The sequence below is a fragment of the Manduca sexta genome, chromosome 12 (assembly GCF_014839805.1).
Source record: "Manduca sexta isolate Smith_Timp_Sample1 chromosome 12, JHU_Msex_v1.0, whole genome shotgun sequence".
NCBI lineage: Eukaryota > Metazoa > Arthropoda > Insecta > Lepidoptera > Sphingidae > Manduca > Manduca sexta.
The window spans coordinates 11,552,309-11,611,808 of NC_051126.1; the positions used below are offsets into that span (position 1 = coordinate 11,552,309).

General features: G+C 35.7%; 2 protein-coding genes across 4 annotated transcripts; both read right to left on the reverse strand.

Annotated features, from left to right (window-relative positions):
* Positions 1-5,034: 5,034 nt before the first annotated feature.
* LOC115440733 lies at positions 5,035-53,216 on the reverse strand. Of its 3 annotated transcripts, none has more exons than XM_037437978.1 (39): positions 53,201-53,216; positions 52,243-52,418; positions 51,104-51,173; positions 49,913-50,044; positions 46,245-46,386; positions 45,071-45,213; positions 44,455-44,628; positions 43,822-44,049; positions 42,648-42,749; positions 42,304-42,465; positions 41,607-41,708; positions 40,579-40,670; positions 39,435-39,552; positions 37,817-37,936; positions 35,729-35,827; positions 33,832-33,939; positions 31,474-31,569; positions 30,948-31,036; positions 30,077-30,200; positions 29,264-29,458; positions 28,508-28,567; positions 28,000-28,228; positions 27,051-27,104; positions 24,918-25,069; positions 21,617-21,736; positions 18,919-19,134; positions 17,960-18,034; positions 16,917-17,109; positions 16,342-16,419; positions 15,843-15,967; positions 14,337-14,489; positions 12,724-12,857; positions 11,804-11,921; positions 11,319-11,443; positions 8,557-8,822; positions 7,560-7,624; positions 6,994-7,153; positions 6,338-6,534; positions 5,035-5,312 (listed from the first exon to the last, which is right to left on the reverse strand). In XM_037437978.1, exons 2-39 carry the CDS (start codon positions 52,416-52,418, stop codon positions 5,202-5,204), a joined length of 5,103 nt encoding a protein of 1,700 aa, XP_037293875.1. In that variant the 5' UTR covers positions 53,201-53,216; the 3' UTR covers positions 5,035-5,201. The 3 variants fall into 3 exon arrangements, with proteins under 3 accessions (XP_037293875.1, XP_037293872.1, XP_037293873.1); XM_037437975.1 differs by lacking the exons at positions 49,913-50,044; positions 51,104-51,173; positions 52,243-52,418; positions 53,201-53,216 and adding exons at positions 46,899-47,006; positions 48,119-48,196; positions 48,950-49,128; positions 49,375-49,481; XM_037437976.1 differs by lacking the exons at positions 46,245-46,386; positions 49,913-50,044; positions 51,104-51,173; positions 52,243-52,418; positions 53,201-53,216 and having other exon boundaries at positions 44,455-44,594; positions 45,071-45,159.
* Positions 53,197-56,070, reverse strand: LOC119189103. Its single transcript, XM_037437927.1, has 4 exons — positions 55,910-56,070; positions 54,825-54,978; positions 54,293-54,542; positions 53,197-53,300 (listed from the first exon to the last, which is right to left on the reverse strand). The coding sequence occupies exons 1-4, from the start codon at positions 55,954-55,956 to the stop codon at positions 53,197-53,199; spliced, it is 555 nt and encodes a 184-aa protein (XP_037293824.1). The 5' UTR covers positions 55,957-56,070.
* Positions 56,071-59,500: the final 3,430 nt, after the last annotated feature.

Below are 59,500 nucleotides of genomic sequence, written 5' to 3' on the forward strand. Positions count from 1 at the left end.
GAGGAGGTTTACCATTAACTGTATGTGTTTTTTTTATGTTTGTTACCTGAGAACGTTTGACAGGATGAACCGATTTTGATGATTCTTTTTTTATTTGAAAGTTGGTGCCTCCCGTGTAGTCCTATATAAATTTCATTGTTGTTGGACCCTAGACTTCGGAGATACATCAGAAATCTCTTAAAATTATGTCAACTATGAAGTCGTCAACGTATACTGATTTTTACTAACATAAAAAAAAAAAACAAAAAAAAACTTTTTAACAAAGAAATACTATAACCGCCTTCAATTACCACTAAAAACCAAAAAAGTAATTAAACGCTACCTATATACTGGTTACCAATTTTGAAGTCGGTACCTAATAAAAATTAAACATTGGTCATTAAAATTGCTAGTTAAGCTGGATATTATGAAAAAAAATCCGAAAACTTAATTTTCAAAAAACCGCTATATAATCCGTAAATTACTTTTGAAATCATTATGCAACATGTAATCAAAAGGATGACATTAATACCTCATATATTTCTATCCTATATTCATATTTTCGACATATCGGACAAATTTCTACTACGACAGAATTAAGTCCAGGTACCTAGTCCCGCCTTTGTCATGTCCCACCGGATTACAGAGAAGGGTAAAATTAATATCTTGGTACAGTCGCACTCTCACGATATTAATAACCTTGAGGAATCAACGTTGCCGAATTCCGAGCGCTTAGCCACTAAGATGGGCTCAAAGACGAGCCTTTTGAGTCCAGTTATATGAACTTCGATCATGTGGACGGAAGTTAAATTGTTTATGATTTTAAAAACAAATATATGTTATATTAGTTGATCTATTGAAAGAAAAAAAATCGTAAAGGTGTGTTTAGGGCAAAAAATCAAACCCGCAATTAATCATTCGAAAGCACTCATTGTTAGCTACTTCTGGTGGATACAACGATTATAATTTAAATATGTCAAAAATAATCTATCGACAAAGTATCCTTAACATCCATCATATTAAGGATACTCTGTCAATAGATTATTTTTGATCATCATAACAATCCATCGTTGGCCGTTGGGGTCGAAAGGTTCTAGTGTGGAGGCCACGTACAGGGAAGCGAAATGTCGGGCGCCCGCCTACAAGGTGGACGGACGACCTGGCTAAGGTCGCAGGAAGTCGCTGGATGCAGGCCGCTTCCAACAGGTCGACGTGGAGATCCTTGGGGGAGGCCTATGTTCAGCAGTGGACTTCCTGTGGCTGAGATGATGATGATGAACAATCCATTCATAAGAGGAATCCTTTCCCGTTATTTCGTTAGATTATTTAATTTTGCAGTCATTATGCTGATTTTATATGTTTACGCCAGTGTTTGATATTGAATTAAAACTATTTCACGCTTTAATGCCATTACTACAACTCTAAAATTCGTTACATCTAACACATCACAATTTTAGTGAAATTCACTTACGCCAACGCTATATTCGCACTAAACTGCAAAATGATGAAAAACAAAAATATTAAACCTGGATTTTTTTGGAAAATATTCGTTACCCAAGACTGATCTTTACGACAATGTTAGCAGAGGTATAGACGACTATGTGGTTTCATTTATTCTCGTAATATCAATATAACCTTGATAAATATTAGTTATAATGAAAGGAAAGAAATCTTGAACTACGAGACCCTAGCACTTTGATTGCCAACGCGGTCAATGTTGTACGATGCTTCATTATTTTACCAAGCCAAGTAAATTCCCGATTTTTCCAATTTTCATAGATTCATCATCATTTCAGCAAGATGTCCAAAAATATTCCTAAAACGTATTTTACCGCGTAAATTGTGGATTTACCTACAGTAAAACCAATAGTTGGTCACGCAGTTGAGGTCCAACCGGGAGTAGCCCTGAGACGATAAGACATTCAAGTAAATTTTCATATTACAGTGATGCTCCTGCCTTATTTATCTCTGCACCACCCTAAGTTTGACTGGGAGAGAATGTGTCTGGCATTAAGTCCGCCTAAATACATTTGTATATTAAATCGTCGACTGCTGGACAGAGGCCTGCCCTATTGAGCGCCACAGGGACCGGTTCTGGTCCGCCCTCATCCATCGGACTCCGGCGACCCTCACCAGATCGTCGGTCCATCTCGTGGGGGGCCTGCCTACGCAGCGTCTCCCGGCCCGGGCACCATGCCAGAACTTTTTTGTATTTTTATTGATTTTTTGTATTATTTAGTTACATTGATACATAAATAATTTGTATTATTAATACGGCACGAAAGTTTCAATGTCTCCCGACTTTTTCCTCAATCGCCTAAATGTAAAAGTGCACGTTTTTTATTGGCAGTTAACGTGCTAGAATATTAAAATATCCAATGAACTAAAAATAGCCTAAAATAAACGAAGATTTATTCAAACGCTAATTTGAATGCAGTAGCCGTCCGTCGTGGAGTGAAAATAAATATAAAATTAGAATTCACTTAGCACTTTTAATAAAATTGTAATAAGGATGAGTCGACATTGGCGAACACACCGCGTCATATTACAACTCTTAATACAAACGCCAGCGTGGGTTATCTAATGAAAAAAGAGGAAAGAAACATTAACTGCCACACGGAAAACATGGAACAAATAGATCTATAATTAAAAAAAAAACAAGGGAGAAATACAAAAATAGGTAATTAATTTAGCAAGAAAACTGAACTAAGTAATATACTTGATGCTGTTACAGCGCAAGAGTGGATACAGCATCAAAGCGCGTTTGGAGTGCGCAAACTTATGTGCACACACCCTTATCGTTAAATATCTCTCGTCTGGTAAATAACTTAAACGTCGGAACCACTCTGTCAACAAGTTCTTATTTATTGTGCCAAAAATACCTAATTAAGTTTATACGGTATGATAAAATATAAAACTTGTACGGCTAGCAAAAACATTTTGACTGAAGCATATTTTTTTCTATTAGGAGATTTTTATTCTAGTTTCCCAATAATATACATAATGTTATACTTAAATATATGCACAACAAAATATATAAAAATAACACAGCTAAAGAATTAGAAGGTGCCACATTGTAGTATAATATTATTGACACTTTCTTTAAAAAAGATTACTATCAAAACCATGCAAATATTGCACGGTTTAAAGCGCATTAAATTTTTATACCACCGTATAACGTGATGTGTGAAACTGACGTTCGTATTGTTCAATATAATTATTGAATAAATTGCTCAGTTTATAATTATCATAAAGAATAGAGCATCCATTTTGTTGATGATGTCAATTTATAAATTGTGATTTTCTCTGCTTTGTGTTTTAATTAACCCCTGGAATAACATGTCCATTTTGCGTTAAATATGCTTGGACACCGAAGCGTCACGTAAAATAAGCCCGGCATTCCTTTTACTTTGATTGCTGGTGACGAGATCAAAAGCTAATTTTATGGTGATTATAAGTTAAATAATAAGGAAGATTATATTTTTTGCTAAAGCAAATGAAAGCAGTACGACGTCCAGGCCTGAATCGCTCGACATTTTCTTTCGGAATGATCGAGAAGCCGCGCCATCAGCGGCGGGTTGGCTGACGCGATACAACCAACGGGATGAGCATGACTGCAGTATTACACCCACGCCGCGGCATGGTTCCGCTAATATTACGTCTCCGTTCCGCCCAGTCCGCTGTGTCGAAATCACTACAAATATAGACCCAGAAAACAGTCACACACGCACACCTTTTGTTTTGGTTTGAAAAAAAACTATTTTTACCAATTAATCAACTTTAAATTAATGCATTATAAAATGTCGTCAGTAAAATTCTCACCAGCTCAATTTTTTTTTTGCTGTCAGTACGTTCTTATTGATTCAATTCCATTCTCCCGTTTTCATGATCGCGAGGACACGAGCGTCGGAACTGTCATAAGCGGCTTAAAGTGGCTTTTAATCTGGATCGAAGTGCTTTTGATGCCGAGCTAAGAATTAAAAATGTAAGTCATAGATAAAATGGCTGTCACGGCTTACTTTCACGGATATATTAGATGTGGTAGAGGCATGATGAAGATATTTTTTTGGGTTTAGTACCTTAAAGGAACCGATGTAGGATCAATTTGCTTTCGATAAAGGTCATTTTTATCAGGAACATGTAGAGGTATCAAACTTATATCAAATACTCGGATTTACGGTCCCTTGCAATGGTGAAAAAATTATACTTGTAAGTCAACGGCATCAAAGATATGACTGTTTATATTGCATGTTTTGCGTTTTCACAAAGGAAAAATACTTAAAGTACTCCCCGCTGACCTACAATCATGAAATTTATCAAGAAGCAATATTATATAGCACATACAAAAAGAACGTGAAAACCATAAATATGTACTTTTATATACTAACATACCTTACCTACATATACGGAACCATCGTTGCGCGAGTGCAATTCGCACTTATCCGGTTTGTTTATAACATAAGCAGCTCGACCGGGGTTTTACCACTGTCGTGACAGAAAACCGACGTTAAATGTCTAGTTTCATGATGATATTCTCGCAAACCCAAACGACCGTAGTTATTAATTGCTATTACTTCTCTATGCTATGTGTGATCCTCTAGGGATTGTGGATGTTTATGTGCAGTGAAGATAACTTCATTAGATTCCCTAATCGCTGGTTTACCGGTTTGTATTCTATGCCATATTACTTCCTATTTCGCTTTTAACCGACTTTCAAAAGGAGGAAGTTCTCAATTCAACGTCTATTTTATTTGATTTATTTAATGTTAGCGTAAGAAAAACTTACTCCCTTTATACGTACTTGAGCTCACGTATGTATATTGATTTACATAAAACTTTTGCCTTATATATGTTCCACTGCCTGTGAAACTCCCCTGGGGAACATATTCCTAAATATTTTACTAGCATGTGAAATGTTGCTACAAACTAAACCTTTTTTGTTGACTGTATTACGATGACACTTGTCTTCCCTGTCAATATGCTAAATTAGAACTAAATATAAATACCAGACTAAACTAAGTTACAAATTATCAATCTTATTTATCCCAGATAATACAGCTTCATTTATTTGTTTCCAAAGATTCGTCAGTTGAATTTTAAATTGGATACATTGGTTAAAATTATGCTCTAAATAAAAAATATCTGTTGTTTAATAGTTATTGTTCTTGAACTATCATCAAGAAATAGACTTTCACAGGATTTATTTAATATATGATAAACAATCAAATTTTAGAAAATAATACTTCAGCTCTGTCAGTTATTATCTTCTTTGCGTCCGGGAAGAATGTAGTTATGTTACTCCAAGTGTCCAAACTCAAGGAGATTATAGTAACCTGAGAAGAGAAATCCAATTGAATGTCATTACTATGACTATACATTTAGTATATTTGTATATACTATGTTTTATATAATATCTACTGGTGGTAGGTCTCTGAGTGAGAGTCCGCCTGGGTAGGTAACAGCACAATGTCTATTTCTGCCGCCAAGCAGCAGTGTGTAGTCACTTTTGTGTTCCAGTTCGAAGGACATTGTAGTCAGTGTAGCTACTGGACATAATAAGACTTCACATCTCATGTCTCAGGATGGCGAGCGCAGTGGAATACCAAACAATACTTTGTATTGCAAGGTGTTGGATGGTGTTCCTATTGATTATGGGCGGTCGTATCGGTTACCATCAGGCGAACGGCAAGCTCGTCTCATCATTCAAAGCAATAAAGAAAATTGCCTATTTTAATATTCACTGATTTCCCATCCTAGTTTAGTATTTGAAACAAAACAAAGAGAATTGTTCAGTGGCATTAATATATCTGATTATCTGCCAAATTCAGTTATTGTCAATAACGATTCTAAAGCCAAATAGGAATCTGTTGATGGGTTCAAATCAATTGATGAATATGAAGTCAATTGTGTATGAATGGAAGTATTTGAACGTTGTAAATCCTCATTGAATACAAGTAATATGGCAAATATCGAATAATTAATTTGTAATAGCTAAGCAGAGGTCACAAGCTACATTAATAAGTGTCCTGTTTGAGGAGCAAGTCACCGGATTGTTAGTATCATGACAACAAATAGTGATGCAAAATCTACTATTCAGTAGGTGTAAATGTAATGTAGGTAATTCTACTGATATGAAATGGTGCAGTCAAACATCTTATTACTTAAAATAGATATCTAGAAGTGAATTGAAACACGTCATCTGTATCATCATCAGCATTTAGAAATTCTCTGCTGATCATAAGCCTAGTTTAGAAGGGACTTACATCATCTACATATCAGATATATTTTTCTTAACATCTCCTTGATAATACAGCGTAAATTGGAAGCTAAGTTTACTAATGTCGGTAGTCTTACTTACCTTAGTCTCAGCTCTATAAGAGAACTGATGTGTAATTCCTCGGTTCAAGCCTTGGAGTATTCCAAACACGTCGCCTGGACCGAGGAGTTCGTGTGTGGTCTCCGTAAGGTCGCTCCGTACTGAGACCACAGAGACCGTACCACTGTTCACCCAGTGCATGCGAGCCTCGCTCTCGCCTGCTACTACTACGTAGTTGCCTGGAAGTAATAAATAATATCAGTGCTGTCTTATACAGGGTCATTTTGAAATTGTGTTAATGAATACAACTACATACTGGTATTTACCTCTGCTAACATTGTGCCAAAATCATCCATGAATAACCAATATTTTTGAGCAAAAAATTTTTGTTGCTTGTGTCACATTGTTTCAATGCAGTAATCAGGCCAATAATCATTATGACCAAATTTAATTGATCGCTTTACTGGATCGTTTAGAATCTCTCCATCTCAGAATATATCTTAATATAATATGATTCATAAAAATGAAACATACACATAATATCACACAATTTTTTAAATAACTTCTCATCTTCAATAAATAATTTAGAATATAATATACAACTGTCTTACAAACATTTGTTTTAAAAACAGCCAAAAAATTAACCTTTCCACAAACTTCTCTATAAAGCCCTGCTTTTGTAAAAAGAAAATAAACACCTGGAAAATAAATTGCAAAGTCCAGCGCAGCGGTGAGCTGTCTTAGGAACGGCTCGCCCGTGTCAGAGAATAGGTAACAATTGCGCAAATGTTGGCCAAACATCGCCGACATGAGATCGCATCGCCTTACGTAAGGCGTTTGAGCTAGAAGAGCCGGTAACTGGAAACATACGTTAATTAAAAACGTTGGACTTGGCTTTTCATATTTGACTGAATAAGGCAGAATTTGTAGGTTATGTTGAATGATTTTTATAAAATAGTGTGACATGCTTCGCAGTTTTGTTATACCGTGATGGAATCGAAGATGAACAAAATATAGGAGAAGTATCATTAATATTAACAAAACTTTTTTTTATAATTTCTTATAATATACTTAAGTTAAGCTCTTAAAATTGGAGAATAATTAGAAACTATGATATAGGTACGTAAGCTGTTCATTTTACGTTAACTTTATTGTTGATATTAACGTAATTAATAAGAATGACGTTTTACGTGTTAACCGCATATAGCACTTCTCGTCTATGTACCCATAATTAATATTCTAAATAAGTACTTATAATTATTACCTGTCTCCCTCTCTCAGTTACCCACAACTGCTTGACATACTTCCAAAAATTCTTTAGTTGATAAGCTACAAAAAATAAATCATGAACATCAATGATACACTTTCGTAATGTATTAATTAATATTAATAGTTTAAAACCTTCGTAATATATTAATTAATATCAGTATTATAGACGAAACAACTCACTGAACCAAAAAAATGGTAATTTTTCACAAAACTGACAAATCATCAAAGGATCGTGACACGTCACGGCGTGCATAAATATTATAACATCAAACCAACGAACCGGAAAATGTCGCCAAGAAAATTTCCAAATGTTGCAAAAAACGTCCCTAATTTTACGCTTCGCTGGCAACATCAAATTAATTTATTTTATTGACTGCTGTTACATTTGAACACGATGTTCTTAAAGAGACATTTCGCTGATTACTACTGCGTTGATTTAAAAAGGAAAATCAAGTATTTTTCGGATTTTGTCAAAAAGATGTTGAGTCCCACTGGTATGAGACTTGTTTTAGCTGTCACGTCCAAGTCGTTTTTTATGAATGGGGACGAACACTTAGTAACTTATAGGAGTCTTTAGTTGACTAGTTTATAAATAAAAAAACACAAATGAAGGATTCTTCTTTTTGTAGCGGCCAATTTGGGTACTTCTTGCTACTAGTCCTTTGCCTAATGTCTACCCCTCCTTCGCGGCTGTGGTAATTAGAAAAGCTGTAGCAGTATTAGCTTTTCTAATCACCATTTTAAATAATCACGAGGTAAACTATGTCCTGTCTAAATGTAGAGTTTAAGTCAAGTTTTGTTTTGCGCACTAATGCGCGACACATTCAAATTCACATCATGATTTTGCTAACCCATTTTGTAATCATAGTAATTGTAATCCTTCTTCACTTTCCAAATTGCCATGGATTAGAGGACAATATCCCTAATACTATTAATATATGCTATGAGATTCTCTATATTATCCATTAACTTCATACTAAAATTGAACTTACCAGACAAACCCTGATTCTTCAACATATCAATTAACTCTTTGGTAACCTTCTCGTACGTATTCAAAGCATATTTGGTGGAGTAGGCAACTTGCGTGGAAGTGGCAACCACGATGGCTGCCAACATCTTACCACACACAAGGATTACGGCCATAATCACCATCGGTAGCAGCTCATCGATGACGAATTCATCACCTCCAGTGGTTGTTAGGACAGATACCACCACGTAGAACGATGTGGTGTAGTCCCAGCGATGTTGTGGTGTTTCTCTGTAAAGTTTCGTACAATCATTGTTTATGGATTGAAAAATGAGAAGAAAACCAGAAATATTCAAACAAGTATGTACATAAAATATAAACGGAAATAATTAAGGTTGAAAGCTTGCACAAGACTGAGATCCTGTTCTACATTTAATTAAATCGGAACCCAAAAGACAGAATGCCAGACTTCAGAACACTGAGCTCATTCTGGTTAGTTAAGACCGTCAACAGCCAAAACAAAAATAGTATAATTGTAAAGGAGAATGCCCATTTTTGTATGAAAGTTGGGCTACGCTTGCGTCTGTACAAAACCTTCACTAAACTATAGGAAATATATCCTAAATCTTATACAAATTGAAAACAATTGGATATTCGATGGGAGTTCGGAGTAATCAGAATTTTAATAACTCGGTTATTTTGAGGGTTAAGTATGGAGTGCAATAATGTACGGTAGAAATTACCTACGTGCCTAATTAAGTTCAATATTGCAGTAGCTACTTGATAATGCTATAAACAATTATTGGACATTCTTTTCACTTAGCATTAATCGCCCTTATAAGAAACTGATAGGTATTAACATATCTGATGAGACGAAGCTCCAATAAAACTTCTAAGATAGTATAGCGGAATATTAGTTTTTCCACTGAGCATATACTACCCGACCCTTTGTGTAAGTACATATTTTTCTGACTTATGACTTATTCTATTACGTGGATTAACTTAATCTTTATTTTCACCTACCATTATCTCATTTCAATATGGAGTCAACACATATTGTAGAACAGATTCACCTTAGTTTTTATGACCGGCCTTATGCCTGACGCCAACCCCTTTGGAGGATTCCGATCCCAGGCAAGTCATGTTAGAAACACCGAGATAAAATCTTGATTGGCCTGGAAATCGAACAGGAACCCAGGAACTAACTTCACAGCCTGATTAGGCTAATAGTTACTTATCATAGGAAAAGAAAAATAAAACAAGAAATACGAAATCCGATGTATATTTTTATATAGATGTGTATTTTTGATAGATATGGCTTCCCAGAAAACAAACAAGAACTTGATGTGGCCGCAACACGCTTATAATACTGCCGAAATGAGTGAATGACTTCTTGCAGTGCTGGTCGGATCATGTCATGTTGCTGTTGTCTGTGAACCTCTCTATTAACTGATCTCCAGCAGGCAGCACAAATTAATTCCAGCCTTGAAACCTAAAATATAATGTAGAAGTTGAGTAAACATGTTCAGATTATTATTATTGTTAAACTGTTTTCTTTAGTTTTTGCAAGATTTTTCCCACATTGCGGGTAGGTTAATAATAATCTACATAACTCTACAAACTGGATAGCTTGTCTAAGAAATATACTTATCGTTGCTGTGGCATCGCAATGGTGCAGTTAATACACCGCCGGGATATGTCGTCTTGATTAACAGTCCTGGGTCTAGGCTCTAGACGACATTGTGCTGCTAACTAAAAGCCTCCCGTCTCAAAGTTCGGAGCACACACTATACACCTTGTTTCTAAACAGTGAATTTCTCGACTCAACATTAAAATACATAAGAATAACACTAAAAAATATTTTCATTCAGACAAATCTAAAGTGTCAAAATGTCATTAATTTCAGTTGCCAGTGTAATAAAAATCAGTACCCATATATTCATTTAATTAAAAATAAAGTCCAGACATGTTTTAGCTGACTTTAGTATTTCTGTCAATGCAAGTACAAGTCGCCATTTGTTTGTTTTTAGAAGGATTAATATTTTATCTTTTTTACCAGCTAGTTGGAGTTTGATCATAATTATTAAGTAAAATATATTTTTTTTATAACAATATTTTTGTTTAATGAATAATATATTTAATCCATATATTATAGATTCAAGTACAACCACATTTATTGTGCATATAAACTTTTTTATTCCATTTAAAAGGGGAATTTGTTATAAATTGGTATCAATTCGCCATATATTCATTATATTATCCGTTGTTTGATTTGCATCAATTAATCAACTTTTTTTTTCATATCTTTAAAACCCCTATTTGCTCATGACTGATATAAATACAAATGAAGTAATAATTAAAATTATGATTTTACATGGTTATTTGGTTAAGACGCATGACTGACGCAAAGATAGCCTGGTTTTGGGCATTGTCCTTTAGGTAGATATGTAACTGACTTTTCGAATGACCAACACCAGAGTCCTTCCCGTGACCACGATGGCTGCAAAATCTTCGAAAGGTGGGAAAAAAAAATGAGAAAACTGCGATAAGATCCGTGAATAATTTTATTTCGCCAGAAATAATTGGTTTTCAAATACTGAATTTATCATGGTTAGACATATCGCATAAAAGACAATTTAGCTCACAATTAGGACTTGTATTTCACTCAAATGATTTCCTACCATATCGCATAAAAAATAATTTGGTTCAGAATTAGCACTTGGTACTTTACTCAAATTACTTCCTTAAAACTATTTACATATATAGTATAAATGTAATATAACTTACTCGTCAACCAAATGTATTTTCAACGTGCGTATGATGTTTATGGGGGCCGTGGCCATCAACGACACGAGCCAAATGCAAGTGAACGTGTGGATCAACAAGATTACCACAATCATAGTCATTGCACACTGGAATCAACGAAATGGAATGACACATTCTAATGAGGCAATTCTTGACATTTGTAAGTAATATTTTCTTGAAGTTTTGCGAGTGAAATTATTGATGACCAGCTGATGGATAGACGGTCGGTGTATTAACATAAAAAAAGTATAAATATATAATAAGGATTAGAAAAGGAAAGAAATGTTGATTGGAGTGCTATTAATTATATTCTTAATATCCGTCATGTTTAACATGATAAATATGTTACATAAATTGACCAAAGTTAAGTTGTACGAAAAAATAACCGAAAAATTTACTATACTACTACTACTATTATTTTATTTCTATATTTGTAGCTTCTAAGTATTCAAAGTTGTACAGCTCACCTGTAAAATAGTTAGATTGTTTGTGAGCTCAGCAGATGTCTGACGATAGAATTGGAACAAATATTTCAAGCGGAACAGTTTGTTTGCGCGTAGATAATGCATTAACCTCACTGGATTTCTGTAAAGTTCGTTAGTTAAAGTCAAATTTACATAACAATTTGTACGCCGCAGTCGCAATCAGTCGATAAAGTTTCCATTAAATTGTTTATTTTTGAGTGCGCTGAACTTATGTTGTATTTTTAGTGCACACTTCGCACAGCGGTAGCAGTGGTATAATCCTGCTACACGTGGCCCAAAAGGAGACATTCCGTTTCGAATCATGTCTATCTGACATTTTAGGGGATAATACATCGCCTTGTCTTAATTGGATGTACCCTAGTTGATCCCTAAAGGCGCTACAGCGATTATTCCACTATACACGTGATTGTCGCCATTCTGCTGAAGATACATATGTCCTTATAATATTATATTACTGCACAGAGTTTTATAAAACTAAGTGCCTATTTCACAAGTTTCAAGAAAATTATATTTGGCATTTATCATATTAAACAGATAATGTAGATAGTACTGATTTTAATACTATTTATTTGGGAGCATAAATTAGAGTGTAACTTTTATATTTAATCATCTTACACATTTATGTGACGTAGCATTTACTCAGATGATGGGAAACGGGTTGTCTAATGTACTCAAATAGGTACTTTAAGCTATAGAATAGTTTGCTGGCATAAGTGTTCATTTATAACGTGTGAATATTACATTTGGGTTTTATCTCCACATCAGGTACATCGAAGCCATTTTGGCGCGCTAATTTATAAAAAAGTTGGATATGCGTAGTGTTGATACGCTTTACGGTTGAGATTATCATTTCTCGCTCTTTAATAACTTAAAAACGAAATGATAGGTGTATATAAACTTACGATGAACAAAAGGCGAACAGTTCGAGCGGTAGCAGGACCAGCACGTCAGTCCAAACCCATATTTTATGTTTGAAATATCTCTTGCGACACTTCGCTGCATCCATTATAAGTTCGCCGTGTTTGCTGATGTAACTCTAAGGGATGTATTTGTTTATTTATGATTCCACGTATGATATATCGATTCTATAGGCTTCGTAAAAATACGTTTATGACTTTTTTGCATAATCCTTTTGCTACTTTTTATAGGAGTTAAACCTTAATGCTTTGATAATAGTAATTTTACAAAATAAAGCGAGTTATTTGATGCTTGAAGTCAAAATTATTTCAATGCGAAATAAGTCGAAAATGACTTGCTTTTACAGGAAAATTACGGATCAAGAGTGTTAGAAAGAGGACGAAAATTATTATATTAGGCATTCAGCGTACTTTTTGACGGCACGAAAACCGACAGCTAGCCAACTACTACCGTCTTTCTGGTACTATCGTATACCGTAAATCCACAGACAAATCTGCCTACTCTACCATAATAAACAACTTCAAATAAGCAATCAATACCGTAAACCACAAATCCATAAACAAATCTGCCTACTCTACCATAATAAACAACTTCAAATAAACAATACGTTGTAATTTATTTTTTGTTAATAAATTAACCAAAGAAAGAGCAACGGGAATAGAAGCAAAACTAGGAGTGACCGCTCCCGTAGGATCGACACCTGTGGGACCTTATTTAATTAGTCTGGAGAAGTTTAAGTTCGAAGTTCAGGACAAACTGTTGAGTGCAGTTAGCATTGAATCGGGCGACTAATGACATTTATTGGAGCTTTGGGTAACGTATTCGGGGTTCATGACTTGAGATTAATTAATCTCTTTACTGATTGTGACGGTGGAATAGAATAATGATTTCTTATGTTTACGCGAATATTAAAATAAAATAAAACTATTTTACGGATCGGCTAAACTAAGTAACTAATATCCGTAGATTGGGTTTATTTTGGGGGAATACAATATTAATTTTAATAACTATGTTGATTAAGAACTGATTTTTCAATAATGAAATAAAACTGCTGGTGAAAGGCTATATTTATATGTGCCCACATAGCAACCACCGTTCACCGCCATAGTGACCCACGTTTAATTTTAACCTTAACCTTAACCTCCTAGCCGAATTTCGACCACGGCGGCCAGTCTCAACGGAGATCAGCCAGGTACGCAGGATACATTATAGTGCACAAGTGTGTGCGCAATACACAGTTGCACTCTCTGTTCCTTCACACTCATAGTTCGGTGAGACGGCAAGCCGACGTTACCGGAGAGAGATCTGACGCAGAACCAAGGGCTTTACGTTCTTTCCGAGGCACGGGGGTATCACACCGCCCACTTCCTGACTCCGAGCTGCGAGTGAGTAATTTTTAAGACGGAAAATCCCAGTCACTATTATTTTAGCCCGACCCAGGATTCGAACCCAGGACCTCAGCACGTTAGTCGTACTTGTACCATGTACAATTACAACTACGTCACCGAGCAATCAATTTGTTTATTTAACACTACAGTCATCTTTAAATAATATTACAATATAGCTAAATTAAAAATATTACAATACATATACTCACTTTGTGCATTGTCAAGCATATTCTCACATAGAAAAATATATCAAAAGCGGCTTGCATCCAGAATATAAGGTAGCAATCGTTCAAAGTAACCATCTCGTAAAGACAAGTCGCGTAGTTTGTAGTCGCAATTATACATGTTACATAACCAAAGGTCTGCAAAGATTTAGCCACGCAATTAATGGTTAGGGATCTTGGACTCTAATTACTTTAAAGACTTAAGGATTATTGCACCATCTTCAAGTGTTTCAACCAGGAGATGAGACAGCTAAATAAAAAGGACAGGCAAAGGGTCAGTGCTATGTAATATAATATTTTTTTTTACATATAAAATATTGGTAGATTTACAGCAACTTTCTGAAATGAAACTTCTTTAGAATCGTTGTGATTTGAAATTCGATGAAACAACTTGATGATATTTGAAAAAGGAACAGCGTTTAACTAGCCTGCATGCTACATTTTTCATTCTTTCATTCAATTGTCAGTATAATAGCGCGAATTTCTGTTTAAATATTACTTCATTTAGTAAAAATATTGTGAAAAATATATTTTCAATATCAAAAATCATATTACTAATTCTCTTTATATAAGAGTTTAAGCCCTTTTAACATCGGAACTTTGTAAGCCTAATGAGAGTCGACATCAAGCAGGCGGCCGCTCATACTATAAGCCAAAACTTTGCTGCAAAATTATTAAAAATATATTGCAAATTTTCGTATATGATATTTTAATATCTCATTTTATGAAATGGGATCAAGAATATAATTTTAATAAATATAATCTATTATGAAATTATCATTACTAATAAGTTAAATCCAATTATACATTTACACAATTGTTTTTGGAATTAAATGGCAAGGCGAACATGTCGCTCGCCTAATAATAAACGATACGGCACATTAGATGCTGCAATATGTTCAGAGAGAGGGATAGAGTACTGAAATGAAATGAAATAATTTATATGAACCTGTAAAATGTTATACATTATTTAGATTCCGTCAATATTAACTCTAACACCAGTTCGGAAAGCAGTTCCCAGTACAGAAGAAAAAAGCTCTGGTGTTGCTCTTTTCAAAATAATCAAGTAGCTGAGATATGTTAAGTCTCATAATCCCTAGTAATTGCGCTGGATACAATGTCCCTCAAACCGGGACACAACAATGCTTGCACACTACTGCTTGGCGGTAGAAATAGACAATACGATGGTACCTACCCAAACGGGCCCTCACATACGAGAAACCTACGACCAATTTTTTTTATTATTATATGACACCTATGTTCTGGACATTTAAACACCTATAATCATCGTAAAAATCAACAGACACCTCATTTATCAAAATCGGTTCACAAAAAACGACGTTAGAATAAAACATCATTACATTCATACACAGGGTTTCAATACCATTACCCTTCCTTCGCCGATGTCGGGTAAAAACCATCTAAACTAGACAACAATTACATCCACGAGTACCAGGAGCGCATAAAACGAAAGAGCTTCGCAATAATTACCTGAAATAACAGAGTGCCGGGCCGCAGCAAATTAGTAGCGTGCGTGTAGCTCTGGTAGGTCATCACGCTGGCCGACGACTTCGCTTGGCTCATGTTCGAATGGGAGCTACGGAGGGACAGCTGCCCTGTAACGGGACGCTAATGAACGACCTTTGAGAACACGATTACGCGATCTGGTGTTACCATTGTTTTTGGAATAGGAATTGATTTGGTTAAGGAAGAGAGATAACAATTTTATTTTATTATTTTAGATTTTTTTTTATTTGTATAGCTACTACCCTAATGTACTGTTTTAATGACGAGCACCTACTATGTTCTATCTCTGCAACACCTCAGGTTGACTGGTAGAGAATGCCTCTGGCATTAAGTCCGCTTTTACATGGCTGAAAACTACGCGATAAATTAACAACTATGGGATGAAAAAAGAAAAAAGGGAAAAGAAAACATTTGCAAAAATAGACCTTAACAATATAATTTCAAAGTATAATAAAATTGTAACCTGTTAATTCAAATCTGCTGGAACCGCTTCTAGAATCAAATGCCGATTCTAAAGACATTATATCAACTTCTGAATCATCTGTAAATATGACATTATGATAATATAATATGACTATATAATTACTAAATTTACTGTCTCGATAGCGTAGTTGTATAGCGTGCGCAAGATGACCTCCGCTCTGAGGTCCCGGGATCGAATCATGGATTGAGCAAAGTGATATTAGGTGTTTTTTCAGTATCAGCTAAACCTGAAATTTGGGCGATATGGCGATAGGGTTGCGCCCTATCACATTATGGGATGGAAAATAGGAACCTGATGACACTACTGCCCACCCCTTCAGAGATAGAGGCGTAATATGTGTGTTGTCGACGTTGCTCTAACACCAGTGATACTTTGTAATTCAAGGTGTTGGATGGTATCTCTACTGTTTATGGCCGGTCATATCGCTTACTATCAGGCGACCGGCAAGCTCGTCTCGTCATTCAAAACAATAAAAAAAACTTTTTACATATTATGTAGATACTTAATTAAAGTTAGACTAAACAAAATTTTTATAAAAGATCAACCGTACGAACCCGATGAAGTTTCATCATTGAAATCCATAGTAATGGGTAAAATATAATCTCTTGATACTTCAAAAGCCTTGCTCAAAGGCTCCTGGATCTTCGGATAATACTTAACTAGGTTGAGGAAAGTCTGGCTGGGTATTACGAGCAAGTCTAAACTTCTGCTGGCGTATATAGTTACTTCCGAACACGATATTGGTTGCTGGAATGCATATGTATATAGGAATAGTTAATTTAAGAAGGATTTATTTTGTTTGTGTTGCTGGCTGGTTATAAAAAAGAAAAAACGAGAAATGAAAGTTGAAATAAGAACGTATGAAGAACATAATATAAGATAACAATTAATAATAAAATTATTCAGAAGAAGTTAGCTATTTTTCAATTTTTTCATCCCACATCATTATACATGTTCTAAGTTTGTGTCGAATAATCTTTGAAATGGCTGATTTTGTCATTTTTATCAGCAAGTAGAGAAGTTTTCATAGTCAAGTTTTTTTGGTAAATAATATAAATGAAATTGAAGTATAAGTACATGTAATTAAAACTTGCGTTAAGTAAGTATGTAGGACATAATAAAAAAATTCAAAAGGTCACAATAATAAAATAATGAAATATAAGTACATATAACGTTATTAAATATAAATATATGCAAACAAATCTTGTGTTAAGTATTCAAGATAAAACCCGATAAAAAAGGATGTCACAACAACCGACATGGAAACGAATATTATTAGATGATACAACCATTTGCCTTAATACGAGAAATGAACCTGTGACCCAATAATATACTCGACGAACACAGACAAAATCTAATAATCCTATAAATATAATACAACAAACAAGTTATAACAAATTCACACTCTGCCGATACTTGATTACGTTCATGGCTCTATAAACCAATATTCCTTCGCCTCACTGGAAAATAATTGACCGAATTTCGACCACAAGCGATACTAATAAATTCAAACATCCCAAATATGTTCACGTATCGAAAAACGTTCGGCAGCATAATTTCACTTAATGAACAAAGTTTACGGTATTCGGGTACTCACGCCGGTGAAATTCCCGAACATGCCACCGGGGCCCATGCAGGTGATCATTTCGTTGTATGAAGTTAGGACGTCCACCTGAAATATTTTTTTTTTTTTTATAATCGGGCGCGACAAAGTGTCCGCACTGCGCCTGGTAAGTGGAGTGGGAGAGTTGATTACCCCTTGGCAGTTGACAAAATTATGCCGGCCTGTTGCAAGTATACACAGGCCGATCCCGGAACGCGACACACTTACGTGAGTCACTATATAGCGGCTTTTAACAGCTTGTGTACGATGGTCGATATCCGGGCGGATATAAATTATATCCTACTACCAGCAAAAAAAGTTAAGAAGCTAGCTGATATGTTTGCCTTTCTAGTGTCATCCCACAAGAAAAAATATTGTGACCCATTAATCAGAATTGATCTCGTTGGCTCTTATGACGCAAGGTTGGAAAATGTTTGACTAATGAGGAATAATAATATGCAAACAAAATTGTTAACGCGAAAATTAGTAAACAAAAAGCTGTGTTTTTTAGTAATAATGAATATACATACATACATACATAACATCACGCATTTTATCCCCGAAGGGGTATGCAGAGGCGCACTAGGGCACCCACTTTTCGCCAAGTATGTTCCGTCCCATGATGTGATAGGAGGCGAGCCTATCGCCATATCGGGCACAAATTCCAGACTCCGGGCTGATACTGAGCAGAAAAACCCAAATATCACTTTGCCCGACCCGGGATTCGAACCCAGGACCTCAGAGCGCTATTATACCGGACATGCAATACAATTACGCCACCGAGGCAATCGGAACCAATAATGTATATAGGTATTCATAAACATCTGTGCCTCTCTACACACACTGCAGATTAAGGCAGTACTTAGTACACTCAAGTTTAACTAAAAACATGACACCAAATTACTTAGTTTTTATAATTAGTACTTTATCATTTAAAAGCCTTAAACGCTTACCTTCCCTCGATATATAATATAAATATAAGGCTGTACATCCTTGCATTGTATAACAGTGTCTCCCTTCAGAAAGTACATTTCGTTGAGATGCTGCGTGACAACCCTGATGAACGATCGCTCCACTTTCCCGAACAAAGGGACTTCACGCAAAGCCCGTTCATACATGAACACTAAGGTGTCTTCCATCAAAGCAGAGTTCAGCCGGCGGCATATCAGCTATAAATATAGTTATACTTGTTCATAAAGGTCTAGGCGTTGCTAGCGGCTTCACTCGCGCGAGAAGCCTTTCCGCTACAAAACTTCCTAAATCATTGTAACATTCATAGCCGATCTTGATCTATTTAATATAAGATCTGCTAAATCTGAAGCATAAGTAAGCGGCGATAGCCTAGTTGGGTGTGGAACGGACTGCGAAGACGAATGTCCGTAGGTTCAAATCCCAAGGGCACACACCTCTGACTTTTCTAAAATCATGTGTGTGTTCTTTGTGAATTTATCGTTCGCTTTAACGGTGAAGGAAAACATCGTGAGGAAACCTGCACATCTAAGAAGTTCTCTATAGGAATTTCGAAGGTGAGTGAAGACTACCAATCCGCACTAGGCCAGCGTGATGGACTAAGGCCTAATCCCTCTCAGTAGTAGAGGAGGCCCATGCTCAGCAGTGGGCAAGTATATAATACAGGGCTGATATTATTATTATATATATTAAATCTGAAGTGGCTATCATTCCAAGGCGAACGCTCACTGTAGTTACCGTAAGGTGAGCGAATACTAAAATCAAAGTAAGCGATACATATTTCTGCGCAGTCAGTGCAATTCATTAATCATTTTTAATGTATTTTGTAATGCCACTCTATATCTACTTACCGTAGTTTCTAGGGGCGTCATAAATCATCGCTATTCGCATCCCGACTGGTATTGCTGAATTATTACCGTGCCGTTCCGTAAAATCATTTTAAAATCTTTTTCGCATCTTGCTATGAAAATGCGTGTGTCTTATATTGCGCTAGCTAACGGCTTATTGGATTTTGTAATTGCGTTTAAATAAAACACATATAACGCTTTTCTACCCAAAGGAGTAGGCAGTGGTACATCTACATCACTTTTCGCCATGTGTGTTCCGTTCCATAATTGCTGTTATGTGTAATGAGAAATGTAAGAATGATGTGTGATGTGAATGATAAATTTTAATACGTAGGTTGCATATTAAAATTTAAAGTTTTCGAAGTTATGCGAAGACTGCTATTTCGTATTAGAATAGCATACAAACGTATGCCATCACTTGCTTTTGATCCTTGTTAACTGCAGCGAGCGTTAGATTACTGACTAAATAATATTAAAAAAAATCGAATGTTACAGTCATACTGTTTACTGTTAATATTACTGTTTTACTGGTGCTAGTCCAGTTTTATAAGGACACTAGCTTTTGCTCGCGGCTCCGCCCGCGTTATAAAGTTTTTCAGGCTAAAGTTTTCCATTATAAAAGTAGTAGTTTCCCGGGAGCCTATGTTCTTCCCAGGGTTTCAAACTGTCTCCATACCAAAGTTCATCTTAATACGTTGGGTAGTTTTTGAGTTTAAGACGTTCAGGCAGACAGATGTAGCGGGGGACTTTGTTTTATAATAAATTTTTGTATAACTTTTTAAGAGGAACAATCCCGTCATACATCATTGTTGCATAACTTTAACCGTTTACGCAGCGCACGCAACGGAATCTCTCAAAACTAATAAATTGTCCCCGTATTTGCAACATGTTTCATTACTGCTCCGCTCCTATTGGTATATAGCGTGATGATATACAGTCTATAGCACCCCACAAATAAAGGGCTATCCAACACAAAACGATTTTTTAGTTCAAACTGGTAGTTCCTGAGATTAGCCATTACTGCTCCGCTCCTATTGGTCATAGCGTGATGATATATAACTTTGAGCACTCCACAAACAAAGGACTATTCAACACAAAAATATTTTTTCAGTTCGAATCGGTAGTTCCTGAGATTAGCCATTACTGCTCCGCTCCTACTGAATATAGCGTGATGATATATAGCCTATAGCTCTCCACGAACAAAGGGCTATCCAACGCAAAAGATTTTTTTAGTTTGGACCGGTAGTTCCTGAGATTAGCCATTACTGCCCCGCTCCTATTGGGTATAGCGTGATGATATATAGCCTATAGCACTCCACGAACAAAGGGCTATCCAACGCAAAAAGAATTTTTCAGTTTGGACCGGTAGTTCCTGAGATTAGCCATTACTGCCCCGCTCCTATTGGGTATAGCGTGATGATATATAGCCTATAGCACTCCACGAACAAAGGGCTATCCAACGTAAAAAGAATTTTTCGGTTTGGACCGGTAGTTCCTGAGATTAGCGCGTTCAAACAAACAAACAAACAAACAAACAAACAAACAAACAAACAAACAAACAAACTCTTCAGCTTTATATAATAGTATAGATAATAGTATAGAAGTATAGATTAGTCGGTGTAACTACTGGGCATTATAAAACTTAACATCTCATGTCTCAGGATGGCGAGCGCAATGGAATACCAAACAATGCTTTGTAATTCAATGTGATGGATGGTGTTTCTATTGTTTATCAATTACCAAACGGCAAGCTCGTCTCGTCATTCAAAGCAATAAAAACAAAAAGCGCACACGATATAATATTACGTCTAATATAAAAATCAGCTCCACTCACCTGCGGGTTACTGCCATTAGTCCTCTTCCACACATATTCGAAATATTTCAACGTTTTCGATGTCAAAATTGGATCCACATTTTCCTGATACAGAAAGTTCGCCAAATCCCTTGTTTTTTCCTGCGTAACAATGCGGAGTTCATTAAAACTAGTATAATTACCATACTGCGGGTAAGTCGTAACGTTTTTAATGGCGAAAGTTAGCTCGTTATATGACGCGAGGACACTTCATTATAATGGAATCGTAAATGTATGTAACGTGTGACATCACAACAATGATATATTCAACCAACACTGGCTGTATATCATGGTTACGGAGATATAGTGTCAAATGTACGCTGGAACCACAATGAATATAATTGCATAGGATCGTTTTAACATTGCGTTAGTAAATGAAACTTATTCGTCTTTACCTCTGCTAACATTGTGCTTAAAGTGGTCCATGAATGTCGAATATTTTCACCAATAGTCCCGGTTTTACTTTTCTGATTTTTTTATTATTTTATTGTTTAGTGCGAATATGACGTATGCGTAAGTTCGTTTTTGACTATGATGGTGTCGCTGAGAAGAGAGAAGCAATAGTGGCAATATGGCGTAGAGAATCACAAAAAGTTTTCAATTACATATATTTATTTCATTTCAAAATTACACTTTTTATTTACCGTCTATGGTTTCTAACTTATTGAAAACTGTTATTTTCAAAAAGATAAATACGTGGTCTAATTTAATAACGCAATGTCAAAATGAACTCATATATGAATAGTTTAAAGTATTAAGGCAAAAATATACTGCCAACTCGGAATTGTGCGGTTACCATTTGTAAATATGACGTGTATTTTCATAACAACTACAAATCTTCAGACGAATTGCAATATAAAAACCCTAACAACAACTCAAGTAAGGTCTACACTATTGCTTAGACTAAGAAGAATGTAGACTCTTCTCGGCATCTATCTAAAAATCATTTAAACACCAGGCCAGTAGTCTCACCAAAAAAGACGGGCAGAAACAAAAACTTCCCTATGGTTCACAGTTAATCATTAACTTAGATAATTTAGTCCCCTACCCACCTCCAACATAAAAACTTGAAGATAACCGCTTCACTATTAATGTTTGCATACATTAACGAGCAAAGCCAACAAAGTGCAGGTATACTTCGCGTATATTTCTTTTACTCTTTTCATTTTTGCATATTCACACAGGCTTTTTGTAAAACCAATTTCTCTATGCTTTTGTACCATTACAGTTTGCTTTTTAACGTGTAATATCCATATATTAAACGAAAAGTACTTTTAGTGAAACCGTTGAGTGGTTAAATAATGTAGATCTGTTACGAAGTGTTTGGATGAAAGTCGCTTTTGACAGAACCGTCTAGAGATCTTTAGAAGCCTGTTCACCAGTAGGCTTCATGTGGCTGATGATGATTACGATGTGGAAGGCTGCTCGTATGCGAGAGTTCTTTAAGATAGATATCACCGCAATGTCTACTTCTGTCCCCCGACACTTCTCTTCTTAATTTGTATTCAATTTTAAGGGTTACCTAATGTTATCATTAGGGCATTATGAGACTTAATATCTTATGTCACAGGATGACAAAGGGTGCCTTACCACGTAGTGCTATTGTTATTGCTATTGTTTTTTTGTTGGTGGTAGGATATATTTTATATCCGCCCGCTTAGCTACCACCGTACACAAGGTGTTAAGACCCGCCATAATGGCCTTCGTAAATGTATTGCATTCCGTAATCAGCCTGTGTATATCCGGTTCCAACAGATCGCCTTAATTGTATCGACTTCTGAGAAGTAATCATCTCTCGGCAGTCGACATCAACAAAAAAAAGTCATGTTGTACCATTACGAGAACTGATATTTGCATTAAAATTATATTATCACAATTTATTGATGATACTACACTGCGCTCATAACCTTGGGCCATGTCAATCTCACAATGCCTATTAATTACAATAATTATAACATTCTTTAAATTGGATAGCAAACATTTTTGCACTCTGCTGCTTAGCGTAGTGAAAGACAATACAGTAAACGCAATATTTCTACAACACCACCATGTTATTTCAAAATTATTAGATTTTCATCTCGTACCCGAGATTGTTCGTAGCCTCACGAGTATTTTTAAGCCCGCAGTTTATAGGAAACAGGCAAATGAGCTCCTGTTCACAAGATTGCAATTTAAAAAGTAACACAATTATAGTTATCGTATATTTTGAACCATTTACAAAAAATTTGAAACAAGATGAATAAAGCCTCTATGGAATTAATTTTATATCGTAAAACTAGCTGACCCGACAGACGTTGTCCCGTCTTAACTATGAATTTGTAGCGCGCATTCAGTCAATCGCTGACAGTTATTTAAATTTTCTAATTTTTCGCGCAATATTTTGAATTTTTTCTTTCATAAGAATCTTCTCCTGACAATAACAAACACAACAAAAAAAATAGTGAAATCAGTCCAGCCGTTCACGCGTGATGGCGTGACCAAGGGAAATAGGAATTCATTTTTATATATATATATATATATATATAACATATAAAGCAACATCTTTTTATCCCAATTCTTTCACTCGAAGGAAGCCGCAAGCAACACCTAGTAACTAATGACTGAAAATCAATACCTATCGAAACTGATGAACACATAGCTACCTCGTTCGCGTACGTATCGTATTTCTTTTGTTTTTATTGACCTCCCGTTTATTGGCTCATCGTAGCCAGCAGACATAATATCCGGCTATCTCGCTGCTGATAAATAAAATTACTTTATACGATATGGTATACGTAAGTTTATCACGTGTTTTATTTGTTATGATTAAATGTAGGTATGAGGGTAGAATATTTTTTGTTCTGAACAGCGCCATCTGTTATTGGAGACTGGCAATCATTTTCCCGTAAAGTAAAGTCGGACCGTATCTAAAAGCCATTCCCAATATTTGTTATAATAGTTAGCTATCGTTAAATTTTCGTTACTTTCTATCTGTGTTAAAACCATGCCTACTTTTCAGATTATTTTATACTAAAGCGATAGATAAGTAATTTCTCGAAACCACTTTATATTTGTTGTTTATGTAAGCTGAATATAGGCAACTAGAATTACATATTTATGAAGTATCGTCCGTCTTTAGTAAGCTATGTGACTTCGAATAAATCTGGCTATCATCAATATATTATGACATGCATTCAATAAGGGCTTTAGCCGTTATGTATATTGTGAGCATCTTGTAATACCTAGGAAATACTTTAACATGGAGAATTTGAAGAAAAAGTTGGTAAACATTATTTATACCCACAGTGTGTTCGAGCAGAGCATGCGCCGCGGCAGACCTGGTGGAAGACACATATCCCACCATGAAAGCGAAGTAGAGGAAGCCGACGATCTCCAACGCCATCATGAGCCACACGTCGACGCTGTTTGCCACACCCACAGGCGTGCAGCCAACTCCTGAGAATAAGCATGGTTACATGTATGAGAAAAGTTTATAACTTTATGATGTAGTAATGTTTAAATTAAATTTATTATATATATTTTTTGCTGATAGTAGGATATATTTTATATCCGCCTGGATAGAGACCATCGTACACAAGGCTTCAAAACCTGCCATAGTAACCCGCGTCGGTGCCACGTTCCGGGATGAGCCTGCGTATATATATTTTCAACAGGCGGGCATAATTGTGTCGACTATAATAATAATAATAATAATATCAGCCCTGTATTATATACTTGCCCACTGCTGAGCACGGGCTTCCTCTACTACTGAGAGGGATTAGGCCTTAGTCCACCACGCTGACCTAGTGCGGATTGGCAGACTTCACACACCTTCGAAATTCCTATAGAGAACTTCTCAGATGTGCAGGTTTCCTCACGATGTTTTCCTTTACCGTTAAAGCGAACGATAAATTCACAAAGAATACACACATGATTTTTTAAGAAAAGTCAGAGGTGTGTGCCCTTGGGATTTGAACCTGCGGACATTTGTCTCGGCAGTCCGTTCCACACCCAACTAGGCTATCGCCGCCTTTTATTGTGTCGACCGCCGAGGGGTAATCATTGTCAGTCGACATTCCATTGGACCCCACTCCACTTACCATCAGATGCAGTGGGGTTCACGTTGCTATGATCGTATAAAAAAAAATTACAACAAATTCGAACAAAGATTTCTTATGTTTATACTTCATGATCACGGGGGGAAGGCTGCAAAATCTTCGAAACGTCGGGAGAAAATAATTAAAAGCGCCATAAAATCCGAAACATAGTTTAATTTTAAATTCGAATAAAATTAAGAGGAAATAATTCCCTCTTGAACATGGTATAGCACACTAAAAATTGCTATATAAAAGTCAAAATCTGACAGTTAAATATTGAACTTGGCGAAACAGTTACTGACGATTCACACACAGATGCAATGCTCGTGGATTCTGTAAAAAATCATTTTGGAATCCAAATATTGAACCGAATCGATAGGTGCGCTGTTGAATCATTCCCATTCCGAAATACCGATGGAAATTCTACGCTGAAGGTTTAATACTAGACGCACGCGGCTTTGGACGGTTAAAGCGGCTATTATACTGCGGTATTTTAAAAGTAAATTGTTATTTGACAGAGAATTGAATAAACGCAAATTACAAAGTATTCTACACATTTTAAACACACAAAAATAAATTTAACATAACGAAACAGGATTAACAAAATTTTAAATCTACTTTTCTACCAAACTTCGAGTAAACATAGCAGACATAAAAATTAAGCCCCATTATAAACTTGCAACAAAATTCTCAAGCCCGAATAGAGTTTTACGAAGTACTAAAAACTTCAACTATTAAAATCATTTTAGGCTGGCAGTTAACCGCTGAACTTACGTACCGAAAAAGTGCCAAGCTCATTACTATTTACAAGTGAGAACGTGAAATTTAAATACTTTTTTTTTAAATAGTAACCCTACTACACGTAATAGTAACTCGAGCGGTGTTCAAATAGTATGACTGACAGGAGATAGTTATTCCTCGCCTGTCGACACAATTATACCAGCTTGTTCGAAACACTATACATAGTTTGATCCCGGAACGCGGCACACATATGGGTTACTTTGCCGAGTTTAACACCGAGATACAAATAACCTAATTAATTTATCAAATTATGTTAATGAATTACGCTGTAGAACTATTTGTTTACAGAACGAGTCGATTCGACTGGACTACTATCACTGTCTCAAAAAGCCATTGTGAAATAGATAGGCTGTTGCGTCACTTGTGTTAATAAAAATCAAAATCCCATAGAACTTTGTTTTCCTTTCTGTTAAAAGCAGTGTACTTAGGATTCGCCAAGTATGTTTTTAGGTAAATTAATCCGTTTCTTGCTTGCTTAAAGGCCATTTTAAAATAATTCCAACTATATTTTAATGGGTAGTCAAAGCAAATATATTTACCAACAAATATCTCATACACCCAGTAGAACGTGTACGCGTATTCAGACGCCGCATCTGTAAGCAAATATTAAAATGGAATATCATATTTTTCCAACTCTAGTAACGTATGATGAACTTTCATGTAAACCAACAGAATGTTACTGTAACTGTTTTTAGTAGTTACATTTTTTATTTATTTTTTATTTTATTTATTTTTCTCACACACAGTCATTACAGAACTATTTCAATGCGACAATGTGGGGTAACTATCATTAATTTAAAATAAAAAAAAAACAATTAAGTATAAAACATAAAATTATTAAATACTAATTATTAATTATTAGATGACAGAGAATAAATAACAAAATCTTTGCGAATTCACTCCACTTACATGCCAAAATATCTGTTTTGGCATGTACCTCATTAATGGTCCTAATCGCTCGGGTGAAAGCCGCTTTGAGTAAATTTTTAATTTACTATAGATGTATTGTTTACAATGGAATGTCGCCGGGTGTAGCTTGTAGCTACCCCCCTCCCTCCCTAGCCTTTCTCCTCCTCGCCTCTTCCTCCCACTGTAAATTTTGAAAGCATAGATCTAGAACATACTACCGACTACGATAAATTGACCTACATTGGTAATTATAATAAACCAGAGGCAAGGCTGAGATAAGCAGTTTTTTTGTTTACGGATGTGGCAAAGTGACTCCACTCTCATCAATGCTTGATGGTAAGTGGAGTACGGTTTAGATAGTGTCTGACGAGAGATGATTACCCTTTGCCAGTGAACACAATTATATGTGGCCTGTTCGAAACCGCTTCCCTAAAACTTCAAAATAGCTTAATGATTTGCTTAGTGACCAAGTTCTTACACCTTAAAGTATAAATAAGCCTCCTAATTTCAGTGTATTAAATAATTTTATAATCTTTTACAATAAAAAGCTAATGCATAAGACGTTAACAACAAACTTACACTTAACATCATATCTGCTATTAGAAACAGCCAACACCTTCGTACAATTCACCAATATGTAATACGAATCGTGCGACATATACGGATCGCATGTATTAATGAAAATAATCGCTGTGGCGAAGTTGACCAGAGTGACTGCGATCGGCAGAAACTTTAGCAGCACAACAACTGGATTCAGCTGCATTATATCGGTCTCCCAGAATGAAAAGGCTCCGGTTATCCTCGACACCTGTACAAAGGCGGTACATACAAACTTGCCGACTCTTTTGTGATGCAAACAGGACGCTAAAGGACAGTCTGAAATGTGAGACCTTTTGTTTCAACGTTCTTTGATTGTAGCTGAAATTAACTGGTAATCGTTTTGTCTAGCCTTTTGGAGTATAGGACGGCTAAATGAAGTATTCATTTTACTTTGAAATACAAACTAGTTTCTAGTATCTATTTTTAGTAATGACAAAAGGAATAAGTTGAATGGACACTTAGTTATGTTTGTTTATTTTTAACTTACCAGAAGCATTCGATTCATTCTGTACATATCTAAATCTGTATTATCATTCACAATTCTAACCTGGAATAAATACATTCAAATGTTATGATAGAGAACTAAATATTACTCAACTCTGACAGTAAATTCAAACACGACAATTTCTATTCATAAGATTTACGTGATTTGAGTATTTCTACACCTTTAACTCTCATGCGAGATATCACATAAAGATTAATCAATGTTTTTAATAAGTGATCCCCCATCGCTTTTATTGAAATGGGCTAATCTGATGAAAAATGGACTGAAGCAAAGATGAATGGACCAATAAAAAAAATACCTTGCTTATTAATGCCTTAGTTTAATTGGCCTTTTCTCGGGATTTATTTAAAGATTGAGATCGTTTATTGAAAACAGCTGTAACACCACACGCCATTATCAATTTAATACTTTAATAATTTAGTAGAATAAAACCATCAAGGTCGCAGCGATTTGTCTGATATTGTCGCAATGTAGAAGATTATAGTAATTATAACCATTAATTACTCATTTATCCTCAATTCTATATACATAAACTTTATAGATATATTTTTATAGGTAATCTCTCGTCAGTCGATATTCTATTAAACCCCACTCCACTTACCATCAGGTGCAGTAGAGTGACTACACCATGCTCGTATAAAAATAATCTAAGACCTGATATAATATAATAATTTTATCTACCTAAAGCTACCCAAATGTGCACCTCACAAGGCCGCTTCAAAGTGTTAAGGTACTCACCAACTGCTCAAACGGGAATATGCTAATCACATCATACAAGAAAGAGTGCTTGAAATATCGCGACATAGTCAATAAAGGGTGTGTGACGAGCAGAGACCTTTCGTTGTAAAATGCCACGTACGCCATTACCACTATGTCTACGTATAGAAATATGTCTGGCCAGTTGTACCCGCGGCCGTGTTTGTGTTGTTTTGTCTAGAAATTCAATATGAATTCATAAAACAAAGCGTGCGGCGATAATTGGTTGTGGAACGGACTTCCGAGACGAATGTCCGCAGGTTCGAAACCCAAGGGCTCTGACTTTTCTAAATTGTATGTGTGTATTCTTTAATTATCGCTTATTTTAACGGTGAAGGAAAACATCGTGAAGAATCCTGCATGCCTTAGAAGTTCTCTATATGCCAGCGTGGTGGACTAAGGCCTAACCCTCTCAGTTGTAGAGAAGGCCCGTGCCCAACAGTGGGACATGGCTAATATTACTATGATTTATTAAACAAAACTATAAAAACAAACGCATATCACGCCTTTATCCCCCAAGAGCAGAGATGCCAACAGAGCACCCATTTTCATGTGTTCCATTCAAAGAGCTAATAGGGCGAGAGCCTGTCGCCATTTTGTGCACAAATTCCAAACTCCGGGCCGATTGGCCGAAAAAGCCACAACAAGAATTTCCGCAACAAACGTCACTAAAGTAAAAGCCGCAAGAGTTGTTACAAACTAAATAATTAAGACAAAGGTAACAGTAACATTGACTACTACTTTCAATGAACAAACTGATTGTTAGTAAGATAGAGCTATTAATAAATTACTCACAGCAATGTCATAGGGTACGGTCAGCACATAAAATATCGCCACCAAGAACCTCAGTGTGCACCAGAATTTAAGAAATAGACCGTGCGGTGTGATTGATATGGGCAGGAATATATATCTTAAGTGTCTGAAATAAATTGTTATAGAAAATGTGTGTCGTATTTTTGGCACTTATTAAATAAATTAATTACCGTTAGAACAAAAATCGCGAAACAGCCATCGGTTTGATAAACAACGATATATATTTAAGCAGCAAAAGATTTGTATTAAAAAGGAACACACAATAAATGCACTTATGGTTAGGGGGCCTTATTCCGTCTATGGGGGCATATCCGTCTTTTTGCAATTACGGACGTTCTATTCGAAGGCAACCGTATATGCAAATAGGGGATTTTATCACTCTCTTACCTATACGGCTATGGAAACTGTCCTTCGAATAGAATGCCTGTAGTTGCAAAAAGACGGATTTACCCCTGTAGACGGAATAAGGGACGGAATAAGATCAGGCCTTAAATGCATTTCTACATTGATAGAAATGCATTTAAGGCCTAACGTTATCACAGGATATTGATCCTGTCCATTCTTTCTAACTGATACGACATACTTAATTTATTTTTATATGTACACTGCAAAATGACCGCACTGCACTTGATAATAAGTGAAGTGGGGTCAGATAAAATGTCGACCGACGAGAGATGATTACCCCTCGACAATCGACACAATTATACCGGCCTGTTGAAATCGGATATATACAGGCTGAACTCCGAACGCGACACAATGGGCCTTAAGGGTTTTAACCCCTTGCGTACGGTAGTAGCTATCCGGGCGGATATAAAATATATCCTACGTAATAAATTAATAACATTTTAATTACCTCATAACTCCTAACTTTTCGAACGCTTTCGCGTAATGCTCCCGCTCCTCGCTGCTGTTCAACATAACGAAACTTTCCTTTATCTCTTGCTGAAACAAATAGCTTCGTAAACCATACGGAACAGTTTGGTAAATATGTGATATTGGTTGTTGCATTTTTAATTAATCGTTTTTTTTTACTATAAGCGTTCTAAGATTATTACGGCCTGTTTACAGTTTTTTATATATTTTTTTCCCGACATTTCGAAGACTTTGCAACCTTCATGGTCTTAGGGGCGGACTGAGGTATTGGTCGTCCAAAGCGTCACTGTTACAATATCCTACATTATACAAAACATTTATTTGTCAATACAATAATTTTCTTTTTATTTTTAGCTATTGACAGTCCGAACTACGCAGAGTAAGCTCACAGTGTAAGTCTGGAAATATTTAATTGCCTCAACAAAATATAAACAATATTTTACTTATATCTTCCGGCAATACTTTAAACCAAGCCAAACCATTAGAGATAAAATATCCGTTGTTACCGCTATCCTATTTATTTTAACGTCGATCCGTCCGGTCAAAGGTTTCGCCTCTTCATAATGTCTCGCTTTTGTCAGCAACTCCGCGTCCTCTAATACCTGTGCGGAAATGGACAAGTTCAATTTGACGTAAAACTTCAAACATTATTGACTCAAACTTATTCGACTGAACATCCTGTTTCGATGTTCTAATACTCTTTGTCAAGAAACTTGCTTTGGGCTCTGCGTAAAAGTTGGCGAAAATAATCAAGTTACTTATATCTTTTATTATTCAGAAAAAATCTAGTTCTCTATTATTGAAAGATAACCGCTGGAGTAAGCGTGTTCTGGAGTGGAGACCACATCTTGGCAAACGTAGCGTAGGACGCCCTCTCACCAGATGGCGGGACGACTTACTTAGAGGGCCGCGACTGGGTGCATAAAGCAGCAGACCGGGCTCTGTGGCGTACCTTAGGGGAGGCTTATGTCCAACAATGGACTGCAACGGGCTGATGATAATGATTAATGAAAAAATATTCAAAATCGATTGGGTTATTCCAAAAATCATCCCTTACATACAAATGCTAGTATATATCCCACTGCACCTGATTACTATCAGTTAATCTTACCAATGGAGTGGGTCCAGAAATATTGACTAATGAGAGATGGTTATCCTTTGTTAGTAGACACAATTATGCCGACCTGTGTGTACCAGGCATAGAGAGGTACCTACATCTCGAACGCGACATAATTAGGTGGCCCATTATGGCGAGTTTTACACCTGATGTACGGTGGTCAGTAGGCGAATACTATCCTACCAACATTTTCCAGACTTGTGGCATAGAATTACTAACTCGTAAATGATAATCCATGGCATTATCGACCCTCTTTAATGGACATAGAACTAAATCGCATTTTACTCCATCAATGGAACATTGCGTGTTGCATTTAGCTAACTAAGCTAATGCCACATTTGTTGACCAGATATAAATCCTGTGCTTAGACCGATAAACATTTAAACTCTAGATAAAAATGAGGTCTAGATAACTTCATATTTTTACATACATAAAAAAATCGTCAGCACTGCTTTAGTAGCGTAGTGGTATTGCGTACGATGCACAACTTTGGAACTTTGGAACTGAGGACTCGGGTTCAAATCCCAATCGGACGAAGTGATATTTGGCTTTTCTTTTCAGGATCAGCTCATACCCAGCATCCTTTTTTTTATATTGGCACGGCAAAGTTAACCCCCACTGCACCTGATGGTAAGCGGAGTGGAGTCTAATAGAAAGTCGAGACAAGAAATAATTACCCCTCAGTAATTGACACAATTATGCCGGCCTGTGCCTGATATACAATAGTCTCGGCCCTATTACGTCATGAGACGGAATAAACACGACGAAAATTGAATGCACTAGTTGCGCCTCTGCCTATCCCTTCGAGGATAAAAGGCATAAGTATTTGTGTATTAAGAAATTGTTTTAGCATAAAATATAACAAAACCATACTCCATTAAAGTAAATTGAAAACATGATAAATAACACAGGGACTGTATCTTAAAACAGCTGCTTTACCAACATGTCCCTTGGGCAACATTTGTTAGTTCTTTCAACGGGTAGCAACTGAGTCTTGTAACCCGACTGCGGATTAAATATATGCCAAGGAAACATGAAAGGTGAATTAATATCATATCTCTCGGCCTTTTTGATAAAAATGAGACGAAGAGTAACGAAATTTCAATCAAAATTATTAGTAATTTAAATTAAGTGAGTAATCCGTTATTAAAAAAAGTTAAGTATGCATTTTTTTAGAGTTAGGCTTACGCTAAATTGCATACCGCTAACAACATAGCATTATGCGGAAGAAGCAACGGTACATTTAATTTTTAAATTAATAGGATACATTGTTTCGTACAGGGGCGTATTCAGTTTAAAGTTTGAGGGTTATGTCCCTGTCAGGTATGACACAAACTGTAATGTCACAATATGCCAGATTGGACTCAATACTTCTTTAATGATGGTTCAAAGACGTTCAAAGATCATTTTGCACTAGGTTCGAAGAGATAGAAAATAATAAATTCCTTAGTATATTATTCCACCGACTGTTAACTAAATACAACCAGTTGTAAAAACCTAGTTAATCAATGTGACGATTTCGATTGCTTAACATCTTGTCATATCTACGATATACAGAATTATTAACAATCCAATTCAAATTATTGAAAACTCAATTCCAGTTACAAGAATAGATCATAAAACAATCCAAGACTGCATTAAAAAATTCAAAATGGTGCCCATAATCACACCTAAATCCGTCCCGCATTACACGAGCCCAAAGCAAACATTTTGTCCACTGCGGAGTAATATTAAATGCATGAATCACCGTGATAATGGGGTGACTAATGTCCGGGAATGTTCCCCAGCACTGCACCAACGCAGTGTACTCCACGTGCAGTAATATGCAGTTTGTCGACGTCAGCACTGTGTACACCTGGCGATATTACTTCGTTTAATGATAATTGCTGTAGGAATATGAGAGAATTTCGGTTGGTATATTCATAAGACTATCGCTAAAGAGTTAGCCTTTCATCTACCAGACTTAATAGGTAATTGTAATGTATGCAATGAAGCACAGACTATCACGTACTGGTTGTTTATTAACAGGCCCATAATACTGTACACTTATGTGGGTACTTATAAATAATTTTATATTTATGTACCGCATATACATATCAGTTATTACAACTTCGTTTCGTATAACAACTAGCTTTTGTTCGCGGCTTCGCCCACGTGAAGGAGTTTTCCGGGATAAAAGTCCCGCTATATATTTCCCCGGGATAGAAATTATCCTATAACCTTCCCAGAGTTAAGTGTATATTTTTTATGAACTATCTCAATACCAAATTTTAAAAAAATCTTTCAGACAGAGACTTTCCCGCCCTCACACCCACCACTACAACTCCTGTAAGCCAGGATCAGCAGTGGCACGCATTTTGTGACACCGAGCAGTGAAGCTCGGCGAGTCTCAGGGAAAACTAATATGTCATTATTCCGCAACGAAATTAATCAAATAGAAAAATAGGGAGGAGTTGGAAATATTAATTGTCCACTTCCCTCCAGAGCAATGCGGGTGACAAAATCATGATGTAAGGAGGCGATTTAACCTCAAGGATAGGGACGTTTACAACTAGATAAGCTAGTTATAAAGCACCACGGATAAAATTAAATGAAAGGGTCCTATCACATGAGCTGTTAGATTTGATTACAATAGGCATGGCAAAAACGCCGGAAAGCACGGAAATTCCGTCTAGTCTCAACAAGGTCCATGTAGTATACAACCCCAGATGTTATTTGCATACTATTTAACATGATGTTGCGCTCGTCATGCCAGAGACCACACTCCCAAAGTACGTGATGAGCAGATTGTTCAACCTCGTAACCAGGTGTAGAGCATGGGCACGCAGGAGAATCAACCAGCCTAAATGAGAACAGTTTACCCTTAAAATTACCATGGCCGGTAAGAAATTGCGATACACAGTAATCTATTTCTAGCCAAGTTTTAATTAGGCGATCGCGAACGTACGGAAAGTATTTATATAAATGACGCCCTTTCGAAGACGAGTCCCACCTACATTGCCATTCATTTAATAACTCGTTGTGCACATCAGTGTGAGGTTTAAATAGTCTATCGATTCTTAAGAGCTCGCGAGACGTAAGAAACTTTTTATCCATATCCTCTCTGGTTGAGTAATACATAGCGGCGCGACGCTGTACCTCCAAGTCGACAGGGAGTACACCCGCGAGGACAGGCAAAGCTTCTGTACTAACAGTTCTATACGCCTTGCACAAGAATATCAACGCCAATCGTTGACTCTGGAGCAGTTTCCTGCGCACAGCACCGATAATTGCCCTATCGGCCCATACAGGTGATCCGTATGTAATGCAAGCTAAGTAAGTCGCTCCATAGATGATTTTGAGCGTAGTGAAAGACAGTCCCCACGTAGAGGTCGATATCCTTGTCAAGGCGTAAAAGTTACGTTTTGATTTTTCCCCGACGTTTTTTATATGCTCTAGAAAGGAAAAAGACAGACAGAAAATGGCACTTTTATAATATGTATAGATATTATTTTACAACCTGTGACATAAAATTTTAGAACATACAACAGTGCACTCCTATTAATTAATATTAATAAAACTACATAAAAGTACTTGAAAACTCCCAGCATACTCTCTCACTGCTTACAAAGTAATTATTATTCTAAAAAACCTAGTTTGCTTACCTTAGGTAATCCGAACAGCATTTCAACTACTCCAAAATGGCTGCCGGGTCCAATAGTGGTGACAACTTTACCAGAGTTATTTAGTACATTGCAATGACCCTACGAACAAATATAACTGTGTAATACATGTTATTCATAATTCAAGTTATAAATCAGACACGTCACTGGTGGTAAGTCTCTCACATGTGAGAAGTCGCTTGGGTAGGTACCACCGCAATGTTTATTTCTGCCGCCAAGCTGCAGTGTGTTGTATTCCGGTTCAAAAGATATTGTAGCCATTGTAAATAGTAGTGTCTCATGTCTCAGGATGGGGAGCGCAGTGCAATACCAAACAATACTTCGTAATTCAAGGTGTTGGATGGTGTTTCTACTGTTTATGGGCGGTCGTATCGCTTACCATCAGGTGAATGGCAAGCTCATCTCGTCTTTCAAAGCAATATAAAAGAGGCCGACATCAGCAAGTTACTTTTGGCAGTATTGCAAATATTTATCTCAGTAGCACTCTTAGCCTATAATATGCCGATGCCATATTCAGACTTGATAGCGACTATCAAACATGATATGCATGGCATAAAATATGTATGTCATTTACTCGTCGCAACGATTTGCTATCCAGGAGCTATTCGTCTACAAATCTGCCGTGACTATCATTACACATTGTACTTGCCATCGGGTTTAGTGTAGTATTTTTTTGTGCAAGGAAAAAAAATGCACCTTTTTTTTATAAGACAGTGCTACTCTATAAATCCAGCACACATAAACTGTAGACTCCTTCGCATTCCACTTTCGTAATTTTAATAATGCGAAATTGCGTAACATTCTGAAATCCGCGTACGAAACAAACTCCAGCTGTGATTGCAGTCGCACAGCGTAATATGCACAATACATTAAGGTTCTGCGCAGACGTCAAATTAATTTGCGAAAAAGGACACAATAAAATCGTTCAACCAGTCGCAACAATGTGCAATAGTCTCCGAATTTGCCAGTATTTTTTTGTACAGGCATGTCAACGTGAGCCCATCGCACCTGGTAGATGGAGTGGTCCAATAGAATGTTGACTTATAATAATAATAATATCAGCCCTGTATTATATACTGTCCCACTGTTGGGCTCGGGCCTTCTCTACTACTACTGAGAGGGATTAGGCCTTAGTCCACCACGCTGGCCTAGTGCGGATTGGTAGACTTAACACACCCTCGAAATTCCTATAGAGGGATTCTCAGGTATGCAAATTTCCTCACGATGTTTTCCTTCACCGTTCAAGCAAGCGATAATTCACAAAGAATACACACATAATTCTTTAGAAAAGTCAGAGGTGTGTGCCTTTGGGATTTGAAACTGCGGACATTCGTCTCGGCAGTCCGTTCCACAACCAACTAGGCTATCGCCGCTTTTTTTTCGAATGTCGACTTACGAGAGATGGTTACCCCTCGACAGTCGACACAATTATGCCGGCCTATTAAAACCGCATATACACAGGCTAATCCTAAAACGTGACACACTTACCGTGGACCACCGCTCCGGGTTTTAAAACCTTGTGTACGGTGCTCGCTATCCAGGCGAATATAAAATATATCCTACCACCAGCAAATCATTGTTATAGATATATCGTTAAGTAACTTAGTCTTCGATAGTCAAGTGCTTAACACAAATTACATCATAATTTGCAGAAACTATGCACATTATTGTTTTGTCAAATACATTATGACATCGATATAATATGTACTAAGTACTAGATTTGGCGTTCCGAAAATTCACTGTGTTCAAATGATTTGAACTGATATCCATTCAAACGGACTTTAGTATGATCAATATTGACAGCTTGTGTAGCAGCTAAAAAATATTAGTCAAATAAGTAGAATTATTTGTTGTTCAAGTGAATACAATGGTTATAACAGTGACGTTTTGGTCGCCATTTTGGATCAGATTTTGAACAAATAGTTTATATTGACGTTCGTGTCTATAGAATATACGTGATATATAAAGTTGTCAGAGATCGATTCAGTTTGGGATCGTGTCTAGTCACTTTAATAATAATTTTGTTCCGTCTGCGCAGCCCCTAAGTGTTTGTTTAATTAAAAACGTTACCTTCTGCAAAATGTACATGTCTCGGCCGATGTCGGCCGCGTGTTGGACTATCTCATTGTCCGGGAGGACGATTGTCCTCGTGTTCGCTGCGACGGTCTGGAGAAAGTCGCGATTGCACTTCTGCCACAGATTAAATATATAAATGTGTACGTGCAGATATTGGAGTGACAGATTCGTGAGGATCTAAGTTTAATTAAAAAAAAGAGCAATACTGTATATAATATATAATATAATATCAGCCCTGTATTATATAGGTACTGTCCCACTGTTGGGAACGGGCCTCTACTACTGAGAGGGAATAGGCCTTAGTCCACCACGCTGGCCTAGTGCGGGTTGGTAGACTTCACACACCCTTGAAAATTCCTAATAGAGAATTTCTCAGGTATGCAGGTTTCCTTACGATGTTTTCCTTCACCGTTAAAGTAAGCGATAATTCACAAAGAATACACATATATTTTTTTTAGAAAAGTTAGAGGTGTGTGCCTTTGGGATTTGAACCTGCGGACATTTTTCTCGGCAGTCCGTTCCACAACCAACTAAGCTATCGCCACTGTATTCCTATTTTTTTTCTTTGATTTAGTAAAAATAAACGAGAATCGAAAGTCATTGAAATTGATTGTTATGATGATGGCAACGAAGTGCCTTGCAGTGTCTGGAAATTAATTTTTGATTGAATTCTATTAATAGCAAAAACTAGTAGAACTTATCAGCAAGCAAGCCATTTATCATATAAACATCGAGTTAGCTACAATTAAAATACATAAAATTATACTTCGCAGACCCGGAACAATCTCATGCTTGGATTCATGGATGTTTCTTAGTCCATCACGTATACTAATTGATTTGGATAAAAGGCACACGGACACGAATGCCCTTAATTACCAGATATTATTTGCTCGATAAATCGCTCCTGTGAGATTTCATCCACGAAATCTAGTCAAGAAATTGTTTACAAAGGACTCACACGTGTCATGTCTGTAGGAAGCCAAAAGATGATTTGTAAGTAAACAAATCGATTATGATTTCACGGTCATATTTAATCTGTAATAATTAACTTTAACGAATTTAATCATTTCTTATGATTACGCGAATGTTAGACGTTGAAATAAAACTATATTGTGGAATTTATTGCGGTTTTTATATTATAATTTTCCGACGTTTCGAAGACTGCAGCCTTCGTGGACACGGGGTGGGCTGAGTTTAATGACTTCTTCAGAAATGTTTTGTCATCATTTCCAATCGTAATGATAAGATATTTAGCAGCTTTTTCACTTTGTATTGATGAATGTCCTACTAATATTATAAATGCGAAAGTTTGTGAGGATGGATGTATGGATGTATGGATGTATATATGTATTTTCCTTTTTTACGAAAAAACTACTGTACGGATGTGAATGAAACTTTATAGTAATATTGATTATACTTCAGAATAACACATAGGCTACATTTTATAAGGATTTTGTGTAATTTGGTCATAATATAATGATACATATCAAGTAAGTTTGAAAAAATAAATATCCCGGAAAACTCCTTCATGCGGGCGAAGCCGCGACCACAAGCTAGTCATGCTTAAATCACATATATATAATATAGACCATAAGTACTTAATTATCAATACCTGGAAAAGCGGACAATGCAGCAGTGTTTCGACCATTTCTATCGACAACACCTCCTGTTGAATATTCGCCGACATGTCCTGAAATATTTCCTCACTCGACACAGCATTGTTGTAATACCTGCGACCAATTATTTAACATGCAGCAATGGACGATTCCCGGCTGATGATAATGAATTTTATTTTTAAACGGAAACGGCGCTGTGACCCTGATGGTTGCTGGAGTGGGGTCAAATAGAATGTCGACTGCCGAGAGATGATTACCCCTCGACACTCGACACAATTATGCCGGCCTGTTGGAACCGGATATATACAGACTGATCCCGGAACGCGACACACTTACGTGGTTCACTATGACGGGTTTTAACATCTTGTGTACGGTGGTCGCTATCAACGCGGATATAAAATATATCTTACCACCAACAAAACGTGATAATTATCTGACATTAATTATTTTTTAAATTTCATAATAATCATACACCTTATATTTGTCTAAGGTAGTGAAACGACACTACAAATAATATTTACTAAGAGGTTTGGCGCCAGGTAGCTAAGAGTCGTAAAATCAACTAAAACCTCACGCTGAGAATGAGAACATATCGCGCTAGTCTTAAGTAACTACTTATATGGTTGTCGATGTAAGATGGAGGAAAAAACTAATCAAATTGACCCCATTGTTTTAATAGCAACGTTCATGTGAATAGGTCACCAAATTAAGCAATTAAAATAATTGTAAATAATTGATAAATGCAATTTTATTTTAATAATTTTAACAAAAATTTTAATGAGTACTATTTAGAAAAAAATAATAATTACATGGTTTTCCACGATTCCGATTACGAAAACACTTGGATTGTCCGGCATATCGATTTAAAACAATATAATTATAGAAATATCTTAACATGGAAACAATAAAGATTTAAAAAATATACTTGCACTAGTTACTACTACTTCAAATTCAGATTACTTATATATTTCAGACCGTATTCTGTAATTATGGTTATTTAAAATACTTATATACCATTAAGTAATTCAATTTAAATGTTACGCAATTATTATTTGATGTGTAGCTGAATTAAATGCCACAGTAACCAGTAGTGGATTCTACCAGCAAAATTATAGAAAAAGAAAATTAAAAAAAACGTACCATTGTACACAGAAGAACTTTTTAACGCGCGATTTAATTTTCCCGCTCACGTGGTTCACCGACAAGAAGTAGAACAATTCTCTCATGGATTCCTAAAAAATAATTATAATTACTTTTCTACTACTTAATCTAACTCTAAACAACAATAACACCAAATATATAAACTTGCTGGTATTTCGTAAATAATTAATTAAATACTAAACACGAAATAGAAATACAGCCATACCCAAAAAACCACGCTGGTTTTTCGGTATACTATATATTTTATTTATTTATACTATGTATAAAATAGGTACGAAAATATTATTATAAAAAATACTTATTCGCAAAAGATTTTATTTTTACAATTTTGCACATAACAATCATGTTCTAAGTATTATATATTTCCTATGATTCTAATCAGTATTACAACTACAAAGAGTCCAAATGCAAAACCGTTGATACGCGCTATTATTTGCTCATACATTAATTAAATAAACACACAACTGGAGGTTTATTTATTCTAGTACATCCAAACAATCATATAAAAACACATCTATTATATTACGGTATTGTTGGGCCTACATTTAATTATAATGATAACAAACAAAACATTATACAAGGAACAGTGAAATAAAACAGTTTTATCCCTAGAAACTACGATGAAATTAAAAAAATACCGTTATTTGCAAATCGACTCAGAAAAAGATAAATACTAGTGTGTGCGCGTAATGATCACACTTTCTGATTGGCCAATTTTCGAATTAACAATATTTTTGGTAGTTAATGCTAGTTAATAAAATAACCATTCACCAAAGAATTGGTAGCTCATGTAAATATCTTCTAAATTCTAGTCTTTACGGACCCTACCCCGTTTACTATCAGTGAGAATAAAAATACTTTCTCATGCCCATAAAAAATATACGTTCAAACCATCATTTATATCCAATCGACTCGCACTATCGGATAGCATTGTCATTTTCCGAAACAACGAAGCTAAGTTATTCAAGAGAAGCAATAAAGTAACATTAATTTGAGAGGGAACGTGCCTTGAACTTTAATTTCCTTTGAGTAGAAAGCAAGTAGAGACTGCAAATTTTAGCTATGTAGAAACAACTGAGGTAAGTTCCAAGTGTAAACAACAGTACTACCTGCAACAAAGCACTATACACAGATTACGTTTGACATTGGAGTAGATTGTTCCTTGTGTAATAACGTTCGCAGGTACATTTGTACGTAGCACGTATAAGCTCGTTCTTGCACACCGTAGCCACAAGCTACACATTGCCATAGGAGAGGGCACACATTGGGCATATGTAGCGCATGTAATCTAGTTTTTGAACGCTATAGTTAGAAGCTACGTATTTTGTCATGGGAGAGGGGCACACCTTGGGCGTGCGTAGCGTATGTGAGCTAGTTTTTGAACGCCGTAGTTACAAACTACGCGCGTCGCTATACGACAGGGAGCCTCAGGTACATATTGGGCATACGTAGCGCGTATAAGCTACGTGCGTAGTAATAGGAAAGCGTACTTTTCAGTATCCTGTGGCAGTATAAGCGTATACGCGCTACATTTGCCCAATATTGTGAAACTATTGTCATTTTTAAAAAAAATAATAAGAAAAATTATACCGATACGTCAAGTCATCCAAATGTCTTCCAATAAGAACAAACCTTTACATTCTCATAAAAACAATTCCTTAAAAATCTTCCAAATGGAAGGCATAAAGGTAAACAGATCCATACCACAACCAGATCTGTGATGCCTGGCGCTATATCAGAAGTGCCGGTGCCAGTAAACACCGCTGTGCCGAAAGCAAACGACGACATCATTGGGTGCTCGTGCTTTGCATCATTCGTCATAAACACTTTCGTCTCCCAGTAGATTAACAGTGACATCCATGAATTCTGGAATTAGGGGAAACGTCCGAAATTCCAATGTTTATAGCCCAACGCAAAGAAATAAGCTAATGTCACCCTATAATTCATAACCAAAAAGTAATCTATAAGTATCTAAAATAAAAAAAAGTCTTAAATTTAAACACAGCAAAAAATATTTTTCATGTCATGAATGTAAAACAATAACTGACCTGACGACACAATGTTCTTGGACACGCGAACAAAAACAAAAAACAGCCAGACCAATAGCAAAATATGCAGAACAGAATGAAAAACTTCAATAGACTCAAGAGCTGTAAACAATATATATTAACAATTTAACTAAGAACACTAGTAATGAGGCTATTTCAAAATAATAACCAGTAAAGTATTCTACAAAATGTTTAGTTTCAGAATATTTGTTGATTAAAAATTTAAATAAAGGGATGAAGCTTACAGTAACGATGTTGATGACAATGATGCTTATTATCATAATATTATACTAAAAGTCATTGACGGTTATGATTTGAAAAATTGATCACAATTTGCGTCAAAATTGATTAAATGCTACTTCTTTCCTTACAATCAAATAAATTGGTACGATTCCATCATATGTCCCAACAAACACTCCTACTTCAGTATAAGTTTTCGTTATTTTGTATCTAATATTTGGGATACAACTTTATATTTTAAGAAACGCAACGGAAAGCGACTAAGATATAAAGGAATTTGCGTTTTACAAAGGCGTTTCAGTTTTGTGTCAGATATTTAAATTGAATAACATTTAAATCGTTCCTCAAATTCCCAAAATTATTGAAAGTATTATACGAAAGGAATGAAGGTTTACGAGAAATTAAATAAAGTTGTGTTAAACCATTTGGGATTTCGCGATTCAAGATATGTAACATGGCATGGGAACTCCAAATATCTGAGTGCTCAAGCTAACTACAACTATATTTATGTGGTGAACCTGAGATTAGGTTGACCAGCAGCTCGACGCGAAACCAACCCACATTAAACAAGTGTGGTTGGGAATGAAACAAATCCGAAATTATTAATGTTTTCTATACGGCACAGCAAAGTGACCCCACTGCACCTGATGGTAAGTGGAGTGGGGTGCAATAGAATATCGACTGACGAGAGATGATTACCGCTTCACACAATTATGCCGGCCTGTTAGAACCGGATATACACAGGCTGATCTCAGAACGCAACACATTTACGTGGGCCACTAAGTCGGGTTTTAACAATTGGAGTGTCAAACAATTAAATATTTAAAGCCATACTACTATTCCTAGTAAACGTTATTTTTTTATGAATTGAAAAATAACTTCAAAAGATAATGTGATCGATTCTGTGAGCATCCAGTTTAGCCATCAAACTCACCTTTACATGACTGTTAAAATTCTTCTCCCATTTGACGAAATAATCCCAAATATGCCACACTTGCAGCACGGGGAACAACTTGGCTGCTTGTCCAGCCACCGTTTCACCATTAGGATCCAATGTATCGGTAAATATGTACACGGGAAACAAAGATATGATGTCTAAGTAAAACCCAAATGAAGACATTTTCACTTCTGTTATTTCTTTTACTGTTTCTTTTCTAATGTTCTGTAAAAATAGTTCAAATACTTCTAAATTTAACTCCTCATATTATTACTCCTACAGTTGTAATTGCCAATTTATTATGAATTATTTTGCATTTACCAATGATTGATCTAGTAACCAAAAAATCAGTTTCAAATCTATCAAAGCTACGCCCAGCCTAAAAACGGTAACAAAATTATGTGTGAAATACCCTTAAACAATAAGCCCGGTAGTCGTTCTAAGTTATAATACAACTCTAATAATTCCTTTTGAGAAACTTTGAAACAAGGAATCACTACTAAAATTTAACTTTAGTACCTTAGGATTCAATGCGATCTCTGAATTTTTTATCAATCACTAATTACATTATTGATATTAACTAACAATAATACCTAACAAAATCTATTTTACCAAACAACATTACCTTACCTTATCAATAATGGCAGTTGTGAGCTGAACGTAAAGGTTGAGTAGCAAGCCGGCGGTGACGATGGTTCCAAGGACCTTCTCCGCCTCGAACTGCCTGTTCGTGATGGCCGAGTAGGGAGACATCGCACATACGTACAGCACTATTACAAAATGTGCCAAATCACACATGTACGTCTGTGAGGCATATATTGAACGGAATAAATAGAGGGTAGTTCATTTAGCTATTGCAGGCCTTCATGACGACGCAAAAAAAGAGGTGTTATAAGTATTTTGCATGTATCTATTTAGCATAGTAACTCCCGAAGAGATAAACTGATTTTGATATTTTTTTTAATTATCTTGTTACTGTCGAATAGGTAAACTAGACCATACTTGATAGAAATGAATGTTATGTGTTACACGCAGGCTGAGGGGGTAGCAAACGAAGCAGCTACCAAGAGCCTCACACTTGCAAGGGTTACAAGGAAAATATTGCCGTCCTTCGACAATCAGGTAAAAAATAGGAAAAGAAATACCAGATACCGGCCAAAGCTTCTTATTAGCCAAGGCCCTCACTAGATACAAGTCTGTCTATGGTTTTTTTTTAATTATTACGTTATATTATGATAACACTTACGAAATCCGTGTTAGGTTCCAAAATCCACGGAAAGTTTGATCTGAGACATATCCGAGGCGCATCAATAGTGGTTACATTACTGGTCACCTCATACAGCTCTAAATACTCAGTCGTAAACTTAGGTAACCGAACGTTATTTTCATCTGAAAATTAATTCATTATAATTGCGATGATTAGAAACCGGATTATATGAAACATAAAAATCCTTAAATATGCATAGATATGTGTACGAATTCTTTAAGTTTGCAGCATCCCATGTTTTTAGCAACTGTATGCAAAAACTGAACTGCCGAGACGAATGTCCGCAGGTTCAAATCCCAAGGGCACACACCTCTGACTTTTCAAAAAAATCATGTGTGTATTCTTTGTGAATTTATCGTTCGCTTTAACGGTCAAGGAAAACATCGTGAGGAAACCTGCACATCTGAGAAGTTCTCTATAGGAATTTCGAAGGTGTGTGAAGTCTACCAATCCGCACTAGGCCAGCGTGGTGGACTGAGGCCTTAATCCCTCTCAGTAGTAGAGGAGGCCCGTGCTCAGCAGTGGGCAAGTATATAATACAGGGATGATATTATTATATGCAAAAACTACCGGAAACTGACAAAATATGCAAATGCATATCCGGTCTCTAGTTATGAGGAAATCGCTCGCCATAAGACATATTTTTAATAATATAAGCCTACAACTGAGCTAGTGGGTTTTCATGATTAAAGGCATTGTACCATCCACAATACTTAACATGTGAAACCTTCGCAATAACAGCTCTCAGATTTGATACACAAGAAAATATCACAAAACTATGTTTGATATCTTGTGAAGTCAAGAGATGTCTAGAGATTGAACCCAAAACATCGAGTCTAGTTTGCAATTAGTCGCCTATTGCGATAAATTGTAATAAATATAAACTAAACATAAAATAAAAATCTACATATCTACCGTGTAACCACCATTGTGTGTAAACAAAGAAAAACAATTTCATATTTCATTGTCCACGAAAAGCCGCATTCATCACAATAACATCAATATTAAAAGGTATTTCGAATCAAATCAAAATTTGTAATCTAACAAATTGATTCATCATAATCATCAAAAGCCCGGCCGTTACTGCAAACTGGTATAACAATAACCAATCTTTGTCCAGTGTAAATGTGCAAACAAGTATAACCCTTCTAACCTCTGTAATACATGTGAGAATCATCTACGAACGTCGGGTCTTCTTCCTCGGCGCCGACCAAATTGTCTTTGAGCACTTTCATGGGCCGATAGCGAGTTCGAATGAGCCTCGAATCCCCTTTATCGTACTTCATTATTGATTCCTAAAGTCAATGTTTCAATGTAAGTTGTGGTTGCTTTGATTTATACATTGGTTTCGTCAGATTGATATTATTTAACTTATGTGTAAGGAATAAAAACCACTTAAATTGATTATTAGTAATATTTTGTGATACTTGTGTAAATAAAATGTAATATAGAGAACATATAATATAACTGATTTCTCATTAAACAAAAATTGTAGTAATTTCTTGACACCAAATCATAAATCGTTTAAAGTTTTTTTTATCGTTAGTATTTACCATTGTTGGTCATGCTGTCTGGTTTTGTTGAAACAGAGGGATAATTAACTAACTTATTCTGTGTATTCTTTTTTTAATTTACATTACTAAAATTAATATTATAATAAGAATCGAAGGAAGTCGCTGGGTGCATGCCGCTTCTAATAGGACGATCTGGCAATCTTTAGAAGAAGCTCATATTCTGTGGACATCCTGCGGCTGGTGATGATAATAATGATGGAAATTAATATGTTTTAATGTTATTAATACGTTACCTTTCTTCGGCGTGTTTTGCTCAGCCTGTCGTTGATTTTGTCACGAATATGACGCAGCATAGCGGGATATTCAGATATCACTCGCATGAAGTCAGTCCGACGTAGTACCTTATAATTTTTATTTATAAACAGATCAGTATGTGTACAACATAATAAACTGTTTTAAACTTAAAGAACATCTGAATTGGATTCCATAAACAACTATTTTTAAAATCCCAGATAAAAAGCCATAATTCCTGAGTTTTGGTACTGGCATTTCTAGTTAAAGACTTAAGACATTAATTTCAATCTTGAAAAGTCTTTTGCAAACCCCATCCCATAAAATCTATACTATTATATAAAGCTGAAGAGTTTGTTTGTTTATTTGTTTGAACGCGCTAATCTCAGGAACTACCAGTCCAAATTGAAAAATTCTTTTTGCGTTGGATAGCCCTATGTTCGTGGAGTGCTATAGGCTATATATCATCACGCTATACCCAATAGGAGCGGAGCAGTAATGGCTAATCTCAGGAACTACCGGTCCAAACTGAAAAATCTTTTTGCGTTGGATAGCCCTTTATTCGTGGAGTGCTATAGGCTATATATCATTACGCTATGACCAATAGGAGCGGAGCAGTAATGACTAATCTCAGGAACTACCGTGTTTGAACTGAAAAAATCTTATTGTGTTGGATAGCCCTTTGTTCCTGGTGTGCTATAGGCTATATATCATCACGCTATGACCAATCGGAGCGGTGCAGTAATGAAACATGTTGCAAAAACGGGGAAAAATTATTAGTTTTGAGAGCTTCCGTTGCGTGCGCTGCGTAAACGGTTAAAGTTATGCAACAATGATGTATGACGGGATTATTCCTCTTAAAAAGTTCTAAAAAATAATATTATAAAACAAAGTCCCCCGCTGCATCTGTCTGCCTGAACGTGTTAAACTCAAAAACTACCCAATGTATTAAGATGAAATTTAGTATGGAGACAGTTTGAGACCCTGGGAAGAACATAGGTTCCCGGGAAACTACTACCTTTATAACGGAAAACTTTAGCCTGATAAACTTTATAACGCGGGCGGGGCCGCGGGCAAAAGCTAGTCATTTTATAAACCCAATGTGTTGTCAACCTGAGAATTAAACCCGAGATATTCCAGTCGTTTACAAAGAGGTCATTATAATAAATGGTTTCAATCGTACTACTGGTATACAATATCATGGATCTGATCTTTACAATACCTGTAGCTCGACGTACGTAGCCGCTTTCACTGTTACCTTCGACGGTATAGAGTAGAAAAGGCTCAGCTCACCTAATACCTAGAACAAAACGCCATACATGTGTTCGAGTCGAAACCACTTAGGTTCAATTTTAAGTTTATGAATCGTAGTCCTGGTTTTTCAAAGCATCACATAAGATAGAAAATTAATTAATGATATCCGACCACATGAACAAATTGACAATTGAACGAATAAAGATGTATAATTTATTTTTGTATTCAGTCCGGTTATAATTTATTTGATAAAAGGTTTTTATCTGACGATTGAATCAGATAAGAAAGGTATAGAAAAGTCAAGTTTGAATTTATTTTTAAAATAAAGAAACCAATGTTTGAAATACGGCAATCGATTTTCTATTTCTAAAGACGTGTTAAAATTGTTATTTCAAAGCGCTTGCTTTTAAAACAATTATATACTAACTATAATTTCCAAGATACGCGTACATCCATTAACGAGAACACAACATGTCGACATCTCTATTTAATTAAATTAGTTTAATGTGGACTAGTATTTAGTATCCAACATACATATCTAATTACTCATTGTACCTACTAATAAATTACTAGTTAGGTCTTTTACAGACTGATTCATTATAAATTATATAGAAAATTCTGCTGTAAATTATAGGCGTTCAGATACAGAAATCGATTGATAAATCAGCGACAAAACTTTACTTGGGTGTTATGGCAGAAACGACGCTCTACGAAGCGTAACACATGGATTATCTCTTTCCAAATGTGTCACTGTCAAGTACAGTATCTCTTTCTACAGAGTGCGGAGTTCTATACTAACCGTGTTTTCTTTAAAAGCAATCATAGGGCTTTCATCATCTTCATCAGACAACATCTCAATGATGCCCCTCTTAACGCACATCATGCCATTTTTGACCACCCCCTGACTCCAGATCTGCTGTCCAGCGAGGTAAATCTCATGTTTCATGAGTAGAGATATTTGTCTCATGAATGCTTCATCTATAATATTTGTTGAGTATACTATAATATATGTAGACGCTACTGGAATCGAACCCTCTCGATTAGAAGTCGATTCTATCCCCATAATGGGCATAAATTCTAATACAGTATAACTTTATTTTCTCCCTTTAAATGTAATAAATTCACAGACATATAACTCCAAAGCCCACTAGTGACGTCTCAAGTACCTGCGCTTTCACAATAAAGAATCATTTCAAACCATTAAGAAGGTTGTATAACACTCACCCGTATCCCTAAACAGCAATGAACTATGGAAGTATCCAACGTTGATATCAAAGATCAACTCCATTTGCAAAGGCTGTGGCAATTTTGCAACTGTCTAGACGTTAGCACACCATCCTTCATCTCCCACAACAACTCTTTGTACTTCTTTGCCTGATCCAGTAAGCAAGGCTGAACTCCTCGAAATCGTAAATAGTTCACCATGTGATGATACTGAAAAAGTTAAAGATGATGATTATAGTTAAATCTGGATTGAAACAAATTACTGTGTATCGGATGTTCAGGCTTCCATTAACTTAGTATAATGTACCATACCTTCGTTTGATATATTTTGACTGGCATAAGAACTGGAATATAAAAAATATTCAGGAAGAAAGTAAAGCTTTCAGGATTTGAAAGAAACATTTACATAATCAAATTACACTTCATTTCTATCACTCGTGGTGCAATAAAGTCACTTTCTCGTGTTAAAATAAAAGAATATTATTTTGAAATATCTGAACCTTAGAACGAAAAAAATTGATTTATAAATCTATCTAACCCGATCAACAAAAAGAGCTCTGCGACTGTTTTCCAACACCAACTCCCAGGAAATAGCTCCAATGAACCGATATCTCATGAAGACGAAACCAAACAACATGAGAAATGACGTCAACCATTTCTCGAGGTCATACTGAAAAAAATCGTAGCACAAAATTATTCACTTTTTATTTAAAAGTACATCTTACATATATTTATATAATTATTTATTTAAAAGTACATATTTGATAGCATCACACACCATTCGATAAATTATTTTTCTTTTTAGTAAATTTTAAACTTTGTCAATGAATTCATAAAAACACCTTTTAGTAGATATAATATGTTCAGTGATATAAAATCTTGTTTATAATAATCACTTAATGGTAACTAAGAACTAAATACCCTGTCTTTGCTAATGAACAGTAAGTACTTAGACATACTAATTAGCAAGAGCTACATTTCCCTGCACTCGTCTTCTAAATAATGTGAGGTTAACTACCACAATGTCCCATAACTGCCCTAGTTAAAATATCCTTTACACTAAAACACGCCTTTTCAAAACTGGTACTTCTAAATAAAAATAGACAAACATTTTATATTTCAAGGATATATCGGATTTACGATACACATTTTTTGCTCTCCGATGACTGAACACTACGAAACGTACAAAGAAATCCGTGAACAAAGTAAAATTCCCCGTACTTGAATTTTGTAAAAGTTGGCTACAAACGGTTTTACCGTGCGCCTTTTGGGTAGAACTGAAGGCGCTTTGGGCTGAATAAAAGAACTGGCCCAAGGGTAGGTGTAAAATATTCAAGTTGATCGGGAACAAAAACTTTTCAACGGCCAGTTGCACTTTTGTTTGTAACCTACATTTGAAAATGGACGTAGAAATGCAACCTTTGAATTTATTTTACCTTGTATTTTAAATGTAAGAACGTAAATGTAACATTAAACTACAATTACATAACATTATATACCACGGATTAGATCTCTCAGATGGATGACTTCACGGTGGCTGATAATAAAAACTAAGGCAAATCTTCAAACATTGAGGTAAAATGTATGCAAGTAAAAATTATTACATTATCCGTGAACAAAATTAACATAATGACATTATTCATTGTCGAATTCATCCCAACAATTTACAAGTTAAAATAAGGAATATAATACAAATCTACAATTATTGTTGAATAAAAATAATACCAACCAACGGAAAAGCGTCTCCAAATATAACGTTGTATAGGCGGCAAGCGCAATAATACCAGCACGACTTATAACTGCAAAGAAATAATAAGATATACACAACATCCTGTCCATTTTTTCGACTTGGAGTTAGCAGGATTGCTATCACACTAATATTTCGCCAATACTATAGATCCGATATCAAAGCTAGCTAAAATTCACTAGACTATATAGTTATTTTTATTTCCTCCCTACCACCTGGTAGGAACTTGCCACTGTCACCAATGAATGTCGGCAATGCCAGGATCAAAGCAAAGCCGCTGCTAACCGAAAAAAAAAATTTCAAACCTTCACTCTCCAGAGTTCACATGTGTAATAATATCTCTTTATGCAAAATGTATTTAAATTAAATATTAGTTCTTTGCCAATAATCTTCATTATAAGAAATATTTCCGTTCATTTTCTTTAATACAAGCAAATATGAAAGTCCCAATGAATTAATCATATTAGTCGCGAGAAGACTTTAACGGTAATGCAGATGAAAAATTAATTATATTCTTCTTTATTATGTAATCCTGGTATCACGCATTATACCTTTAAACATATATGTTTTTATGAATAAAGAGAACCTTTACCAGCGTAATATTTTTGGGAGCTTTGGGAGCTTATCATGGAATACATTATTGGAAGCTTTAAAGCAAGCTTTAATGAACGTATTTTATTAATGTTGAAAGGTTATTAAAATTAACCTGAGTGATTAGTGAACGCCATAATATTGTAGAAACATACCATGGGTTCGTTTTGGCAATTCTAAGTAAAACAGACCAATAAAAATCTGATGATTATTTTCTACGAGACGAGCTATTTGACTGATGGTGTCACAAATGCCTATAAATAACAACAGGGCATTGTAATATCCTTGTCATCTAGAGACAAATGTTTAGTTATTTCCCAGTTATTATTTTCCAGAATTTGCCGTGTATAGCCATCATAACGCAGGTTAGAGACCAGAAGCTAAGTTCGTTTAACTTTACTTGCTTTGCTAAGGAAATTACACATAGAACTATATAAGAATGTATACCAGCTTTGCGAACTAAGCTAAATGAACTTGGGTTAGTTTACGGATATAACTAAAGACCGCAAATTAGATTTCCAGTACATTACCTATTAAACTTTAACTTCCGAGAAGCTACTTCTCCAGGTGATCCGTCCAACAGAAGACTAAATTGTATACTTTTAGACTGATGAAGAGCAAACCAAAGGCAAGTGGATGCGTGCAATATGAGTATTACTGTCAACATGTGTTCCAATAGATATAAGGTTTTTCGAGAGGTGCGCATCTGTGAAATATGCATTTATTAATTCTTGTATCAAAATACCACTTCACAGGAATATGAAGATTTCTCCTTTCATACAAAATGCCCCAGTTAAGTGGAGTGGAAGGGAATATTGATTAACGATATATCTCCAATCGTTACAATTATGACGGCACAGGCCGATTCTATCGCGACATAATTACGTCGGCCAATATGGCGAGTATACCTCTTGTATACTAGAAAGGCTAATAATTAATAACTAATGCTAAATAAGAGTCTTTATTAGAGCAAGAGAAGCTAAAACAATACTTGTTAGACATTTTGTCTGTTTGTTTGTACACGCATCATTATAATATGTTTGTCCTCGCGAGCAAAAAGCTAGTAAATAAATATTTTGCTTCGGCGTTTTCTTTAGCCTGTAACAAATTTACAATTTCTGCTACCCCGTACTGTCAGCAAAGAACCCTTTAGAGTTTAAAATCTATAATAGAGTACGATCCACAAAAGAAAATGAAAATATTCTTTGCATTTGTAAAAATAAGGAACGCTAAAATACTTCCAATATTGCTATATGCATAATTCTTCCCGAATAATTCATAGCTAGTAGCAATGTTAACTAAGAGACTGGGAGATCATGGGTTCTAGCCCAGATCAAAAAATATTTAACGTTTTGTTTTTTAACACAATAAAAGATAAGATTCTTTCTGCAATACGCTTAAACAATTTAATTGCGCCGAAGCGACGCAACATTGGAGTTAGAAAAGGCAATACGTAACTATATTTAATAAGTACATTATAATACTTACATGTTCCTTAATATCTCCAAAGTAAAGAACCTGTAAATGCGTCCAATGGCTAGCCATCTTCCTAACATCAACCATTCACATTGATTTTCTTTGTATGTAACTGAAAGTGATTTGAGATATTTCATACGAATGTAATCAGATTATTTTGTATTTTACAAGTGATTAAAGGAAGGAAAAAGCTACTCTCCATGTGGTAGGCGTTATATCCGCTTATAGAAAGCAACTACAAACTGATAATTTATTTAAAAAAACTGTATAGGTCGACGAGAGCAAAGTAAAAAAAGGCTATCTGCAAAATAGCCAGTTTACAGGAGAAGATAGGAGTGTTATTTTTTATTTCTCAGGCAAATTTTTTGTAATTTTTTTTGATATATGTTTATTGTTTATACTCTTAACAATTTATTTTATAAGTTTATAGAAATAGTCCTGTTTAATTAATACGATAAAGCAATAAAAAGAAAATTATGAATTTGTATATAACTATTTACCTTGCACCCGTCAAAGTATAGGTGACTTTATTTCACTTTAAGACAACTATATAGGTATCAACCATTTAGATATTACATGAAGAGGCAGACAATTCTAACCCAAATATAACTAAGTGGTTATGAATTGATTTGAACTATTTTCAGTAGTATTTGTCACAATATTTGATAAATAATATGCAAATTCAGTCAACATAAATAAAAGCATACAATATATTCAATAGGTCAAGACTTATAATTAACATAGACTTCAGACAGCTACATACAACAGTGTTAATAAAACAATTACGTATATAAATATGGTATATATTTGTGAATGGCAACACGCACGACACGCAACACTGTAGCGCTACACGCAACACTGCAACGCAACACTGTAGCGCAACACGTAACCCTGTAACGTAACACGTAACACTGTAGCGCAACACGCAACACAGTCGCGTAACACGCAACACTGTAACGTAACACGTAACACTGTAGCGCAACACGCAACACTGTAGCGCAACACGTAACATTGTAGCGCAACACGCAACAGTGCCGGCGACAGCGCCCCACGTACCGTCCGCATCACACTAGCTAATGATATAGAATATAGAAAATCTCTTACATATAATAGCCAAAGGTGTCAAGGAAACGACGTCATAAAAAAGTAACAATAAACTCCGCCGATGTACTCTCATATAGAGACGGACTAAAGGCCAAAACATATGGATCAAATGAACGAAAACATCGGCGAAGAATATCAGCTCTCCCAAGATAATGATCGTGGTGAAGTTAGACCACGTGTTGTTATCGAAGAAGTATGCTAGGAGCAAGTGGATCACGAACGTGGTGATGACTGCCAGGAGAACTGCGATCTGGTGAAGAAAGGTTTTTATAAAGGAAACAGGCAAGAGGTTAGTGATGAGATTTAAAATCATATTCCATAATGTATAAGGTCTATATTAAGTTCTAAACTGTGACTGATAAAGATAAAATAATTTCATAATATTACTTTCACTGACTTTTACGAGAACCTTATCTTCTAACATGGTCGAATTAGACTGACGAAACGAAGATGGTATTACTGTTTACAATGTAGCCAAATATGACTAAAACCTGACTTAGAACTCAGGACTCCTGTTTGTTTCATTCCTTACCTGAAACCACACATTCCAAGGCGTCAATAACACAATCCTTGTAATTCTTCCGATGCGTCCTTCCCACAGAAATCTACCTCGTAATTGATCTTGTTTTAACTTGGGCAGGTAATGGCGGCTTCCTGCATGACTGGTTGCAGTTGTTGCCAAGGTCCTGAAAGAATAGCTTAGTTTTAAAAGTATATGAGATGGCTTTTATCTCCAAGCCTGTCGCGCATTGTTCATATCTACCGCAAAGTACAAGCGACGTCGGCGTCAATAATCATCATCATCATCACCATCATCACCATCATCACCAGCTGTCGAACATAGCCCTCCTTAAAGATTTCCAAACCGACCTACAGTGGCTCTAAAATGTTGCATTTTAAGATTATCTACCGAAATTGGTACAAAAGATCATACAAAATAGTCTAACATTACAATCGATCTCAAGGTAGTAGTTTTCATCATTAATTCAATGACGATTACAGTAAATCTCAAAATAAGTGTTGCTCAAGTCGAGAATCGAACTCAAGACTACTACAGACACTTAACTAAAGAGGCGATAAACAAAAGGCCACATAAATTATTATTCCGAACGCAGCATTTTGTAAAAAGATTTTCCTGACATTTAAAAGGGTCGACGGCAAAAATAGAATGGCATTATGAATAATTACCTCGTCTTATTCTCAAATAAAAATACTTTAGTCGTGACAAAATCTAACCAGTTCATTACCTTGGAAAATAATCAAAATCAAACTATTTCTTTTTGGTTCTTATTTACAGTTCCTAAAACGTGTTATATGGCATTATTTATTAGAGATTTTTGTTTGCGACTCCGTCCGCATGTAAATGTTTTTTCCAGAATGAAATATCAGTGTGCACTTTCGCCATAAAATGAAAACCTTAAGTGCTTTTTACGATCCTATCTCTAAAAATTTCATGCACTCTGCAAATTAAAATCCCAAATAGCAAATATACCCGAAAAAGCTTTTGGCCCATTTTATAGTTACATGACATAACAACTCTTTACCAAATACCAGCATAGCAACGTCTAAAATCTAAATAACAGTTGCTACAAACGATAATTAATTTATAATTCTTACTCCGTCCCAACAGTTCCCAAAGAGGGCTCGCTAATACTCCTCAGCATTTTCGCTATATTTTATTCAAAATTGTTTCGAGAACAAAATATTTTATTCCATTTTGCTAATGTTACAGCGTGGCCTACTGGAAATCGTGAGTTCTTTATTTGAAAGCTAGATTACAGTTTGCTGAGTTTAATTACGCAATTAATAATATTGTATATTACTCAGACCTACCATTCTACTGACGGGCATGAGCGTCATCTACTAATGAAAATTATTCAATGCAAAAAATACTATATGTATAGCAAAATAAAGACCTATTTATATCAACGATTATTATTTAAGGTATGTCTTAAATCTCTACGTTTATCATCGAACCTCAAACACAAAACTGGAATAATCTAACTGCTTACGCAATTTCGGTATACAACCAATCTTCCTTTTAACTAAATGATTAAAACCGAAAGCCATTACAATTTTATGTGCCATTTGGGTATTTCGGGTAAAAGCAGCCCAAATGAAATGCCATATTTTGGCGGATATTGAAATTTTACTGCGGACTAGCGTTCGACGATCGTAAAGTCGGTAAGCAGGACTCGGAACGATAAACTAGGAAACGGGCCGAAACTCTTCAGCGATGGATTTCACATAAAACCATATATTGTCAACACTTTGCAGTTGGGTCGCGAAAGAGTTAAGGTGCAGTTCTAAACATGGTTGTAGCGACAAATCGCCGGAGCAGTCTGCAGTTGGTGGTGGACTGATTTATATGTTTCTTGTTAGGATTAATACATTATAGGCTCCAAAGGGACCCTAAAATGCCATTATATGAATTAAAGTAAGTGTAAACCACCTATAGTTAGTTAGGAGTGGAACGGTCTGCCGAGACGAATGTCTACAGGTTCAAAGCCCAAGGGCACACCTCTGACTTTGCCAAAGTTATGTGACTATTCTTCGGGAGTTATTGCTTGCTTTAAAAGTGAAGGAAAACTCTATGAGGAAACATGCATATTTAGCTTTCTGTAAGTGACTTTTGCATCGCATTTCTGTCGGGTAGGTACATTCTTCAGGCACAGATTAAATACCTTCGAAATTTATTCGCAAATGATATTTCTTCATCAACCTTTGGAATAGCACCTTTCAAACAAACAAGATTGAGGTCTGTACGTTGAACACGTATATTATCAAAATGTTTAGCCGTAAATAAGGAACTTACCCAAAAATCCAAGACCTATCTTAGCGTCATGATTGTCTGGTTGAGATCGCCACGAATAATAAGACCGCCATTTGTACCACCGATGTTTAAATTATTTACACCATATGTAGACATTTTTGTATTTAGTGTACAATAAACTTTTAAATAAAAACTTTCCCAAGTCTAAATAAACCTGAGGCTATTATAAACTGCGGTAGAATCAAAACACATTAATTACAACGATTCGGATGTTGAACCACATAAATTAATAGCAAATTGATTTACAGACGCTTGCCTCAAATTTATATGTATAGTGAATTCAAAATTTAGCAAAGGAAACCTAACTTTCAAAAATGAATAATAATTACACGCGAACTTGTATTAATTTATTTGCAATGCTATAGTAAGAAATTTCATTTTTAAAACTTACGGATATTCTAAACATTGTGTTGTAATATTTATTTAATTTTAAGTTTTGTGTTAATTACAATAAAACTGCTGTGTCATAAAAGTAATTGATTTCAAATTAATTAATAATACAGTACATTACACAACGCAGTTGTGATAGTATGTTGGAAATAGATCATTTTTCATTGTTTGTTAGTTCTATTGAAATAAAATAGTAAATTTTTTACCAATATTCTGTTACACATTGATAGTAAAAACAAAATTAAACTCACGTTAGTAACGTTTTTTGCGCGTGCAAACGGTGTCAAGTCTATGGACAACAATTCCAACTCCAATAAAAAATAAAAGAGGTTAAAAACTTTTTAATAAATTACAGCGCAATGGCCCATGCTGCATTTTATTTTTTATAAAATAGTGCGAAATTTAAAAATGGAATTAACGTTACATACTGCCAGTTATTTTATATTTTTTATACCAGTTGGCATTCATTTAAAAAGTATTTTTTATATACCTCAAAACTTAGACAACTGAACCTTCAAGTCCTGAAGCATAATATTTATGTAAGTAGGTAAACATAATAAAATTATCTTTTTTCTACCTAAAACGTTATTTCCATTTTAAATTACACCATATTTTCCTCTTTTTCTTCGTGTCATCTACGCAAGACGTTAAAGCGTCGTAAAACCGACATCATATTTTTATACTTAAATTAAATGTTTTCATAGCAAACGGAGAAAAATACTGTCTGGGTTTCATTAGCAATGTCGAATCAAGATAATTTTATTAAAAGCCTTATAAAAGAATCCTTTTAAGTACGAAGCTAACATTAAATAAGTATTTACTCGTAAGCTTGGATTCTAAAAACGCCAGCACCGCACAGCACTCCCACGCACTTCAAACTACCAACCCATCAACGTCGGAAAAAGAACAAAACAATTTTTGCATACGAAAAAATCCACCGAACGGCGCGCAACAAAACGCGAGCACTGTAAAACGGGCACGCAGACTCATATAAAATGTAAATATGCGTCCAAGCTGTATCACGAAAGAATAATTCATATTCTGGGGGTAAGCGGCGGGCGTGGGCCGTCCATTTTGCATGGTTATTTCGGTGAAATCCTCGCGTATCCAGCTCTCATGTAATTAAGAGATTAAAAGATCAGTAGGCGCAGCGACTCGGCGAGATTTTTATGAAAACATTTTTCAGCAACATGCAATAACACAAGCCCCTTTCAAGTAACACAACTCACTTCGCTTAGTCCCTACTTTATGTACGTGAACATTTTATAACTTACCATTTCAGGCTTATTAAATTATGTACATAAAACTAAAAAGCGGCGGGAGGTTAAATAGTAAAGCCATACTCGCAGGAGTTGTTTTATAACACGAATAAATATGCAACGTTCATGCATAAATTGCTAGAATATATTCTCTTTATAACCTTTTAAAGAACCCAGATTTTTATAACGATCACAAAGGTTTGATACAATTACCAAAGATTGTAGAAGTTTTATTTTGGTGCTCACCGGCCAGTGGTAAAATTCTATTTTTAAATCTTGACCATAAACACGCCACGCCGTCTTGAAATAGCTACATAAAACGTAGTGATTATATTCTCTTTCTAACTACATACAAATAACGTACCTTAAATAACATGAATTATTCTTAAACTATTTATTTATGTGCGAAACGTATTTCATTGTTTTAAAGTCTCATCTATAACCGGCTTACGAGTCTATCTTCGAAACTCGGAGTCCAAAGAATCCTAGGTATACGACTGAAAGAATCCGGAAATCAATGTGGAAGAATTCGGAAGTCACGTGAAGTAACATAGAAAGTTTGTTGCGATTCACTAGCCGTGTTCTTAGGAAACCACCGAAGTCCGCAGAGACGTCCAAACTTTAAGGGATTAAAACCTCAGCCTTGTTGGCAACTTGAAAATGTACTCAAGTTTATTTTTTAAGAATCTACTTTGGAACCGAAGAACTTATCTGAGTTTCTAACGT

Coding starts and splice junctions, on each gene's coding strand:
- LOC115440733 (XM_037437975.1), bottom strand. CDS start 49,438: ATGGAGTTGATCTTTGATATCAACGTTGGATACTTCCATAGTTCATTG. Junction 19,135..21,616: donor CTAATGGCAGTAACCCGCAG/GTGAGTGGAGCT, acceptor CTATATTTATAG/CTGATATGCCGCCGGCTGAA. Junction 11,922..12,723: donor CTGTTCGCCTTTTGTTCATC/GTAAGTTTATAT, acceptor CGAACTTTACAG/AAATCCAGTGAGGTTAATGC.
- LOC119189103 (XM_037437927.1), bottom strand. CDS start 55,956: ATGCTGAGGAGTATTAGCGAGCCCTCTTTGGGAACTGTTGGGACGGA. Junction 54,543..54,824: donor CTTGGAATGTGTGGTTTCAG/GTAAGGAATGAA, acceptor TTTCTTCACCAG/ATCGCAGTTCTCCTGGCAGT. Junction 53,301..54,292: donor GACACCTTTGGCTATTATAT/GTAAGAGATTTT, acceptor AATCACTTTCAG/TTACATACAAAGAAAATCAA.